Genomic DNA, 72,089 nt, shown 5'->3' with positions numbered 1-72,089 from the left:
GTTATAGTATTTTGAACAGGCACAACCATACATGGCTTATAGATCGCACTTTTTGGAAGATGAAAATTGAAAATTGGGCAATCCCGATAACTTCTCAACACTATTTAGAGAAGAAGTGAAGCAGCCTTTATTTGTCACATATACATTACAGCACAATGAAATTCTTTTTTCGCATATCCCCGCATGTTAAGAAACTAGGGTCAGAGTGCAGGGTCAGCCATGATACGGTCGGTGTCCCTGGAGTAGTGAGGGTTAAGCACCTTGCTCAAGGGCCCAACAGTGGAAGCTTAGCAGTGCTGGGGCTTGAACCTCCAACCTTCTGATCAGTAACCCAAAGCCTTAACCATTAATTCGTGTCTTTTTTTTCTTTTCTTTTCTCTTCTCTTTTTTTTTTTTTTTTTAAATTAACTATTCTCAAAAGTGGAGACCTCCTTATGATTGTTTTCATAAAACAAGATCCTTTGTTTTCTGTATCTCCAAATCAAGAACAAATCTGATGTGACCAGCTATAGGTCTGGTCAGGCTTGCAGAAGGTTTATTAATTATTTAGTCTACAAAATTAATAGCATAGCATTCATATTTTTCCATTAGTGAGTCTGTGCTAAAAATATAGGCTGTAAAAATACGGCAACCATATAGTCATATTTCAGCAACCCATAGCCGATTCCCGGTTGCCACCCTTGGCAACCGCTTTTAAAAGTTCGTATTGAGCTCTGCTTTTTGATTATTTTTGATAACCATGTGCATCCCTTTATGGCTACAATTTACCCATCCTATAATGGCTACTTCCAGCATGAAAGTGTGCTGTCCCTAAGCACAAGCTTAGTCTCAAACTGGTCTGGCACCCCAGTCACCATATCTGAATTCAATAGAGCACCTTTAGAATGTAGTAGATTAGGGGATTGGAAGAATGAATGTGCAGCTGATAAGTGTACAGCAATTATGTGATGCACTCATGTCAACATGGACCAGAATCTCAAAGGAATGTTTCACTTTGTGGATTACACACCATGAAGAACTGAGTCTGGGAGGAACTGCCCAGTATTAGTGTGGTGTTCCTAATAAATTGGTTGGTGATTGTATAGGTAATGGAGGTTTACTGTCAACATAGACATGGATTTTACTCAGCTCAACTGAGTACTGTGCATAGGAGAGGCACCATGTAGCTTTGACCTGGATGCTGATTCTTTGACACAGGCTATTCAAAGAAACTAGGATATTACTATGAGCTTTTTGTGTTTACTGGATAATATCATAGCAACACTAGAACTCAATTGGCTGAATTATTTCATTTGTTTTATTTATCCAGTGCTGTGAAAAAGTTTTTGCCCCATCCTGATTTCTTGTGTTTTTGTGTCTCGTACTAAATAGACATAATCTTCAAATGAAATACAAAATACAACAAAGGCAACCTGATTAAAAACACTATACAGGTTTTTATTTTTTAATTGAAGAAGTTATCAAAGTTATCCAACACACATAACCAATGTGAAAAACTAATTGCTTCATAGATTTGGAGAATCTGTGGGGGCAAATACATTGTCATACAGGCCCAGTTGGTATTGGATAACTTCTTTGCTACAATATATATTATCATTTAAAAACTGTATTTTGTGCTTACTCAGGTTGACTTGGTTTTATCTTAGATTTTGTTTTAATTTCTGAAACAATTTAATGAGATGTGCACAAAAACAGGAGAAATCAGGATGGGGAAAATACTTTTTCACAGCACTGTATGAACTAGGAATTTATGTTTTTGTTTTTTGTTTTTTCAGGATGGAAACTTGGCTAATCTATATTTATAAATGAAGTAGTAAAATGAAAATTACCTAACTATAGATTTCACATCACATAATTATGAGTATGGAAAATAATTTCATCGTTTACTCACTTTTGGCGTTGAATATATCTGAAACAAACAAGCTTACAGTCCCCTGTGAAAGTATTGGAATGGCAAAGCCAATTCATTTTATCTTGTTGTTCACTGAAGAGTTTGTTTCACATCAAACAGTGAATTTCAGCTTTCATTTCTTGACATCTGCAGTCTCCTTTGAAATTATAGGAATGGAAAAGCCAATTCATTTGTTTGATGTACACCGAAGACATTTGGATTTGAGATCAAAAGATGGATGTGAGGCAAGAGAGAGGATTTGGATCTAGATCTGTTAAACAACATAAAACAGTACAGGAACAGAAATCTTGTAGTAGATTAAAGTAAATAACACTTAATATTTGGTTGCATATGCCTGCAATAACTGCATCAAGCCTGCAACTCACCAAATTGTTGGTTTCTGATCAAGTCCTTTGTTAATTTGGCAGTGTAATGTGCAGCAAAACAATAATCCCAAATAAAGTTCCTCCCGATTAATATACATTGCTCTGTAAATTGTCAGACAAAATGTTCCTGTAAACTTCTGAATTCATTCTACTGCTACCATCGTGAGTTAAATCATCAATGAGGATTAGTGAGCCTGTTATAGAAGCAGCCATGCTAGCACAAGCTATGACACTACTTCTCCATGCTTGACCGATGTACAGGTACATCTCAAAAAATTAGAATATCATAGGAAAATAAAGTTTTTTTCCCGTAATTTAATTTAAAAAGTGGAACTTTCATATATTCTAGATTTATTACACAAAGTGAAATATTTCAAGCCTTTTTTTTGTTTTAATGTTGATGATTACGGCTTACAGCTCATGGAAATCAAAAATCCAGTATCTCAAAATATTAGAATAAAGAATATATAATACAAATGTCAACTTTCTGAAAAGTATGTTAATTTATGCACTCAATACTTGGTCGGGCCTCCTTTTGCACAAATTACTGCTGCAATGCGGTGTGGCATGGAGGCAATCAGCCTATGGCACTGCTGAGGTCTTATGGAAGCCCAGGTTGCTTTGATAGCAGCCTTCTGCTTGTCTGTATTGTTGGGTCTGGTGTCTCTCATAGACTACTTTTACATGGTGAGCAGTAATTTAATTATTGACCTTACTCTGAGTAAGATGATAATGTGATTAAGGTGTTTACATGAGTCGCTTTTAGAATACTCTTGTCATGTTCCCGTTTTACATGTTTTAGAACATAATTAGATTAGCAGCCTGCGTCATTACATCACCATGCCACGCCGTCCGACATCCCTCCAGAATTTCACGTATCAACATACAGTTCGTCTTCGTTATGGTACCGTATACAGTTTTGGGTGTTTCTATTTAATTTTTTTTACGAACGCTTTAAGTGCAGTTAATTATTTGTCATCCTATACGTGCTAATAGACAACTGCTTGAAGCCGTGGGCTGTGTCCCAAACCACATACTTACCGTCTATATAGTAGCCGAGATACATGTATTTTTCCCCACTACAGGCCGTAAAAGGTAAAACTGCCATGTCTGATCGTGTCCTGTCGCAAAATACGGTGAAAACTCACATGACGTTCATAATGTGATTAAGGTATTTACATGTCTGTATTACACGTCCATAATGCGACTAAAACAGGAGTACTCCACCTGTCTTAATTTGATTATTGCTTACTTCGAGTATGACCTTAATTAGATTAAGGTAATTAAAAATTGCTGTTTTACATGGTAGTTTCTTAATCAAAGTATGGTCTTAATCAAGTTAAGAGTGAATTATTGTTGTCCATGTAAATGCACTGATTGATTCTTTATGGGGTTTAGGTCAGGCAAGTTGGCTGGCCAATCAGGCACAGTAATACCATAGTCAGCAAACCAGTTGTTAGTAATTTTGGCACTGTGGGCAGGTGTCAAGTCTTGCTGGAAAAGGAAATCAGCATCTACATAAAGCTTGTCAGCAGATGGAAGCATGAAGTGCTCTAAAATCTCCTGGCAGCCAGCGGCATTTACTCTCGACTTGAGAAAACACAGCGGGCCAACACCAGCAGATGACATAGCACCCCAAATCATCACTGACTGTGGAAACTTCACACTGGACTTCAAGCAACTTGGATTCTGTGCCTCTCTACTGTGATGGTGGCAGATTTTTACTGTGTGGGTGAGGAGGGGCGGGGCGTCGAGGCGATGGAGTACTGAAATGTATATTAAATTTATATCACTATATAATAATAATAATAATATTTTATAGGCTTAAATTAAATAAAAATCTAAATATAAAAAAAATAAATGAGGCTTTATTTTTAGCACTTGCCTTGTTGTGTCATTCTCTTGCAATGAGAAACAGCCTGAGGGTGCTGTGGGATACAGTATTGTCCTGGGGAGAAGGAAAAGAAGTGGGAGGAGGAAGTGGAGAAGTCCACTTGGAGGAAGTGGAGAAGTACAGTCACACGTTTCTCTCTCGTTAGGCATGAATCCAAAATGTTCCCAGATCATCGATATAAGCTTTGGTTTCCCAACAAGTTCCATCACAGCGGCAGCACCCGAAGTGAAATCGAAGAATTCGCCTGACTGGATTTTGCCATGCTCAAACAAACCCGTGTCAAACTACATATAAGGTGTTTGATTAAGATTGCATAACCTGTGTATTAATATGAAATCTCCTGCCATATGGTAGGCTATAGATACAAATTAATATAGCAACTGTAATTATTATTATTATTATTATTATTATTATTATTATTATTATGATTATACATGTATACAAAGTGTTGTACTTTGTATTTGTCATAGTGCCCACTCAAGCAGAAACATTAACATGGGCGTGTGATGTGGCATCACTGCAGGTGGCACTGCATCTACCACCGCCGTGGTGCAGTTGTCATACTCTCCATTCTTCCTCCAGACTCTGGGACCTTGATTTCCAAATTAAATGCAAAATTTACTTTCTTCTGAAAAGAGGACTTTGGACCACTGAGCAACGATCCAGTTCTTTTTCTCCTTAGCCCAGGTAAGATGTTCTAACGTCTCTGGTTCAGGAGTGGCTTGACACTAGGAATACTGCAACACTGTGACATTTCTGTATTATAAATTCTTTATTTTAATATTTTGAGATACTGGATTTTTAATTTCCATGAACTGTAAGCCTTAATAATCAAGATCAAAACAAAAAAAGCTTGAAATATTTCACTTTGTGTAATAAATCTAAAATATATGAAAGTTCCACTTTTTGAATTAAATTACAGAAAAATAAATTTTCCATGATATTAAAATGTTTTGAGCTGCACCTGTATGTAACTTGTATGTTTTGGATCATGAGTCGATCGTTTCTTTCTCCACACTTTGGCCTTTCTATCACTTTGGTAGAGGAAAATCTTGGTCTCAGCAGTCCATACAACCCTGTTCCAGAACATTTGTGGCTCATTTTTGTATTTCTTTATGTATTCCAAACTGACTTTCTGATTTCTACTGCTAATGAGTGGTTTGCATCTTGTAATATGGCTTCTGTATTTTTGTTCTCAGTCTTCTTTGAACGGTAGATTGAGGGAGTTTCACCCTGTGGAGGTTGTTTGTCATTCCACTGACTACTGTTTTTGGGTTTTTCTTCACAGCTTTCATAATGTTTCTTTAATGAACTGCTATTGTTTTCCTTGGCCGACCTGTTCAATGTCTGGTTGTTGGTTTCTTTCATTTTCAGGACATTTCAAAATTGTTGTACAGGCCCAATGTATGCTCAATGGCTCTGATCACTTTTTCCCTCTTTTCTCAGCTTCAAAATGGCTTGCTTTTCTCACATAGACAGCTCTATGATTTTCATGTTGGTTTATCCTTTTTTAACAATAAATGCATTCTTCACAAGTGAAACCCAGGGTTCAGACCAAGAGTAGACATTCTGAGCTATTATTTGGTTAAACAGTCAATCTAATAGGGCACACCTGGGCAACAGTAAACACCCTGTCAGTCACATATTCCAATATTTTTGATCACTTGAAACATTGGGTGGTTCAAACAAAGGGTGCCATGTTCTAAATTTTTGAACAAATCTAATTGTAAATATCTGAACTCCTGATCTATCATCATTCATCGTTTGATCTCAAACCTAACTTTCTTCAGTGTATAGCACAAACAAAAGATTTGGCCTTGGCATTTCAATACTTTCAAAGGATACTGTATATGCCTACATGATGCCATTAATTACAAAAGAGAAACCTTTTGAGCCACCCTTTTCTCAGAAGATATTGCATTAATGGATCATGTAATCTTATTCTAGGTTTTCATCTTATGCCACTCGACTATGGAAGTGTCTTTATTTGCAGCAACCTGTAACTGTAACAAGCACAGAGGTAGCTTAGGCAAATTACCATGTCAGTCGGGAACTACTGTGTGGCAACTTGTTTGCATGTGTTGTTTTTGATGAAGTTCAAGGTTTGCCATACATAATTTCTTTTGCTCTGAATATTAATAACAGGAAGAGGAGCAGGAGAAAGTGTCAGAGTTGTGGAGATATCTGAGATTGTCAACAGAATTGCACCAAATGTAAGTAGCAACTCTTTGAAATGAAAATTGCACAGTGCCTACCATATTGATATAAGACCATGTTTGATGTCAAAGGATGAGAAGTCTGTGGATAAAGATTCAGTGCTTCAGTGGATTGGAGATACTGCTGTTCCTTGCACTCCAGAGATTCAGCAACCCAGAGTTCGGAGGTGCTCAGCACGGTCAGTATAAACTAGGGGTGTGAATCTGCCTCTGTTTCAATAAAACTCTGTGTTGTGTAGCTTTCCATAAAGTCTGAATCCAACATTTTCTGTAATTCTATAGGGGTACATGTTTTTGCAAAGAAAATAAGTGAATGCTTTGGTTATAGCCTTCGGCTTGCTAGAATTGTGGTGTAGCAAGCTCTGAAAGAAACTGTTAATAGTAGTAGTACCTGTTGCATCTTTAGCTGCAGCCAGGCTCCTCTCCAGTTAACATTACCTCATGCCACTTTTCTAGGTGTGTAGCAAGGTTTGTGGTGCTTCCATTGCATATAGCAATTATTCTGTTGAGACTTCCTGCTGAGATATTGTGTCAGAAGTATTTCCAAGTATTGATTTAATACTTAACATGCGCTCTCTCGCTCTCTTTCTCTGCCCTGTCTTTCTCACTCATTCACATGTGTGACTTGTGGGGTATCTGTCGATTTTTGATGGCAGTATTGGATTTTAACCATTTTTCTTTTCAAAACAGATCAGGCCAAATCGGAGACTGTTGGTCTGATTTTCTGATTCAATTAGTTTTTTTCATACCCCTAGTATTAATGTAATGTATTTATGGAAATTTGTGTGCTTGTAGTGACTTATTTACCAACTGACATTCTTATTCCTTTGTCAAGTCGGCAAAGTAACAATGTTGAGGACCTGATGAAACTAGCTAAGCAGTTTGACCTTAACATGACCCGCCAACACAAGGAAAGGATTCTTGAGAGTCTGCAGAATAGTGGGGGAACAAATTGTAAGGACTTGCACAAGCTCAACAAACTCACTGCCACCCACCCAGAATCGCACAGTAATGGGGCTTCCGCTGGAGAAGCCAAAGGACTAAGCCATGAGGAGGAGCTGCATGCTCTGTTTGATGGACCAACCCAGTACTTGAGTGGGAGACTAAGCCCTCCATCACCTAACTGTTCACAGGAGAGCAGGACTGAAAAAACAGCTACTCATGGAATGAGACCAACCACTTCAGACAGCAAGAATCTCCTTTATGATGCTCAGGTGTCAAAACCAGCCTTTGATGATGACTGGGAGAACGATGATCTTCTCAGTGACTTGTTTGTGCTAGAGGTGACTCAGAACCCTTGGAATATGAGCTCCTGTACAGCAAAGACCACTAGTCAGATAGGGTCTGCTGCTTCTATAAAATGTGAACCTATAATGGTAGCCAGTTCCTCTGAATCAAGCACCAGAGCTGGTTTACCTCAGTCTCACCAGATTACCAGTTATTACACTAGGTTTTCTTCAAAAATTAGCACCAGTCTTAGTACTTTCAGGTCAGATGGTCCTGTCCAGTCTGTTGCAATTAAGCAACTTCCAAAAACTAGCCCTGATTCAATCAACACAGATAGAAAGCAAAAGATAGTTATGACCAATGTTGACCCCGGAGCCAAAGATTTAGCCAGTTCAGCTGGAGCATCAGGGAAGGACTTGGTCTCTGTGTGGGGTGAAGCTGATGATGATGATGATGATGATGATGATGATGATGATCTGCTTTATCAGGCCTGTGATGACCTGGAGCAAATCTCATCCAGTCAAGAGCAGCAAAAAGACAAGAATACAACCAAGCCCTTATGTTCCTCACCTGAAGTACTTCCAACCATCACTACTAGTTCTTCAAGCATGAGTAGAAACAGCAGAACAGTTCAATCTCAGGATCCCATGAGCTACAAACAGCCTGTGTGTGTTTTTGCATGCTCACATTCAATACCGAGTACTTCAGGTGTTCATGGAAACAAGCAAAACTTGTATGAATCAGCTAGTGCTTCTCAAGTAAACGACGATCCTAAAAACAGCAGGCAGCAGTACCATTTCACTCAGCTGATTCCTCAGCCTGTTACAGGACTGTCTGGAGAAAACTCCCATCATTCCACATTCAAGAGGCATCAGTCTGACCCACGGGCATTGAGAAACAAAGGTAAGCATTCTACCACAAATAACTTTTACTGTGGGTTACTGAAATACTCACCATCCACATTATTAGGAACACCTGCACATTCATGCAGTTACCTAATCATTCAGTCATGACAGCAACACAATGCATAAAAAATGCAGATACTGGTCAAGAGCTTCAGGTAATGTTCAAATCAAACATCAGAATGGGGAAAAGTGTGATCTCTGTTACTTTAACCATGATATGGTTGTTGATAACAAATGGGTTGGTTTGAGTAATTGGAAAAACTGCTGTTATCCTGGGAATTTCACACACAACAGTCTCTACAGTTTATACAGAATGGTGTGAAAAATAAAAAACTTCCATCCTCTGAACGTGGCGTGTTGACAGGCTGAAACACCTTGTTGATGAGAATGAGCATGAGATCAAACCTTGAGGTGGATGGGCTACAGCAATGGAAGACCTCATCAGGTACCACTCTTGTCATCCAAGAACAAGAATCTGAGGCTGTCATGGGCACAAACTGGTGGTAGAGAGCTGAAAACTGGAAAAAGACCAGATTTTTCTTCTTTCTTCAGTTTGGGTGAGCCTGTGCTCATGATAGCCTCAGATTCCTGTTTTTGGCTGACAGAAGTAGATCCCAATGTGCTCTTCTGCTGTTGTAGCCATCTACCTCCAATGTTTTGTGCATGCTGAGATGCTTTTCTGCCATGGTTACGCCATGGTTGTAAAGAGTGACTATTGAGCTACTATAGCCTTCCTGGCAGCTCAAACCAATCTGGCCATTTTCCTCTGAGCTCTCATCAACAAGTTGTTTCCACCCAAAAAACTTGCTGAATGTTTTTTGTATTTTGCCCCATTTTGTGTAAACTCTAGATACTGTTGTGAGTGAAAATCCCAGGGGATCAGCAGTTTCTGAAATACTGAAACCATCCCATTTGTTACCAACATACATGCTACGGTTAAAGTCCCAGAGATCACATTTTTTCTTCATTCTGATGTTTGATGTGAACATTACCTGAGGCTCTTGACCTGTATCTGCATGATTTTTTTGTACTTCATTACACAACTTTATTTATGGACTTTAATGTTGTGAATTCTTTATATTTCCGGATTTCTTGAGTTAATACTGATGTCTGGTGAAAATTTCATGTGAATAGCCTCATCAGAAATATATTTACTGAAAAATAAGTTGACATGTCCAGTATTTATTTCCCCCACTGTATACCTATAGTTAACTGGGAATTTGCTGTTGTTTTTTTTTTTTTTTTGGTCTATTCACAAAAAAAAGAGACAGATTCTAGACTAGCATGCTGAGCAGCAAGGAAAATCTGCATTCTGTTGTTTTGTTCTCTGTTTGCTTCTGTAGTGTTTATTGCAGCACAACCAGCAGTGAAGTGCTCTGCTGCTGAAATTGAGAGGAAGAAGCAGGAGGCTATAGCAAGGAGGAAATTGCGACTGCAAGCCACTCAGAAGTCTGGTGCTCCCACATAACCCTCCACAGAGGAGCCTGACGTCTTAAAATGAATATCTGCCCTCTGACATCTAATGGAATAATTTTAGCTGTCTGATTCTGTTACACACTGTTACACACTTTTGCCATTTGACCTTTTTTCCCCCAATTATTTAAATTGCTCCACATTAAACCACCAGCATATTTCCTCATTATAAGCTGCTAGTTTGTGTGTAAATACTAATCAACCTTTTTTTTTTAAATAGTGTTCTAGAAAATGTTCTCTAATTTCTAGTCCATATAATTTCATCAACATAATGAGACAAAAGAGCAGTTATGAATCATTAAGAAATACAGTTCCGTCTGAAACTATTGGAAATGGCAAGGCCAATTCATTTTTATTTTTTTATTTTATTTGCTGTAGACATTTGGGTTTGATATCAAAATATTAATATGAGAAGAGAGCTTAGAATTTCAGCTTTTATTTCCTGAGATATATATATATATATATATATATATATATATATATATATATATATATATATATATATAAAATATAGGTGTGTTAAACAGCAAAGAATATAGCACATTTTGTATCAGACCACCCAATTTGTAGGCGAGCAAAAATATTGCAACATGTGACTGACAGGTGTTTCTTGTTACCCATGTGTGTCCTGTTAGATTGGTTGTTTAAATAATAATTAGCTCTGAATATCTACTCTTGGTTTTAGCCTTCAGTTTCACCTGTGAAGACTGCATGTGTTGTTAAAAAGGATAAACCAACATGATCAGAGAGCTGTATATGGATGAAAAGAAAGCCATTTTGAAGCTGAGAAAAGAGGGAAATCAATCAGAGGCATTGCACAAACATTGGGTTTGCCAGTACAACAATTTGGAATGTCCTTAAAAATAAAGAAACCACTGTTGTACTGAGCAACATCCATCGAATGGATCAGCCAGTGAAAACAACAGCAGCTGATGACAAACATTGTAAGAGCTGTGAAGAAAAACCCAAAAGCATCATTCAATGACCTCACCAACAACCTCCACAGGGCACTGGTAAAGGTATCACAATCCACCGTTCGAAGAAGGCTTTGAAAGCAGAAATATAGAGGTCATATCACAAGATGCAAACCACTCATCAGCAGTAAGAATCAGAAAGCCAGATTGGAGTATGCAAAGAAATACAGAGATGAGTCACAAAGGTTCTGGAACACAGATTAACCTCTATCAAAGTGATGGAAAGGCCAAAGTGTGGAGAAAGAAAGTATCTGTTCATGATCCAAAACAAACAAGCTTGTCTGTCCATGGTGGAGCTAGTGTCATGGCTTGGGCTTGCATGGCTGCTTCTGGAACAGGCTCACTAATCTTTATTGATGATGTAACTCATGATGGTAGCAGCAAAATTAATTCAGAAGTTTACAGGAAGATTTTGCCAATTTGTAGAGAAATGCGTCCAAATTAATCAGGAGGAACTTTATCATGCAGCAAGACAATGATTCAAAACACACTGCCAACTCAACAAAGGACATTAACAGGGGAAAACAGTGGAACGTTTTATACTGGACAAGTCAATCATCACCCCTTAACCCAATTCGGCATGCATTTTAGCTCCTGAAGAGCAGACTGAAGGGAGAAATCCCGCGAAACAAACAACAAATGAAAGAAGCTACGGTAAAAGCCTGGAAAAACATCACAAAAGAAGAAACCAACAGTTCGGTGAGGTCAGTGAGTAGCAGGCTTGATGCAGTAATAGCAAGCAAGCAATATATGCAACCAAATAGTAAATGTTCTTTACTTTAATATACAAGCCCTATGTGTTCCTATACTTTTGCTTGCTTAAAAATTGGGTGGTCTGATAAACATAGATTTTGTATGTTGTGTAATACATCTAGATATAAATACCAGGAAATAAAAGCTGCAGTCCTAAACTCTCACCTCATATCCATCTTTTGATCTCAAACCCAAATGTCTTTGGTGTATAGCACAAAGAAATGAATTGGTCTTGCCATTCCAATAGTTTCAGAGGGGACTGTAACTTGGAGAGGAATGTGTATAGTTTCTCTCCTGGAATTGTTCATCACTCTGGTTCTATCTTTAGTGGCAGTAGAAATGTCTGTAATTGTGATCTGTGTATTGAACTTTTCTTGACTGGTTTTCTGTTGTCTTGTTTGTTTTCCATCAAGGCTGCTTACTCTACAGTTTTGCACAGGCAACCCACAAATTTGATTTGATTTAGATCATTGCCATGATAAAACTATTTAATTGCATTCTTGAGAAAGGTGTACAGTATTTTGAGCTCAAATAAGATAATATTTACAAGCTAACAGCACCCTGAGTTCAGGCTGTGAGAGTCTATGAAAAAAGTGCCATTCCACTTGTTTCCATAAAGAAAATGTGAAATGAAGCAAATCTGTATGTACAAGTGCTCCTCATAAAATGTATTTAATCCAATTTGTCTTGTTTTTATTTGTCTGTATGTTTCTTTGTCTTTCTGAACTATGGCTTTCAGATGAAACCAAACTTCTTCTCAATGTAAGTTCTTAGAAACATTCTCCACATAATGCAGTGTTTCATACGATGATTCATTACCATTTTGTGTATAATGGTCTTAAAATGTCATTTGTAGAAATTAAGGTTTTCTTTGCACATAAAATGAAAAGTGTCTGTTTTTCTCCAGCACATCTGGTGCAATGTACATGTTACAGTGATATTTATTGTTTGCCCAGGGGAATGCCTGTGTATCGCTCAGATATGTGCCATTGCCTATTTTCAGGTGGGGTGTGTGTGTGTGTGTGTGTGTGTGTGTGTGTGTGTGTGTGTGTGTGTGTGTGTGTGTGTGTGTGTAAGACTTCCATGTACTGTATTCTCTCCCTCCTGCTCAGTGATTGTAAATCAAAAGGCACAGTAATTTGGTATGTGGATGAAGGCTTTTTTTTATTACGTTGTATGGCACAGGACCATTGCAAAGTCAGCTTTGTGTTGCTGGAGTGATGTGGGGAAGAAGCATACTCTAGTATCAAGCTGTAGTAATTATGGCAGATTACTATATATTGCTGCCAGAGCTAATTTATGTTTCAGAAGCAAGAGAACATAATTTGGAATACTATTTTACTTAGAAACCTGGTGATGTTTTTGGTTCATCTGAATGTGTTCTTAACAAAAATAAGTGAACCTTACTTAAAAATAAAGCCAAGCTGATGATCCATCTTTCATTTTACTCAAGAAATGTTCATGCACCTTTCCTATAAGAATAAATCTATAATGATGGGTTAATTGATATAAAAGTGCATCTCCTTAAATATCCCAAAAAGTTAAACATTTAAAAAGAAATGTTGAAGTTAATTTCAAATTTCAACTTCTCAAAATGAGCTCTTCTCCCATATTGGACACGTCTAGTTTAAATAACATCTCACAAATTGAAAGTAGTCCTATGCGTTAAACCACGCTTCCACAGCATTACCTGCTGCAGGTTATTGCCCAAAAGTATGCCTAATATAGAAAACAGTCAGGAGGGGGCTGCAGTTGTCATCAAGTTAAATGAACTGAATATTTTCAGTGCGTCATTAGCAGTGTAGATTTGTTTCAACAAGGCTTACTTGAGAGCTCCATTCATAGGCCCCCAGGGTATGAACAGGCAACTGCACACACCAATCTCAAGCTCAAGGTTTGGGTGCTGAGGAATGTTTGAATGGATAAAACTTGCTCAATTATGTTTCTTAGCACATTAGCTCATGTACACAGGAATAATGTGCAACTGTTATAAAGATTAAAGTGTCTTTCCAGTACCAGTTGGTGGAGGAAAACCCAAGAAAACAAGATGAAGCAGAAATTGATACAAGCAGTGTTGTACTATCTGCTGGATATGCATTTCCAATGCATTTTGGTTTGAATCTCTTCAGTTCTGGTGATATGTTGATAAAAACTCATAGACTCATTTTTATTCCAGAACTCTCAATGCATTGAACTTTTCCCAAATAATTCTCGAGTTACGTTCCTCACGTCTAAACCTGCCAACACCTTGCTACAATGGCTATGATGCCCCCCCCCATCTGTACCAGATAATATGGTGGCAGGGATGGGTCTGTAATGGTGTGTTAATAGATTTAGACTTGAGGTACATTTGTGAGGGCAAGTTTGTGAATCCCTTGGAATTATCTAGTTTTCTGCAAGAACGATGCCACGATCAAATCTTCATGTAAATCATCATAAAAAGACAGCTTTAGAAAAACATGTACATAAAATGTTAAATTGCCATAACTGAATTTAAACAAATGAAAAGAATGTAGGTCATTGCTGGAAAAAGTACACTTGTGAATGTGACACCAGCCAAAATCCAAGAAGTATGTTATGAGGAAGGCCAGCTCATGCTAAGTAGTAGCTCACTTTGTTATGTGATGAAGTCTGTCTCTCTCACTCTTGCGCTTTCTGAAAAGAACTGTAGTTGACTGATGTTTTGACCACCTTAGTGGTGATTGTCTTTAAAGTCAACAGGCTACTGTTCACATAACTCATAGCAACTTAATGTGTGTTAGCCATACTCTTCTCACACCAGATACTAGCTAGCTAGTTAGTGGTGCTTGAAAAGCACTACTATTGTTCTTGTGCATACTTATTATTAGTGGTGCTTGAAAAGCACTACTATATTTATTCGGCATACTTATTATTATTATTATAATTAGTGGTGCTTGAAAAGCACTACTGTTGTTCTTGTGCATACTTAATATTAGTGATGCTTGAAAAGCACTACTATTGTTATTCGGCATACTTATTATTATAATAATTATTATTCTTCTTCCACTTTTTTTTCGGCACGTAACTAGTCCCACACCGTTTGTCAGAGATCGACGGGTGAGGTGTCAAATCGATTGGCTTACCCACAACCAACTCTGTGGGGGGAAAAAAGAGTTAGGGAGGATATATGAATTAGGAAAATGATCAAATATTGTTATATGCTACATACCAGCTGATGCTCCGAGTGACTGGCTTGACCGTTTCCGTTCTAATGTTGGTGGTATGAAATCAAGGTCTCTCACACATCCATCACCCGGAGTGTGCACCTGGGCGATCGTAACCGCTTTACGTTTGAGTCTTTGTAGCTTTGTTGCATGGTTGTTAGTCCTCTCCATGTGAGATTCACTTCCAGATGCGCTGAACTTGTTTACAAGGTTTGAAAAATCTTCTGGGAAAACAAAACAAAAACCAAAAAAACATAAGAAATTTTTAAACAAATCATGTAGGCTAAATAATGCTGCATTACAAACACTTACTGAGCGAGGGGATATTCGTATCTCAAGGAGACGCACAGTCTGATGTCAAACTATGCTCCGTCTTTGGACCTATTGTTAAAAAAATTATGATCATTCTACACATTCACAACACATTATACATAGACATGAAAAAATATAGGCTATAATTAGGTATACAGTGCATCCGGAAAGCATTCACAGCGCTTAACTTTTTCCACATTTTGTTATGTTACAGATTTATTCCAATATGGATTAAATTCATTATTTTCCTCAAAATTCTACAAACAATACCCCATAATGACAACATGAAAGAAGTTTGTTTGCAATCTTTGCAAATTTATTAAAACTAAAAAACAAAAAAAGCACACGTACATAAGTATTCACAGCCTTGGCCATGACACTCAATTTTTTTATTATTTTTTTTTATTTAGGCTTAATTTAATTTCCATTAAAAATTAATTGTACAGATTCCAACAAATAGCTCGGTATTAAGATTGAAGCACACTGAAGCTCAGGATCATTTGATCAACACAAAAAAGGGAGGTCACATTAACTTAACAGGGCCTTCAAACTGATAAGGGCATAAAAGGGTTTTGCATACTGCAAAAACACATAACAACAAACCTCGATTAGGATGAAAAATTTCAGTAAAAACCAAATGCTTCTAAATCAGCTCCCTGCTCTTGTGGTTATAGCAGTTGCAGAGGCAGGTTTTCCTTTAAAGAGAGCTAAAACTGTCCTCATTCAGAGGTCTCAAACTTTCTCTTTATGCACACATTCACACAAATCACCCTTTAAAAAAACCTAAACACATAAAATAAAACCCTTCCCACCCCTTTCCTTCTTGATCAAAATGTCAGCAGCTGAAGATTCAGTTCAAGTTCAGTAAAAAAAAAAGAGAAACAAACATTCTTTAGTAAAATCAGTCTCTCCACATTGTACCTCCTCCACAGTACTTTACCCTCCCTTAGTGGCAACTTTAATCCTTCCCGGATGGCAACATTGCTTTAATAAAAGTATTTATTTTTTTCATTTCATCATGTCACCATCTAAAATAAAACAAGACGACGGGCTGACTTTTATATGACGCTCAAAATTGAGCTCAGGTGCATCATGTTTCCACTGATCATCCTTGAGATGTTTCTAAAACTTGATTGGAGTCCACCTGTGGTAAATTCAGTTGATTGGACATGATTTGGAAAGGCACACACCTGTCTATATAAGGTCCCACAGTTAACAATGCATGTCAGAGCACAAACCAAGCCATGACGTCCAAGGAACTGTCTGTAGACCTCTGAGACAGGATTGTATCGAGGCACAGATCTGGGGAAGGGTACAGAAACATTTCTGCAGCATTGAAGGTCCCAATTACCACAGTGGCCTCCATCATCCGTAAATGGAAGAAGTTTGGAACCAGCAGGACTCTTCCTAGAGCTGGCCGCCCGGCCAAACTGAGCGATCGGGGGAGAAGGGCCTTAGTCAGGGAGGTGACCAAAAACCTGATGGTCACTCTGACAGAGCTCCAGCGTGTCTCTGTGGAGAGAGGAGAACCTTCCAGAAGAACAACCATCCCTGCAGCACTCCGCCAATCAGACCTGTATTGTTGAGTGGCCAGACGGAAGCCACTCCTCAGTAAAAGGCACATGACCGCCTGCCTGGAGTTTGCCAAAAGGCACCTGAAGGACTCTCAGACCATGATGAAACAAAGATTGAACTCTTTGGCCTGAATGGCAACCATCATGTCTGGAGGAAACCAGGCACCTGTCATCACTTGGCAAATACCATCCCTACAGTGAAACATGGTGGTGACAGCATCATGCTGTGGGGATGTTTTTCAGCGGCAGGAACTGGGAGACTAGTCAGGATTGAGGGAAAGATGAATGCAGCAATGTACAGAGACATCCTTGATGAAAACCTGCTCCAGAGTGCTCTGGACCTCAGACTGGGGTGAAGGTCTATCTTCCACAGGGCAACGACCCTAAGCACACAGCCAAGATAACAAAGGAGGGGCTACAGGACAACTCTGTGAATGTCCTTGAGTGGCCCAGCCAGAGCCCAGACTTGAACCCGATTGAGCATCTCTGGAGAGATCTGAAAATGGCTGTGTACCGACACTCCCCATCCAACCTGATGGAGCTTGAGAGGTCCTGCAAAGAAGAATGGGAGAAACTGCCCAAAAATAGGTGTGCCAAGCTTGTAGCATCATTCTCAAAAAGACTTGTGGCTATAATTGGTGCCAAAGGTGCTTCAACAAAGTATTGAGCAAAGGCTTTGAATACTTATGTACATGTACTTTTTTTGTTTTATTTTTAATAAATTTGCAAAGATTTCAAACAAACTTCTTTCATGTTGTCATTATGGGGTATTGTTTGTAGAATTTTGAGGAAAATAATGAATTTAATAAATTTTGGAATAAGGCTGTAACATAACAAAATGTGGAAAAAGTTAAGCGCTGTGAATACTTTCCGGATGCACTGTACGCAACACTCTCATGGGTACAGGAATTGAATTTCCTCAACAATGTCAAAAACGTTTACTTCGTTCACAACACCTGGAGCGTTAGAGACCCTGTTTAAGCATCGCATCAGAGGCGTGACTTGCTTATAAATAAATTTACTTAATAATAATAACAAGAGATAATAAAACATACTGTTAAGAAAGACAGCCATCTTCTCTTGAAGCATGCTTACGTTTCAAAATAACAGAACTTGCCAGAAAAAGTAAAATGAGAACGAAGATTCACTTATACCACAGAGACACTAACACAACTGCATGGGCTGATACTGACCGGTGTGACTGACTCTAATATTGTGTGACTGATATTTTTTAAATATCGTGCATACACATTGGGAAGGTATTAAACAGTGAGAAGCAGGCTCACACTAAACTCATTAACACAAACACATCATAAACATTTGGGGGCATCCTGGCCAATACAGACAGGAAAAAACACCCCCAGACAGACAGGTGACAAGAAGTTCACACATACACATAAAACAGGGTTACTGCAGGTCATAAATTCCATGGCACACAGACCTGTCAGTCAGGATGACATGGGGGTCATAAATCACAGGGGGTCAAAAATCAATTTGACATTTTGACAGAAAGTGTATGTTATAACTACTGGCATGGATCCAATATTGCTTAGCTTCCTCAAAATCCCTTTCAAATTGTGTACCAATCCTCACCAATTTGCTCACCTCTCTCATTACAAGTTCTCATTACAAGTTCTGAGTATAACCTGTACAATCTTCCTCTCTGGAATATCATTCCTCCGTCTCAGGTACAGAGCTCTGTAGTGGGAAGCAAAGTCATGAATCTCTCTGGCGCCTTGTTTTCTCTCCAACAACCTTCTTGCCACTTCCGCTTCATAGTCAGCATACAGAAAAGAGCAAAGGAAGGTCTCCTTAAATTGGCTCCATGTCTGTACTGTTCGTCTTTCTGCTATCCACCAGTTTTTTACAGTGCCTTTCAGCACTGAAGTGAGAGAAGCTAGTATTTCTATGTCACCTAGAGGTCAAATGGCTAAATATTCCTCACAGCATTCGATGAAAGAAACTGTGTTGTTTTCTTCACCACTGCCAAAATGTAGGAACTCAACTTTTACAGGTACTTGATATGGAGTTCTTGGTATATTTTCAGCACTGGATACAGGAAGCTGACTTGACTGAACATTATGGGTTTTACTCAACTCTTCAGTTACAGTTGGGGCAAGGAAAGTTGGGGGGGCGGGGGGGGTTGGGGGGGGGGAGGAATAATTGTGGTTGACATCAAAGGAGCCCAGGATCTTAACTTATTGTCAATCTGGACATCTCTTCATTTTAAGCAATCAACTACCGACTTCCCTAAATTTTGAATAACCAACTCCAGAAGGTTCTGAACTCATTCACATTCTCTCTCAATTTCATAGGTCTAGCAAGTTCTGCATTCTCCTCAGAAGGTGGCGGTGGGGGAAAAGGATTCTGATCCCCTCTCAATTTGATAGGTGTTAGTATTTGTGATCTTTGGGTTCTGAGTCTTAAGAAGAGAGAAAGCGAAAGAACACAAAAAGACAATGCCCTCGCCCTGCCACACACTTCCTGCACCAAGCACTTGGGAGAGTTGCCAAATGGCACAAAAAGTATAGAAAATTCAAATGTCAAGATCTCTCATTTATTCAAAGAAAGGCAGAGAATATGTACCATGCTCCACACACAACAGAGACAATGGGTTAACTATTTATTGGCTAGGCGGAAGGGCATATTTGCATAAGTAATTTGCATATGTAAAATCAGGATTGGGTACATCCTCATCCTCTACCATTACTTATACCATACAAGGAAACAATTAAACAATAACTACAAATGGTCCCTGTTCAGGCACCAATCTATAACCATTTCTGAGTCTCTTTAACGTTAAAGGCAGCTATAAGTAGAAGTGAAGGAGGGCTCACCTGTATTTCTGTACTTTGTGTTTTTAACTTGTACAAAAGATAATAATAATATTAAACAAATAGTATTAATTGAGTATTTTTTTATGTAAAGAAAAAAAAGATGCAAACAGAAAATAAACACAAATTAAATTAATCAAGTGTTTGGTCAACAAACAAGCCTCAAAAGATAGGAGCAATTGCTCTGAGAGTTCAAGCAGTCCTTTGAGTCCATGCCATGACAAAACAACTGCTGCAAGTAAATTCATCTGGAAAAATTGAAGACAAGGTAGTCTTAGCTGATGGAATGTCTTGAAGTCAACTTATGATCCAGATGACTCACACTTTCCCTCTCATAAATTACTCCAAGTAACCCCAGTGGACATCAGTCGCTCAGTAACCACATTTGCAGGTTGGGTAGTCCATGCACCAAGAGCAGATGAGTAAGGTAACAAGGGCTATACACAATCTTGCTACAAAATAAAATATAACAAACTGCAAATAAATAAACATTATAAATAAATACTTCCTGCATAACAAATAAATTCAAACATATCTTTGTTACACAGTACTCATTCATGAAATATGCATTTGCTTTAGCAATGGTGTCAACCACACCCCTTACTCCTACCTTAGATATTCCTCAGTAAAAGTTACTCACAGGGTAAATAAGTTTTAAGAAGAACTCTTTTATTTTAGTGCCACTTTTAGTGGTATGACAAAAGTGAATACGGCCCATTTCCCTTCTTTTTTCCAGTAAGGAAAAAATTCAGTATATAAAAATTTTAAGTCTTTAAACCTTGTTGTGTGGCTTTAAGGCCCAACAGTAAGAATGATAATAAATAAAATAAAGATGATGTGGAAATGTTTGACTTAAGACTGTAATTACAATAGCAATTGAAAACACTCTATGACAAGCAGTATCATGTAAGCATATTATACTTACCACATTTTGATTTATTTACATGTGATTCATATTCATGTGATTCATTTTCATGTGATTCATATTCATGTGATTCATTTACATTTGATTCATTTTCATGTGATTCATTTACTGATTTGCTTCTTTTTAAATCCAGTTTTAGACTGTGATATTACAAAGGTCTTTCCAGATTATTACTTGCCACACTGTATGAGATAACCCCAGTAAAATTGCCTGAATTCTATAATATAATTTGTTCACCATGTTAGGTTTAAATCCTCTAAAAACAGATTGAACGCAAAACGCAAATTGACACTAACATTATTCAGTTCCAGTTCACATCCTTCAAAGCACTGGCATGTTTTGTTTACTCTCACAATCCCCCAAACACACGCACACCCAAAGTCTCCATTAATATATATATATATATATATATATATATATATATATATATATATATATATATATATATATATATATATATATATATATATATTTGAGACAGCAGTGTTTGCCACAATAAAAGTAAGCTGAACTAACCAAAAAAATTACCAAGACAAAAAGTTCCAGTAAGAGAAAAAGCCTGATAAACAGTCTGCGCACGATAAGAAATATGATGTCCTTAACTTTTAAAAACTTGTACCAAATAATATAACAGTGTAGCAAGTAAAGCCAAGGAAAAAACACTAATACAATTAAATAAACAGAAACTCTAAGACAGTCAGAGTCTCAAAACAGAGAACCACATTAATACAGAAGTAGATTTAAGAGGAGTGAGTCCACAAAATCTAGGTGAAGTAATGCAACGACGATATCTTCAATAAAAATCCAAATACTATAGAGTGTGGAAGGCCGAGTGCAAAAAATAAAAATAGAGCGAAAAAGACACCACTGTATAGGTGATACAGTACAACCTGATATCAAGAGTTTAACATAGTCTCCTGCTTCCTCCGCTGAAATAAAGTCCTTCTGGACAGCGTTATATGTAATGCGAAGCCGAGCTGGATGAAGTATTCCATAGCGAGCGCCCTCAATATCACGAAGTTGATGCCGAACCTTGTTATATGCGGCCCGGGCCCGGGCTATCTTGGCTGTGTAGTCAGGGAAAACGGAGATGGTCACATTCCTCACTTTCATCCGCTGGAGCTCTCTCGCATGGCGTAAAATATCAACACAGTCAGTGTGATAGTGGAATCTGCACACAATAGCTCGTGGTTGTTCACCAGGCTTGGGCTTCAACTGAAGGGTCCGGTGGGACCGGTCCAAAACCAGCTCCTTCTCCAGACCAAACGCCTCTTTTAACAAGGCCACTACAGCAGCAGTTGTACATGTGTCAGCGCCCTCTGGAACTCCCACTATCCTAATGTTATTGCGCCATGACCTCGACTCCAAATCCTCACATTTATTCTCTAATTGAGTCACGGTTGCAGTGAGAGACTCGATAGTAGTCTTCATTTGAGATATGTCATCGGTGCAACCGGAGAGAGCTCCACAACAACCATCCTCCATTTCCACAACAGTCCCTTTCAGTGTTGATATGGTAGCCTCGGTAGCAACTTTATCACTAGCCAGCTGTGTTTTCACGGCCTGCAGGTCAAGCTGAACAGCAGACAGTGCAACCCTGAAAGGATCCTGGAGCTCCTTTTCAAAAATATTGGCAATGTCCTTCCTCAATAAAGCCAACAGCTCGAGCCTGAGCGCAGCGAAATCAAAGTCACCGCTCGGCAGCTCGGCAGATTCAGGGGAAGAAGGGGACTCGCTCGCGGCTCGCACACTAGGCCTCAGTCGTATCTGAATGCTACCACAGGTTTTCATGTTCTTTCCAGACATTTTAATATACCACAAAGTTAAAAGTGCAAACAAGGAAACGGTGAAGAATAAGTCAAAATCTATTGTATGACCGAAAAGCGCTAATTAATTACAATTTTAATCGAAATCAGCAGGAGCCTCCAACTTCGCGTCCTACTCCATCGAACTCCGAATTCGAATCCCATACTTATCAATTCATGTTTATCATATTCAGAGTAAATTTTCATTTTCAATAATGTCACAAACTTCGGTCTTAAAAGAGTTGAGTTTTGAATATGAAGACAGACAAAAATATATTCTATCTTCATATTCTATCAATTCAAACTCAAATTATTTAAAGGATTATTGCTTTTGTATAGGCAGTGATCTGATGCTTACACTGCTTCTATCTCATCCTCCCATTTTAAAATCATATGTTTATCAAACTGTATATTAGGTCTAAAATCATAAATATCTGGCGATGCATTACCTCAGTTATTCTCAAAGTGGTATCTGCAAACAATATCCAGGGTGTCCTGTTTAACAGCTCACTTGAATGGGTTTAATCCAAACCCCAACAACTCAAAAACATGTAGCCTTATGAATAACATCAGCTTGCACATAACTTGTGAATGGAAAGTTCAAGAATAAAAGCTCTATGGCTCCAATAAATAGCCAGAGTATTACTGTACACATATGAATAACGACTCTAATATTTGAAATAAATAAATGTGTGCTGGAGGAGTTTATTTTACAGTTAAAAGGCTCCCTTGCTGCAAAACATTTGAAAACTTCTGCTTTAACTATTGGACAACTGGTGTTAATCTATTGGTAATAAATATTTTGCAGGATTTACCGATTGACACAGTACTGTCACTAATATCACCAAGGCAGCAACATTCAGTAAGCGGAATGGACAAGATTTGGAAAGACACACACCTGTCTGTCTAAGGTCTAACAGCTAAAACTACATAGAGCAAAAACCGAGCCATGAGTTTAAAGGAACTGCCTGTAAAGCTCAGAGACTGGGTTGTGTCAAGGCACAGATCTGGGGAAGGGCCTTGGTAAGAGAGGTGACCAAGAACCCAGATGGTCACCCTGGTTAAGCTCCAGAGATCATGTGTGGAGCTGGGAGAAACTTGCAGAACCATCACTGCAACACTCCACTGAACTGGGCTTTATTGCAGAGTCGCCAGACAGAAGCCTGTCCATTTGGAATTTGCAAAAAAAGAAAGAAAAAAAAAGTACCTAAAGGACTCTTTGGCTGTGAGAAACAAGATTCTTTGGTCTGATGAAATGAAGATTGAACCTGAGGATGACTTGAAAATGGCTGTCCACTGACGGTCCCCAACCAACCTGACAGAGCTTGAGAGGATCTGCAGAGAAGAATGGCAGAAAATCCCCAAATCCAGGTGTGCAAAGCTTGTTGCATCATACTCAAATAGATTTGAGGCTGGAATCGTTGCCAAAAGTGCTTCAACTAAGTACTGAGTCAGGGGTCAGAATACTTATGATAAGGCGATTTCAGTTTTTTTTTTTTTTTGGTGATAAATTTGCAAAGTTATCACAAATCTGGAGTATAGACTGATGTGAAAAAAAAAAATTACAGCATTTTAGCATAAGGCTGCAACATAAAATGTGAAAAAAATAAGGGGTCTGAATACTTTCTGAATGCACTGCATGTGCTTGAGTTAAAAAAAAAAAAAAAATTCTAATCAGACTATAGTCCAAGAGTGTACAGAGTCAGAAGAATCCCATGTTCCACTGCACAGCAGGTGTTTTTCTGTATCTCTGTGTTTCCTGTGTACTGAGTTAGAAGAACCATGTATTTTCTCTGTACAACATTTATTAGACATTCACCGAAACTGTGTTTCCAATCAAAATCTTTTGAAGCTGGCAAACTAATGTCAAAGATAAAACTTCTACAAATCATTAAGGTTATACCGGGTGAATAAAGGGTGAATTTAGTCTGACAGTGCATGCGCCACAAATGTAAGATATCATATAGACATGAATAATTAATTAAGGCGAAGGAGATTGGTTTGTTTTTAGAAAGAAGAGCTTAATACAGATAAGTTTACTGCTTCAGAGAAGTATATAAAGGTATGTTTGTGTGTGTATAATTCAGACGTTCTGCAGACTGTCTCACTTTATTGTTTCAATAAAGATTGATTGCTTTTTGGTATCTACAAATCCTTTTATCTCTGAAGTTTTTTTTTTTTTTAACTTTGGCTGGAAAGATTGTTTCCATGACACCATTTAAAAATGGCAGAATGCCAAAATAGTTATATAGTATAACCCCAGCCAAATGAAATGCTAAATCGATAGATTGGGGATAAGAAGATGGGCTTTATGTGAGAGCATATACTTTCTTATGTACTGTGATGCACAGTATTTCTAGGAGTCTGCTGTGTTGTGTGGCTGCTAAGTCCCCTTCTATAAGGCTTGCATCAGAAGAAATGGAAAGCTTTTGCAAGAGTTTTCACTACAGTTAACAGCTTCTTTAATTGATAATGTTTAGGCCTATTATGCATGTGTGGCCATTAATAACTATAAGGAATATTCCATGTTCTACCACAATTAAAAGGATATGCCTGTATACAGGCTGTTTTAATGTTATTAGTTATTCGAGCCATAATTTATGCTTCAAATGTGGTCCCGTGTACAGGTCAGCATCACATATTAAAAGTATATCAGCATCAGCAGGGATGTATATTGGAACTTCTTGCTAACTAATAGTATATTTAGGGGTATCGTCTAAACCAGTGAGGTGAGCATGTGCTGGACATTAACATTTGACTGTTGTTCCCATCCAGCAATAAATGACAGTCCAGTAGGGTAGCAATTCCAGACATGTTTGAATGTTCCTTAAAGAGAATATAAATAAAGTTTCATATGCTACCACGCTGGGACGTTGGTAAATGTCCTCTGAACTTGTTTGGGAATGTTCCTCTAGGACTAAAATAGGACATGTTATGAATGTATATAATGTACTGGGAGTGTCCTATACTGAACCTAATTAAAATGCCCAAATACGGACATCACTGACAAGTGTTACAGAAACCTCTTCAGTATACAGGATACTGCATGATATTTACAGTATACCTCCAAACTTTGTATAACATTCTACAGTCCCAAGTCATATTTGTATATATTTTGGATATGGGTATCATATCATGACACATCCAGTCAATCTCAAACATAATTATTTATAGGCATCTTACACAGAACACTCTTCAACATAATGTGAAAGTGCCAAAATAAAGATTTAAACTACCATACAAAATACGCAATTTGTAAAGCAATGGAAAGTGAAGGACAGCTCAGACACCTGTTCAAAACAAGCTTTATTGGCATCTCTTAATATATTAACATGGAGCAGAGTGAAATGTGTCAACATGTGTTCTGACATGCTAAAAACCCAGGATTCATGGTTGAATTACATCATGCTGCAATCAAGGACTTCTAAAATCAAAGAATTACAGAAGCAAACATTTTCCCATAACATAATAGATAATGTTAAACCAAATGCAACATGCATATTTCAGATATAAGCAAAACAGGCCTTCTATACTGCTCAGTCATCTTCCTCCAACACTGCTGCCCTGTTCGAAAAAACATCAGCAAGCATGTGTTTGGGAATCTCTGAACCCCGCACTCTAAGTGTATAACAGGCATCCTCCACTTTACTGAGGCTCTGTCGGAGAGTATGCAACTTTTTAGAAACCTCATAAGGACCCACATTACCAATATATGAAAAGCCATCGTGGATCTGCCGCAGGAAGTTACTGAGCTCAAAGGGTGTGTCCACATCACCATTTCCAACACTGCTGATGCACATACGCATCAGCTCACCAGTCAGATCAGCCACACCCAGAAGGTAGTCAGTTGGTGTAACTTGGAAAGTCAACACGCAGGCTCCTGGCCACATACCCCTGCTACAAACCTGAACAAAAGAGTAGGTCACATAATGAGCATCTGCACAATGAACAGTACCTAAAGACACCAACATCTCACAGTGATCTGCAGGTGATTAAGAGAGGAAAATTATGGAGTGAAATCAGAGCAGAACATTTGAAATAAAATGCGTGATTTGACATTATTGAACATTTTGTATTTCAATTTATAGGTTCTGGTGTTTTAAATTTAGGTCTAAAAAATTCAAGTATTAAAAATTTACACTGTACCAAATTGAAATCATAGAAAAAATTCAGGTCTTAGAATTTAGGAAAAATATCCAGAACACTCAGAAAGAGCAAACAAGCCAGGATCTAATCGAACTCAGTCCTGACCTGTCACAACACACCTCTAAGATCAAAAAGAGGGCGATAATGAAGATTATGATATGTTTATGCTTGCTGCTAGAAACAGCTTAGCTGTTTTCAATATTTACTTGTGAGTTTGCCAACAGTATTTCAGTGTGAATATTTAATTACCAATTACTTGTTAAACATTTGGGGAAAAAGATAAGCCCATAAAGGAAATGTGGTGAAAAATACCTTAATTTAAATGTAGAGTAAAATGAATGAAGGGTATTACAAAACAGCTGTAAGGGAGATACAGAGAAAATTATTTAAAAAGTTACTGCGGTTGCTATAACCTGGTGGTTCCTTTAAGATTTTTGTGTTTATGATGACGTAGGAGGTCACATGACAATGCCAACATGGCGGATGTAGTATGTCCGGGAATGTAGTCATACTACACACACATACTGATTAATACAAACTGTTTCAATGGCTGTACAGTAGGTACTGTCACAGTACACGATTTCAGACTCACCCAAAGTTTCAGTCAATGATTTTAGTGATGGAGGTGAAAAGCAGTTTTCGGGCACATAAAAACCAGGCATGTGCATGCGATATGAGCGCACAGAACAGTATCCACGACTAGAAAACCATCCTCGCAAGGGAGCATTTCTGTTCCATGTGGACAAATGCGGTACTGCAAGCATGGGACTGGGATGAGCAGAGGTTTTGAAATAATTCAAATCAAGGGTATTTAAAATAAAATTGCACTCAATACAACAAGGAATCACAAGTTTCACAAACAAACAAACATGCAATACAGTTAAAGTGGAAAATAACACAGTTATTACTTCTGGAGCAGCAAAACAAGTGGGTATAGGCTAATATTTATCTTTATAAAGGTACATTCACACATACAGTGATTTTTTTCGCTGCAAGTCACCAGTTGTTGTACTATGAAGTCGCCAGTGGCCGTTCCTACTACTGGTTGCCATAGTAACATGAGTGACGCAACTAGCATTCCACTTTTGACAACGAACGTTTTCTTGCCGCTAAAATTAAATATCCTGGAGGGAGAGTGATCTTATATAAAACTCAGTGTATATATGCATATCCTACGAGATGAAGGAGAAGCAGTGTGTGCTCTTTGCCACTGCAGCCATCTATCGGCGGCAAAAGTGCAAGTGCCAATTAGCTTAGCTTGCCTTATGGCCTTAGCGCATTGAAAGCAAAATAATAATAATGAAACACTCAGTTTTTGTTTCAATCGAGCAAAATGCCGGTGTAGCTCCTATATCAGTAAGTGAGCGTCACCATCGAGGCGTCATTCCCTATATGTTCGATGGTGACCGGGAGCTGGACCGCAGCTCTTCGGCCATGGCCTCTGTGTTTCCTGGATAATGTGTCACCTAAACTTCACCCACGATAGGCGCTACACTCGGATTTTGCTCGATTGCAACAAAAAGTGTGTTTCATTATTATTTATTTTATCTATTTTTTTTGCTTTAAACCCACTAAGATCCTAAGCTAAGCTAATTGGCTACTGCCGCTGCTTCTACTAGTGAGCAAGGGTGGCTACGGATCATGTGCACTCTACTGTCTTCACTCCCATTGGTAGTCACTGAACCAAAGTCACTCCAAATTTGCATAAACATTTCTCAACTTTCAAAGTCACTGGACATGCCTACATGTCGCCAGAAGCTCGCATTGAAAATGAATGGTCTCCGGTCACTTTGTTGCTACGAGTCACTGAACGTCTGAATGCACCTTAAGTCGTTATACGCAAACAGCCCTGTGGGAAAAGTAAGCATAAACTGTGTATGGCCCCGAATCCACCACTGGTCGAAAGCAGTTAGTTCACATGTAGCTGTAATAAAAATGCAATTAGTTTTAAAAGGCCAATTAGTTTTTCACATTGGTGATAAGTTTTGGATAACTTTTATTTGCTTCAATAAAAAATCAAATAAATAAAACACATATTGTGTGTTTACTCAGGTTGACTTTGTTTTATGTTGCATTTTGTTTGAAGCGTTAAAACTATTTAGTATGAGATATACACAAAAACAGAAGAAATCAGGATGGGGCAAATACTTTTTCACAGCACTGTAGCAGTCCCAGGTGCCAGTGTCGAGTTACACAGAACAACAGACACAGCATAGATTAGCATACTTATAAAGTTTTATGATAATAGCTCAATGCTGGTTGTTTGAAACGCCTGCTGAAAATTTATTGGGTGAAGGTGGTTGTGTTTTTGAAGTAATTTAGTGATGATTAAAAGTCCAGTTACAGATTAGAAGAAAGTCTTTCAAATTTGGTTCAAATCCTAATCATGTACCAATCATGTAAATATTTTATGGAATTCACTGTTGATTCAAAATCCAGTTACATATTTGTAGATTGATGTAGCATAAAAAATTTCAGCTCAATTGAACTTTTGGTTCATGAGAATTTAACTCCAACCCCTATGGATATGAAAAGCACCAAATTAAGTGAGACTGCATCAGCTGCTAATACTGTAGGTCCATCCCTGAAACTACCATTCAAGTTTCATGACAATAACTTAAAAGGTACACTATGTAACTTTTGGCCCTCCAGCTGTTAAAAAAAACTGCATGCATTTTGCGTAAGAACAATGTGCTTGGTTGTGCTTCGGCTCTACGTGTCTGTTCGGATGAATATGGTTCGCGGCACCGGTGAACACATGGAACTCCAAAAAGATATCATCTGAGCATCTAAGTGAGTGCCATATTTATGCTTTTGTTTTGACTAGGGGCGTAACCTGGCCTGGGCATTATACCCCCAAATAATTATCCACTTGGAGCGGTTTGTCACTACGTAACTGAACATCAGTAAAAGAAGATGGCGGTGTTGTAATCTAATATCTTCAGTGAACAGAGGTGAGGCCAATCAGAAAGCGTTTTACAGGAAAATACGTGGAAATACTCGTGTCTTATTGGCTGACAGCACTCAATTCTGCCAAACGCTAGCTCACATGGTCAGTGTGAGGGAAAATGGATATAAGCTTCTTCTTTTTTTTTTTAACCAGTAAAGGGGTTGAAACTGAAATACTAACATCCTGTTAGTTGTGCTGAGCAATGCTGAGCAAGAAAACAAGGTGTGTAAATGTCTAAATGAGTTCCAGAGTTCCAGTTTATGTGAACATGATACGAGCAGAGCATTTGGAAAGATAATGTACTTTGCATGGCACTGTAGCAGCTAAACCCATAGCTTAGTTAGCCTACCGCTGGCTAGCGACACCAAACAAGTCTAGTTAGAAAAGTTTTATATTTTATCGGCTGGTAGTCCTATAAACAGTGATAATACCCAAGGCAAGTTTTATGATAAATAAATTGACAGCTACGTTACCTCAGCTTCCACAAAACAAAACTTAGGCCACTGGCTGAGCTGGAAAAAAATGCATGGATAAGAATCTGGGCTCAGCCCCGGATGATTAACAGTCCAGCTAATGCCCCTGGTTTTGACTAATTGGAAACACTGATGTTTTTAAATTAATTACTTTAGAAAAGTTGTTAACATAAGGACTGCTAGTTTGATAAGGTCAAATGTGGTACAGGTGGTGGCAAATATGTTTTACTTGGTGTAGAAGTGAATTGTTCTCACTCATAACTAAAAATGCCAGATTATCCTACTGTTCATAAAATAGTCACTACTAGGCTCAAGAGAACCAGTTTAAATGGAAAGGTTGTCAAGATGGCAAACTGAATAATTAGACAGCTGAAAAAGTTAATTTAGCTACCCATTAGGTTTATAATTTGCATGGTCCTTCTTTGAAAATAAAATCCAGCACTGCACAATAACAGCCCATACAGAAATCACCCTTTACAATAAAAAATGCTTCACATTTAGGATTTCAACTTTTTTTTCCTTGTATTTACATGTAGATGTGTTAAACAACATAAAACATAGAACCTTTTGTATCAGGCCACCCAATTTTTAAGTGAGCAAAAGTATAGGAACAGATAAGTTTTGAAGTAAATTAAAGTAAAAAAAAACAAAAAAACAAAACACTTAATACTGGGTTGCTTATCACTTGCTTGCAATAACTGTTTGTTTGGGGGCTTCTCCTGTTAGTGTCCTCTTCAGGAGGTGAAATACATGCTCAGTTGGGTTAAGGACTGGTGATTGACTTGGTTAGTCCAAAACCTTCCACTTTTTCCCCTGATAAAGTCCTTTGTTGATTTGGCAGTGTTTTTTGGATCATTGTGTTGATGCATGATAAAGTTCCTTCAGATTAATTTGGATGTCTCTCTGTAAATTGGCAGACAAAATGTTCCTGTAAACGTCTGAAATCATTCTGCTGCTACCATCATGAGATACATCAATAAAGATTGATGAGCCTGTTCCAGAAGCAACTATGCAAGCCCAAGCCATGACACTACCATCATCATGTTTTTCAGATGAGCTTGTATGTTTTGGATCGTGATCAAATCCTTTCTTTCTCCACACTTTGGTCTTTCCATCACTTCGGTAGAGTTTAGTCTTGGTTCCAGAACTTTTGTCGCACATCTCTGTATTTCTATGCGAATTCCAATCTGGTTTTCCGATTCTTACTGCTGATTAGTGGATTGCATCTTGTGGTATGGCTTATTTCTGTTCTCAAAGTCTTCTTCGAGCAGTGGATTTTGATAAATACCAACAACTACATATAAATACCAGGAAATAAAAGCTGAAATTCAAAACTCTCTTCTCATATTCATTATTTGATCTCAAACTCAAATGTCTTCAGTCTACAGTAGAAACTAATTAATTGGCCTTGCCATTACAATAGTTTCGGAGAGGTCTGTATTTGCCTCTCTGCCATCTGGCAGAAGGCTCTGCAGCATCCTGTCAAGGAGTGCCAGGCGGGGTACTAGCTTTTACCACAAGGGTATCAGACGCAAACACTGAACTACCCTTTCCAACACACATCACCCTGGGATCCAAATAACTCCCTCAGCCTACTGCACAGACACGTTTACTCAATAATGAAGCACAGGCCATGTTGTTCCTTACTACACTGGAGCACATTGTACAGTACACCGACATTTTGATTGAACTTTGATTTGTTACAGCTCTGCACTGTCACTTTAGATGTCATTCATCTCATTTTTTTTTTTTTTTTAACAAGCATTATTACACTGACACTTGTACTTATGCTGGCCGTCTTTGTATACACCCTGACTGTTTCCAATACCACCTCCCTGCATGTTTCCTATTCCCATTGCACTTTATTTATGTCGTGTCAGCATTGTGTACATCGTACATGTATCTTGCACCTTGGGTCTAGGAGAAATCATAAAAATTCCAAGTACAGTGCATTAAAGCTGCAAGCAGCGATAAACAGGCCCTTGCAGCCGGGTGCATGTTGGGGCTGCTCTGCCAGGGTAAAGCCATTAAATTTTTTACAATTTATATAGTTGTTTTTGACATATTTTCATTTGCCATTAAGTGCCGCTGTGACTACAACTGAACATTGGCATGTAGATGTACTGAGGCCAGCATTCGTATCAAGTAGGTGAAGTTTGGTGCAGATTGAACATTGTAAGTTATAACAATTTTCTGTTTCATGGCATTTATAGCATACTTCAGCAGTTAACTAATTGTTGCCAACATGGTGTAACATGTTTTTAGCATGTTGCTTGCATATTTCCTACTTACTTGCTTATTTTAATATGGTGATAAGAGTGCATCACAGTGTAAAACATGTCTTTATGACATTATGACTATAACTGAATATTGGCAGGAGGTTGACTTCAGGCCGGGACTTTTATCAAACACGTGTAGTTTGGAGCAGATTGGACAGTGCTTGTATGAATTATTACAACTTCCTGCTTCTTGGTGAAAACATAGAAATTTGTGAGACCGCCAAGCCCACACCGTGCAGCCAAAACTCAAAAGCTTCACAATTTAGCATTAGCAAGGTCTTTAGGTTAGACTGACCGATGTCGATCTGATGAAATCTCTAGGAGGAAATCGTTAAAGAATGAGGCCTGGAAATGGCAAAATCTGAGCAACAATTTTAGAGAGTAGTCAAAATGGCTGACTTCCTGATGACTTTAGGGCATGAGTTCAAGAGACTGTTTTGTACGTATTGGCAGATTACATAGGTTTCCCGAATTTCGTACACGTACATGAAACGTAGCGCGAGGCACATATCATTGAAATTTTGTAGGTGGTGCTATCGAGCCATTTTGCCACACCTAAGTTAAATGACCAAATAAATGTTCAATTTTGCCATACTTCAATAAGTGTGCCAAATATCCTGAGTTTTCGAGCATTCCAAAGGTGTCAAATGTGCATTTAAAACTTAGGGGGCGCTATGGAGCCGATGAGGCACACCTATGATAAAATGAAACATCCCATCAATTAATGTCGTAATACAAATGCATATGTCAAGTTTCATGGATTTTCAACCATCTTAAGTCTCTCAAAACACCGCGGGAAACTTTGAAAATCCAATATTTCATCCAACATGGCCAACTTCCTGTTGGGCGGAGTCAGATAAAACCATGTGAACTTTGTCGACTTGATGAGAGCAATGACTATGGTAAATCTCGTGCACATCGGCGCAACTTCATCCCGACCATCCCGAGCTCCTCGACCACGCCCATGCCCAAGTCCTACATAACTATTACATTTTCACCGGTTCTGACGCGCCTGCCAAGTTTCGTGATTTTTCGGGTATGTTTAGGCCCTTAAAATCACACAAATGCATGGAAAAAAAAAAAAAAAATTCATTAAAGCTGCAAGCAGCGATAAAAGGGCCCTCGCACCCGGATGCAGGTTGGTTCTGCTCTGCCAGGGGCACTCCGTTCCATTTTTTTAAGCACTTTATCGCATTTATATTTTGTTAGGAGTGCATCATGATGTAAAACGTAATTTCCTGTTGCCAGCAGGTGGCGCTATGACTATAACTGAATATTGGCATGTAGATGTCTTCAGGCCACCCTGTCCAGGGTGTACCCCGCCTTGTGCCCGATGCTCCCTGGGATAGGCTCCAGTTTCCCCGTGACCCTGAAAAGGATAAGCGGTATAGAAGATGGATGGATGGATGGATGTCTTCAGGCCAGAATTAGTATAAAACATATGAAGTTTGGTGCAGATTGAACACTGTGGGGTCCAAGCAGAGTTATAAAAACACTGTGTTTATTAACAGTAATAGCACGCTTTAGCACTTAGCTAAGTGTTGTTAACATGTTCTAACATGTTTCTAGCATGTTGCTAACATGTTTAGAATTTGCTGGCATATTTTTATATGTTGCTAGGAATACATTAGTGTTTAACATGTCACTTCCTGTTGCCAGCAGGTGGCGGTATAACGATGACTGAATATTGGTATGTAGATTTCTTCAGGGCAGGATTTGTATCAAATATGTGAAGTTTGGTGCAGATTGAACATTGAGTGTCTGAGTTAGTGTAAATCATGTCATGTTCTATTGGCAGTAGGTGGCGCTATGACTGTAACTGAATATTGGCATGTATATAGCCTCAGGCCAGGTTTTGTACAAAACATTTGAAGTTTGGTGCAGATTGAACATTGTATGTCTTAGTCATTGTAAAACCTGACAGTTCATGTTGCCAGCAGGTGGCACTATGACTATAATTGAATATTGGCATGTAGATGTTTTCAGGCCAGAATTAGTATAAAACTTACATGTTGTTAGGAGTGTGTCACGATGTAAAATGTATCATTTCCTGCTGCCAGAAGGTGGCACTATGACTATAACTGAATCTTGGCATGTAGATGTCTTCAGGCCGGGACCATTATCAAACACTTGAATTTTGGAGCAGATTTGACATTTTGTGTTTGAGTTATAACAACTTCCTTTTTTGTGGCGAAACATCGAAATCTGTGAGAGTGTCACGCCCACGCCATGCAGTGAAACCTCAAAAGCTTTGCAATTTAGCATCGTCAATGCCTTTAGATGAGACTGACTAAATATGATGCCGATCTGATGAAAGCTCTAGGAGGAGTACGTTAAAGTACAAGGCCTGGAAATGGCAAAAAATGGAGCAAAAATTTAAGAGAAAAATCTAAATAATAATAATAAACACCGAAAAACAATAGGGCCCTGCACCTCCAGTGCATGCGCCCTCCGGTGGACACCGGAGGCGCGGCACCTTCGGTGCTCGGGCCCTAATAATAATAATAATAATAGCCACAAGCTATTATTATAATTATTATTATAATCTGTGGGGTCCAAGCAGTGATCTGTGGGGTCCAAGCAGTCTTAGCAAACATTACCCCCAGTGCACAGTCCTTGGCAATGTATGCAAAACAATAAAGTGCCATACATGAACATACTTGTGAAGTTTTGTGATGATAGCTTAATGGTAGTTGTCTGAAATGCCTGTTGAAAGCTGATTGGCTGAAGACAGCTGTGTTTTTTTTAAGTAATTCCCTCATGATTAAAAATTCAGTTACAGATGACCACATTGATGCAGCACACAAAATTTCTCAGAAATAGCATTAAACATATCTCCACCCGTTTTCAATGGTTATGCTCCAAACTACGCATATGATTTAGTAATCCTTAGTTAGGTCAACATCATAACTCCAATTACAGATTAGCATAGTTATGCACCATACAAATTCCAGCTCCATCAGTCTTGCGGTTCTTGAGAAAGTTATCTGACCTTAGCCCCAGCCTCAAAGCATGACCAGACCCCAAACTTCACATTGGGGGCACTACAGTTCTGCAGTCTGCTAACTGTTTACAATCTGCTGCTGGGAATAAAAAAAAAAAATGGTAAGGATGCGTATAAAATATTGTACTTTATTATTTCTAAAAAAGTCTGCTGTAGAAATTTCCAAGCCATTAACCTACTTTTACTGAAACACACTTTAAATATATACTATAATTAATAAAATAAGTAAATGCAGCAATAAATATATGAATGTGAATACACTGTGAAATAATTAAATATATACATAAAATTGAACATTATAATATATTTTTAATACAATACCTTTTTCACAATAACTGACTTTTAAGTTCCTTTTTATTTTAAAATATCTTTGGAGATTTAAGAGTTCAATGGGGGATAAATTCCTTTTTATATACTAGCTCTGCAGCATAGAACGATTTACCATCTTTTATAAAGCAGATACAAGTTGAAGGTGTCTTTAGAAAGGCAGTAAAAAGATGGCTTTTATATAATTGACCTACATAGTGTTAAAATAGTGACCTATTTTTCCATTTTTTAAATTTTTGGGTTTATTATCCTTGGCAGTTTTAAAATGTATGGATGGTTTATATGGTGGCTTTCTTGTACAATTTAAAACTGCGTCAAATAAAGCAACAAGAATAACAAAAAATAAGTTTACTTTCAGAATAGATTTTTTCAAACATAATTTTTAATGCCTGAATATTTTTAACCTACATTTCAAAGAATTTAATTCAGAACCAATGTATTCAAATATATTAAGTGTCTCATTGAAAATTTTAAATAACATCACATATATATTTTTCTTTGAGGCATTAACAAATTCAGGTTCGAATGACTGATTTCACTCCATAGAAAACAAGACAAAAATTACAAGTTTTAAGTGCAGTAAACTCTATTAATGAAGTCTATAGTGTTGACCAAACAGATATTTAAACTGATAAAATATGTACAGTGTGTAAACATACAAGTGGCAGTGAAAGAGCACTGATCAGAGGCCAGTTGAACAAGCTCAAAGTTTTGAGTTGACAAAACCAAACTTATCCAACCTGGGTTAATAGGTTTCAAGAGCTTGGTCTCAGAACTGTCTCCGTCAACCCAGGTTTTAACCCTGAACCAATGTTTACTCATCGTGTGTGTGCACTAAAAAGCCAGATGTTTGCCACAAACAGACAATAACCTTCAACATGGAAAAAAGCAAGTGCGCATACTTGGTTGAAGAGCAAGAAATTATTTTGTGGAAATATGAGGAATTTGAATCTACACTAACCACAAAAAGCAACACAGTTGCGGCTGCCAAAGCTCGGGAAAATTTCTGGCGGAACATTACAGATTGTGTAAATGCATAAGTTTACTTTTATAGGCTCACAATGAGAACAAATGGATTGAAAACTTATAACCCCAACATATTTCATGTAATTTCATTTAATATGAATGTAAATTTTTAAATAAAATAATAAGAAAATAAATATACACTTGTGAAAATACATTAGGACAGGAATAATGCTACCACATGAAGATATGTACCACTCGCAAAGAATCACAAAGCAATACATACAGTTTGTGGTACAGTAAGAGCGCAGCTTTGGCACGTCAGATTTTTAATGTGCGGCTATAGATAAACTATACCATCTGCTGAAAATCGATATCTTTCTTACAGATGGTGTTTTTAGGTTGTTGTTAGGACAGTCATTTATTAAAAGAAATAAACACACACACACACACACACACACACACACACACACACATACATACACACATTTTATATATATATATATATATATATATATATATATATATATATATATATATATATATATAAAAAATAAAAGAGATGCACCGATGAATACCAATTATCGGCCGATAAAGGCTATTTTTCTCGCTATCGGCCATCGGCCGATGGTTTAAAAACATCCGATGATCTAAAAGCATCCGATGATCAGGGCCAATTATATCCTGTCAATCAAAAGAGGGCAGGAAAACGCATCAATTTCGTGTTGTGTGTAAGGAAGCTGTCTCTTGTGAGGAATGACGACAAAACTGCAGTTTGTAACCTCTGCACCGCTAAAATTTTTCACCAGAAGTGAGCAGCAGTGAAACGGCTGTTTCTGTGTCGAGTCTAATTTTTTTCCCCCGCGCTGCTCCCGCTGAATTAAAGCACCACTACACGGTTGAAAGATTTAAATGAAGATGGGTTGACAAAAAAGTATATATATATATATAGCACAGAAAAATATATTTGTAGAGTAGTATATTTCATATCATTATTGTTAATGAGTTAATATATATATAAAAAAAGCTTATAATAGGCCTATATATTACCAGTTTGATTTTCAATGAAGTAGAAATGCTTGTATTAGTGGTGAATGAATGTGAGCCTAACAGGAGGTTTTTTAGAATTCAGTCAATGTTAATATGAATGAATAAGAAAATAAGAAATTCAATAAGAAATTCATGAATTCAATAAGAAAATAAGAAATCTTACTTTAATCTTCAGAATTTAGTTAATGTTAATTTGAGTAATGTGTTTTCTGTTTATGAGACCAGTTACTGTGAAACTTGTTGAAATAGAGAGAATAAAGTTTTTATTTGCATTTTTTATTTGCATCCAGAATTGTGGAATTCATTATTATGAATTTAAAAGAAGGCATAAAAGGTAGAACTATCGGTATCGGCCAATATCACACTGAAGAGAAATTTAGTATCGGTGCATCTCTTATATATATATATATATATATATATATATAGACACACACATAGTTGTAATCTAAATCATTCAACCCCCAATGTAAATCAGGTTTATTGTCAAAATTTACAGACTTTCAGCTGTTTGCAATGAACAAATCAAACAACAGCAATTGAAATCGCTCGGCACAATGAACGCTTCAAGTGCTTTCCCCAAATTCAACTGAAAGTGCATCTTATAATGACTTCTCCAGCCTCAAAATTATTTTTTCATAGCAAACAGCTGAAAGTCTGTAAATTTTGACAATAAATCTGATTTGCAATGGTGTTTGAATGTGTGTGTGTAATATATATATATATATATATATATATATATATATATATATATATATGTGTGTGTGTGTGTGTGTGTGTGTGTATTACATGCATACATACACACACACTGGCGGAAATAAGTATTGAATGCGTCAACATTTTTTTTTCAGTAAATATATTTCCAATGAGGCTATTCACATGAAATTTTCACCAGACATCGGTATTAACTCAAGAAATCCACACATATAAAGAATTCACAATATTAAAGTCCATAAATAAATTAGTGTGTAATAAAGTGGAATGACACAGGAAAAAAGTATTGAACATGCTATAAAAAGCAGTTCTCCAAGGCAAGGAAAGGCAAGGATCCAGCTGAAATCCATAAGTAATTATACCTCCTATCTGTGCAAATTAATATCAGCTGAGTTAGTAAATTGATGGTCTATACAGTAAAAAGGCTTTTCATTACCTCGGTGTCACACAAGAAACATCTCATGATGGGTAAAAGCAAAGAACTCTACCAAGACCATCACACCCTAAATACAGACTGAAATACAGACTAAATACAACTGAAATACAGACGTATTTCAAAACTTCTGAATCCTCCAGTAAGCACCATCGGGGCCATTATCCGCAAGTGGAAGCAACATCACAGTCATCAACCAGACAAGCACAGAAGCTCCTCGCAAGACTTCTGACCAGCGAGTCAGAAGAATAGGCAGAAGAGTAGCTCAAGAGCCAAAGACAAGAGCTCCAGAAACACTTGGAAGCAGCAGGTGCCATAGTCACAGAGAAAACAATAAGAAATGCACTCCACTGCTCACGCTCACCCCGCAAGACTCCATTACTTAAGAAAAGGCATATCGAAGTTCGTTTAAAATTTGCTACAACTCATTTGGACAAGCCTATGAAATACTGGGAGAGTCTAGTCAGGTGAGAGCAAAATTTAACTTTTTGGCTGTCATACTCCACACCATGTTTGGAGAAGAAATGGCACTGCACTTCACCCAAAACACAATATACAAACAGGGAAGTTTGGAGGTGGAAGCATCATGGTGTTGGACTGTTTTTCATCGCATGATACTGGCAGACTTCATATAATTGAAGGAACAATGAATGGAGCCCTTCACCAGGAGATTCTTGAGAAGAATCTGCTGCCATCCACTAGGATGATGACGATGAGACGTAGGTGGACCTTCCAGCAGGACAACGATCCAAAGCATACAGCAAAGAAAACTCTCAATTGGATCCACAGAAAAAAAATGAAGGCGTTAGGATGGCCCAGTCAATCACCTGACTTGAATCCAATTGAACAAGATTTAAAGACAATATGTTTAGAAGAATGGGCCAAAATCACACCTGAATACTGCGGCCAATTAATTTCTTCATACAGGAAGCGTCTTGAAGCTGTCATTACAAACAAAGTCTTCTCCACTAAGCATTAAATAAATTTCAGTTAGCGTGTTCAATACTTTTTTCCTTTGTCATTCCTCTTTATTACACACAATATATGGACTTATGTTTGGATTTCTTTACAGTATCTCACAAAAGTGAGTACACCCCTCACATTTTTATAAATATTTGATTATATCTTTTCATGTGACAACACTGAAGAAATGACACTTTGCTACAATGTAAAGTAGTGAGTGTACAGCTTGTGTAAGTGTAAACTTCTTGTCCCCTCAAAATAACTCAACATACAGCCATTAATGTCTAAACCGCTGGCAACAAAAGTGAGTACACCCCTAAGTGAAAATGTCCAAATTGGGCCCAAAGTGTCAATATTTTGTGTGGCCACCATTATTTTCCAGCACTGCCTTAACCCTCTTGGGCATGGAGTTCACCAGAGCTTCACAGGTTGTCACTGGAGTCCTCTTCCACTCCTCCATGATGACATCACAGAGCTGGTGGATGTTAGAGACCTTGTGCTCCTCTACCTTCCGTTTGTGGATGCCCCACAGATGCTCAATAGGGTTTAGTCCATCAACTTCACCCTCAGCTACTTTAGCAAGGCAGTGGTCGTCTTGGAGGAGTGTTTGGGGTTGTTATCATGCTGGAATACTGCCCTGTGGCCCAGTCTCCGAAGGGAGGGGATCATGCTCTGCTTCAGTACATGATAGTACATGTTGGCATTCATGGTTCCCTCAATGAACTGTAGTTCCCCAGTGCCGGCAGCACTCATAGAGCCCCAGAACATGACACTCCCACCACCATGCTTGACTTTAGGCAAGACACACTTGTCTTTGTACTCCTCACCTGGTTGCCACCAAACACGCTTGACACCATCTGAACCAAATAAGTTTATCTTGGGCTCATCAGACCACAGGACATGGTTCCAGTAATCCATGCCCTTAGTCTGCTTGTCTTCAGCAAACTGTTTGCGGGCTTTCTTGTGCATCATCTTTAGAAGAGGCTTCCTTCTGGGAGGATAGTCATACAGACCAATTTGATGCAGTGTGCAGCGTATGGTCTGAGCACTGACAAGCTGACCCCCCACCCCTTCAACCTCTGCAGCAATGCTAGCAGCACTCATACGTCTATTTCCCAAAGACAACTTCTGGATAGGATGCTGAGCACGTGCACTCAACTTCTTTGGTCGACCATGGCGAGGCCTGTTCTGAGTGGAACCTGTCCTGTTAAACCGCTGTATGGTCTTGGCACCGAGCTGCAGCTCAGTGTCAGGGTCTTGGCAATCTTCTTATAGCCTAGGCCAGGGGTTCCCAAACTTTTCCAGGGCAAGGCCCCCCAAATGGCATTAACATTTGACCAAGGCCCCCCTTTTGCAAGATGTCTTTAAAATTAAATTAAAATACAGACTTCTGAATATAATCCCCCACCTTTTTTTATTAATAATTACATCTTATATCTTTAAATTACATTAGGAATTGATTGTGTGCGTGTGTGTGGTTGTCAGAGTGAGAAAGAAAAAATCATGTATTGATTTATTTCTCACACCAAATTGTTGAGGCCCCCTGGCAGCCCCCGAGGCTCCCACTTTGAAAACCACTGGCCTGGGCCATCTTTATGTAGAGCAACAATTCTTTTTTGCAGATCCTCAGAGAGTTCTTTGCCATGAGGTGCCATGTTGAACTTCCACTGACCAGTATGAGGGAGTGTGAGAGCGATGTTTAACATATTGTTTAACAATTTAAAATACCTGCTCCCCATTCACACCAGAGACCTTGTAACACAGTCACATGACACCGGGGAGGGAAAATGGCTAATTGGGCCCAATTTGGACATTTTCACTTAGGGTTGTACTCACTTACTTTTGTTGCCAGCGGTTTAGACAGTAATGACTGTGTGTTGAGTTATTTTGAGGGGACAGCAAATTTACACTGTTATACAAGCTGTACACTCACTACTTTACATTGTAGCAAAGTGTCATTTCTTCAGTGTTGTCACATGAAAAGATATAATCAAATATTTACAAAAATGTGAGCGGTGTACTCACTTTTGTGAGATACTGTATAGGTGTGGATTGACACGTCCAATACTTATTTCCCCCACTGTGTGTGTATATATATATATATATATATATATATATATATATATATATATATATATATATATATATTATAGCTAGCATGTATACACATCAAAAGTACATTGGTACATAAGCATTTTTTTTGTACTATTCCTTTCCAATCCACTTCCATTTAGAGTAATCAAATACCTTTGTTTCCATCTTCTCATCTCTCATGAATACAAGACAGGCATTTATCTCCTCCAGACTGATCAGGGTACGGTGCCTGATGAAATGATGGAAGGACACTGCCTCTACATACTCCTGAATACCTTACAGAGAAAAACAGATGATATTTTACTTACAGTTGCATGATTGTTCCATGAACATATGTCCTGATATTTCACCACAAACTAAGGCAGGGGTGTGAAACATATGGCCCGTGATCCAAGACCAAGGTGGTAAAACATGAGTACAGTCATTTATTAAAAGAAATAAACACACATGAGACATGTTCACAAGTCCCTGAGGCCCAAGTCCAAGTCTTTGAGGTGGAATCCAAGTCAAGTTTCAAGTATTTGTTCTACTTTTAGTAATAGTTATTTCAGCTAGTTATTGTAATTAACAGTGTATGAGGCTAAATCAATTTTGAAATATTACAAACTGATTAATTCTACAGAATGTCTTGTCCGTTTATTCAAAACTGTTTAATAAAGCACACGAGGTGTCACTTAAATCAATAATTTAATTTTTACACACAATCAAAAAATAATTACTTTCAAACTATAATAATGGTGACTCAGAACTCAATTTTTAAGTCATTGTTATTGGAAATTCAGTTTGAAACAATCTTACAGCATGACCAGCTTAAATGTGCCCTTCGGAAGGTGATTTATACCATTTGGAATGCAGAGACTGTCATATATGCACACACACACACACACACATATATGTATATATATATATATATATATATATATATATATATATATATATATATATATATACATACATATATATATATATACATACATATATATATATATATATATATATATATATATATATATATATATATATATATATATATATATTAGGGATGTCACGAGAACCGATACAAGTCGGTACCAACGTTCTTAAAACGTGACGGTACTTGTTTTTCTGCAGTAGCATAAGTATCGATATGTAATGAAGGTACCGAGGTTGCAATTCTTCCACAACTGAAGGGGGCAGCAAATACGCGCAAGTGTTTTAGTCTGTCCACAAGTGGTGAAGAAGAAGAAGAACACCTACAAGCACAAGGGAAAAACTACAGAAGATTAGCTTATAGGGATGCACCGGAATGAAAATTCTCAGCCGAAGCCGAATATAATGAAAAACTTGGCCGAAGACCGAATGTGTTTTTTTGTGTTTTTCAATTAATTGCATTAATTAAATAGTAAAAATGTGCTTTTTACTATTTTGTCTTGTTTTTCAAAGAAAAAAATCAATTACAAAAACTACAATTTCAAAATATTTATTTAACACTGAACATTTTTTTTTCATTCCAGCAGGCATAGGCTACCAACAAGGCACAATATAACTTTAAATAAATAAATTAGTAAAATAAAAATATTATGTGGTCATCTTTGAGCCCCCCCTTGAATAGCCTTTGTTAGGCCTATAACTGACTGCTGAAAGAATGTAACACTCTGTAGCCTACAAGAAAAAAGTGCATTAAAAAGTGCATTGACAAGAGTGCAAAAAATGGTTATATTCGGTTATATACGGCTGATTATATTCGGGATATATACCGCTCGTGTCCCTGTACACCTCGCGGAGTATTACAGTAGATATAGTATAGTTAGATACGTCGTTAATGTTATGTTCCTTGATAGATTTAGTTAGTTTAAACTATAGATTAGTTAATTTAGTCCCCGCTGGTTTTTCCGCTCCCAGTCCCAGTTCATGTTTCTCGTTTTGTGTTTTGACCCTGTTTTCTGTGACCGCGACTTTGATTCCTGCTTTGCCCGGTTTATGCCCGTTTGCCAATCGCCCGACCCTTTGCCTGTCTTGACTACGTTTTTTGGATTACGATTTGGATTTGTCTGCCTGCCCTTAAATAAATACGTCTTTACCTGCTTCCGTACTCTACTCCCTTATGTCTCACAACGTGACTGAATACTCCGGAACAGAAACAAAACAAATGCACGTATCCACAGTAAACAATGTCACGTTTGTCAACATCCGAAGAGCACGTAGCTCGTGCACGTAGCTCGTGCATGCACGCGCCCCCTCATCTCTCCGAGCGCGCTGCCGGAAGTGGAGGTCTTGACATTTGCGTGTCTCACCCTGGTTGATAGGCTATTTGGTCGCGTCATCAAACACGTCATTGTTCGGTCAAATTTATTCGGCCTTTTCACTTATTCGGCCGAACACCGAAAGTGCTTTTTTTGCTATTTTCGGCCAAATAATTTCGGTTGCCGAACATTCGGTGCATCCCTATTAGCTTAGCTTAACAAGTTTAGCTCTGCCCTGACTTGTTGAGAGTAAAAGAGAGGAAAGCTTTGTTTGAAATGAACAATAGCATCGGTTGCACACCGGCAACCGATGCTATTGTTCATTTCAAACAAAGCGAGGAAACGCCTCGAATTTGGCGAAGCACCTGAAATACGGGCCCTACATTATGTTTGTTTGAGGCAGCTGGCATTGTGGCAGTGAAACCAGCTAACGTTATGCTACATGTAATGTTTGCGATAGCCAGTTATTTGTTAACGACGCCAACACATTGCAATGTTATAAACTACCTCCTAATGGGCCACCATGCGTCGCCATTCAGCCTGGGTCCTGTCAGCAAAATGTAGCCTAATGTCACTAATAATTATCGAACTGTTAATGGTTTTAATAAAAATTTTTTGGCTTGCCACCATATCAGTGAATTTAAACTAATGCTTGCATTCAGAGTATAAGGGGTGTGTGTGTGTGTGTGTGTGTATATATATTATATATTATATATATATATATATATATATATATATATATATATATACACATATATATATATATATATATATATATACACACACACACACAAATATATGTACGTTTAGGAGTGTACCTTAGCACTTGTTATTAGTCATTGTCAGACAGTGTTTGATAACTAAAATATCCCTTTCTCTTTCTCTCTCTTATTGCCAGTATCAGCCAGAGGAGGATGTCCTCCAAGAGTTTTTAATTTTATTTTTTTAAAAAAATGATCACACACATACACACACAGATGCATCTCAACAAATTGTAATATCGTAGAAAAGTTTTTTCTGTAATTTAATTTTAAAAGTGGCAATTTCATATATTCTAGATTCATTACACATAAAGTGAAATATTCCAAGCCTTTTTTTGTTGATTTTTACTGACTGCCTCCATGCTATGCTGCATTGATGCAGTAACTCATGCAAAAGGAGCCCCGATCATGTATCGACTGTATAAATTAATATACTTTTGAGAAGTCAACATTTCTGTATTATAAATTCTTTATTCGAATATTTTGAGATACTGGATTTTTAATTTCCATGAGCATCAAGATTAAAACCAAAAAAGGCATACATACATACATACATTATATATTTTTTATATATATATATATATATATATATATATATATATATATATATATATATATATATATAAATATATTATTATTATTATTATTATCATTATTTATTTATTGTCGCGACGGACCGGTAGCCGGCGCACAAGAAACTACAATCACTCCTTCCGCGACTGCCGCGCTGGCGCTGAAGAGACGGCCCAGCTGCAATGTTGTGGACAAGCAGGAAGCACGTGGCGGTGGGGCGGGGCCACCAACACACCCCCGGCCGATGACTGGTGCGCCGCGCAGGAGAATTCCACCATCCAGCGGACGAGGGGAGAGTATAAAGGGCCGCTCTTCCGCTCGACGCGAGAGATTCCGCTCACATGACAAGTGCGCATGGCTTCCTGCGAGCTCTTAGCATTGGTGTCACTACGCGTGTTGACTAATCGGCATTGTGTGTGTGTTTGTTTCTCCCTTGCAGAGGACTCGGACCCGAACGAATCCTCCGCTCCCTAGCTGCACGCGCTGCCTGACCGCCGAGAAGAGCTTCGATTCCTCCGGAAAGCATCGGTGCGACGCCGGAAGCCCTGCAGCCCACTGATCCCGCACCACACGCTGCCACACCCACACGCAAGCACATGAGCGCACACGAGAGCACGCACGTACACCCCCAGAACCTCATAAATAAAGAAAACTTTCGTTTCGCAGTTACAACGGCTTCCTGTGTGTCTGTGCTCCACCCACCACGGGCTAATATCCTTACTATATTTTATATATATATATATATATATATATATATATATATATATATATATATATATATATAGCTACAGTTCATTGAGGGAACCATGAATGCCAACATGTACTGTGACATACTGAAGCAGAGCATGATCCCCTCCCTTATTCCAGCATGATAACGACCCCAAACACACCTTCAAGACAACCACTGCCTTGCTAAAGAAGCTGAGGGTGAAGGTGATGGACTGGCCAAGCATGTCTCTAGACCTAAACCCTATTGAGCATCTGTGGGGCATCCTCAAACAGAAGGTGGAGGAGCACAAGGTCTCTAACATCCACCAGCTCCGTGATGTTGTCATGGAGGAGTGGAAGAGGACTCCAGTGACAACCTGTGAAGATCTGGTGAACTCTATACCCAAGAGGGTTAACGCAGTGCTGGAAAATAATGGTGGCCACACAAAATATTGACACTTTGGGCCCAATTAGGACATTTTCACTTAGGGGTGTACTCACTTTTGTTGCCAGCGGTTTAGACATTAATGGCTGTGTGTTGAGTTATTTTGAGGGGACAGCAAATTTACACTGTTATACAAGCTGTACACTCACTACTTTACATTGTAGCAAAGTGTCATTTCTTCAGTGTTGTCACATGAAAAGATATAATCAAATATTTACAAAAATGTGAAGGGTGTACTCACTTTTGTGAGATACCGTGTGTAATATATATATATAGAGAGAGAGAGAGAGAGAGAGAGAGAGAGAGAGAGATAGATAGATAGATGCACACTCAGCAAAAAAGTAAACTTCCTCTCACATTCAACTGCTTTTATTTCAAGCAAATTTCTTAACGTTTAAATTAGTATAGTATACATTTGACAAACAGAAATGGAGTCCCTGAACAAGTGGGGGTCATCAATATCAAAAGTAACAGTCATTATCTGGTGTGGCCACCAGCTCCTTCAAGTACTATAGTGCATCTCATCCTCATTGACTTCACCAGACTTGTCAGTTTTTGCTGTTAGATGTTACCCCACTTTTCCACCAAGGCATTTGCAAGTTCTCGACTACGTCTGGGGGGGGACACATGGTTACATGTAATCTTCCACTGCAAGGACGATCAGCTGTCCTTCCTGTCTCCCTGTAGCACTGTCTTAGGCATCTTACATTACAGACATCGCAATTTATTGCTCTGGCCACATCTGCAGTATTCATGCCTCCCAGCAACAGGCCTATGGCATGTTCACACAGGTGAGCAGGCATCCTAGTCAGTAGAAAGGTCTCTTTAGTGTCGTAAGTTTTTGTATCTGTGACCTTAATTGCCTACCGCCTGTAAACTGTTAGTTACTTATGGACCGTTCCACAGGTACATGTGCAATAATGGTTTATGTTTCATTGACCAAGCATGAAAAACATTGTTTAAACCTTTTCCAATAAAGATCTGTAAAGCTTATTTGGATTTTACAAAATTATCTGTACAATACGGGCACACACACAGAGATAGATAAATAACCTTGGGGTTTCACAGCACCAGAGGTAAATACTTATGCAGTCAGAACTCATGCTATATATGTATTTTGTTGGTGATATATGTTCAGATATATGACAGAGTATGATCTTGATATGCATTGATTTAATGAATAATTCATACAGGGCTACATTCAACAGTCTTTTCGATTTATACATTTGTGCTGGGTTGAAAGCATTTCACAAGATAACCACGCTGTGTATTTCAATTCTTCGGTTCAGTAATGTTCCTGCCTAGAAGACACTACTCTTCCTAAGGGGTGGGGTGGGGATATCCTTTAGTGCAAGGAGATATAAAGTTTGAACATAGATGATCTCAAATAATAAATCTCAATTAACATTAGAAGAAACAGTAGAACAAACTGATGAAGCAGAAACTGTAATTCAAGTAGCATGACCTATATACCACTGATAGGCAAGGATGCTAATCTATCTGGAGCTACCAGGAAGGCCATTTTGGCAGTTACTTGAAACTGCACGCCTTATATGATGATGCCATTTACCAAAGTGCAGTGGAGACAGCAAGACTGTTCCAGAGTGGAGTAGAGACAATGAAGAAAACGGCTTCCTGTGGTTTTTGGGTTACAGTTGTGAAACCAACTGATCCAGAACAGTTCCAACTCCTGACAGAATGCCTAATGACAATCAGAGGTTGTGACTCTGAATAATTTCTAGAACTTTAAGGTAGGGCTGCACAATTAATTAATATTGATCTCGATTACAATTTTGAGTGCCCACGATCACATGAATATGATCAACTGTGACACTGACATTTAAAGTTCGTCTTCTGCTCGTAGAAAACTCCACTGCTTATCAAATCAAGCACTTCCTAAACTTACAGCCAGTCACCATAGAGTGGTGCAGGGATGACATCATTGTGTATGCCAAAATCCAAAAACGAGTTAGCATTTTAGCCCTTACAGTTCCATCTTCCCGAAGTCAATACAATTCAAAATATTTTCATGCTTAATTCTACGACAAAGTACACAAGTAATACCCGAATCGTGAGGTTTTTAAAGCTTTTATGTATATTGAAAAAGGCGATTGCTAACATGTTGCTAAATGGGACTACAGACGTTGTCGCAGACATTAAACGTCATCATGCCAAACAGGAAAAATCTTTGCAGATAAACTGGTTCAGGAATGCTGTGCAAAATTCGCAAAAAAAAAAAGTTAATTTGTAGCATACGGTTAGTTTTTTTTTATTTCTGACTTTAAACTTCATAAAAATTGTGTTCATTTGTGAAAATCATCTTTATGGACAAAATATGTAAGTATTGTAAACTTTTGTTGATCACTGAGCTTATTTTTTGCAATTAACAAAAAGCCTATGGGAAAATCCTATTGGGAACCAGTGTGATGCTAACTTCTGGGTTCTGGTACACTTGATTACAGAATGAAAAAATATAAAATGGCCAGCTCTTGTTTTAAGTGCATAAAAGATATATTGGCTGAACATGAGACTTCCATAAATGGGTAATACCATTTAACCACAGGCTACATAAAACATTTACCAATAACCTGGTTTTAAATGTAGGCTACCTGTGCAAAGGTGCTGCCTTGCCTGACTTCCAACAACCCTACTGCTTGACCTTATCTAAATTAAACAAAAAGACATGAATGGCAAGACAAAAATACATAACAAATACATACAGTGACTTGGAAAAGTATTCAACCCCCTACAGATTCATCTGGATTACAAATGACACACAGATATACACAGACTGGGCTAAGTTCCCACCAGCTTTTTACTGGTTGGGACTGATTTTTGCCCATTCTTCCTGGCAGACTTGCTACAGTTTATTCAGGTTGGTTGGATGATGCCTGTGGACTAAAATTTCCAAACAATGGTACAGAATCATGATTAGAATGAGATCTGGACTTTAAATTGGCCATTGTAGACCATTCAACTTCTTGTTGTTCAATCACTCCTGTGTTGTGTTGGCCTTGTGCTTGTCCTGCTGTAAGGAAAAGTTTCTTTCAAGCTTTAGTTGGTTTTATTTTGTCGTTGTTGTTTTTAGCAAATTGAAGCAGGTTGTCTTGCAATATCTCCCTGTATTTTGTTTCATCCATCTATTCTTCAATTTTAACAAGATGCCCAGTTCCCACTGAGGATAATCATTCACACAACATGATGCTGCTACCTCCATACTTCACTGTTGGGATGGTGTTTGCTGAGGAATGGGCAGTACCATCTGCAGCACAGATAGTATTTAAAAATGTGCCTAAGAAGCTTCATTTTGCCTCTTCTTATTGATATATCATAATATATGCACCTTGCCACGTTACCACGTCAAACGTACATTAACGTCAGCTACCGCATAGAGTTTTATCAATAACCTCCCAGAGGTATGATTAGATCACCGTCTGATCCCAAAGAACTTGATCAGGCGACTGAATGCTTAGAGTCAATGTTGCGCTAACACGTTAGATAAGGTAGCTTCACTTAAAAGAAAAATAATTAGAGAGAAAAAGCTAGTACCCTGATATAACAATCACACACGCACCTTAAAACAGACCACTCGAAAATTAGAAGGTAAATGGCATCAAACCAAAATGGTAGTATTTCAAACAGCATGGAAGGAGAGAATCCTGAACTATAGAAAATCTCTTAGTGCTGCTAGATCAGTCTATCTCACCACCCTAATTGAAGATAACAAAAATAATCCTAGATTCTTATACAATACTGTAGCAAAATTAATTAGGAATATAACCACCACAGAAACTTGCACACAATCATTATATAGCAGTGAGGATTTCATGACTTTTTTCATTGGCAAAATTGAAAGTATTAGACAAAAAATTCAGACTATTAATTTACAACTAGACAGTCTTATAACTAACCCTGCAGATAATAATATAGCAATATCAGATCAACAATTAGAATGTTTACTCCCCTTAGAGAGACTGAACTAACTTAATTAATTTCTCCATTAAAACGTCAACCTGTATTCTAGACCTATCGACCTGTATACTAGACCCTTACCTACATGTTTCTTTAAACATATTATTCCAGAAATAATCAAACAGCTTCTACAAATCATCAATTTTTTCCTTAGCACTGGCTATGTACCTAAATCATTTAAACTAGCAGTTATTAAACCTCTGATTAAAAAAAAACCTGACCTCGACCTGTCAACTGTCCAGCCAATGTCAAATCTCCCCTTTATCTCCAAGATCTTAGAAAAGGTTGTAGCACAGCAGCTATGCTCGTACCTACATTGAAATAACATTCATGAAATGTATCAGTCAAAATTTAGTCCTCATCATAGCACAGAGACAGCGCTGGTTAAAGTGGCCTCTGATTAGGGTTGTGTCTCCTTGCTTATGTTGCCCAACCTTAGCGCAGCTTTTGATACAATTGATCATACTATTCTCCTAGACTAGAAAATGTTGCTAGCATTAAGGGAACAGCCCTCTCCTGGCTCAGGTCTTATTTGACTGATACTATCAGTTCGTAGATGTAAATGGTGACTTCTCTATACTGAGGTAAAGTTTGCTGTTCTGCAAGGTTCTGTTTTAGGCCCACTGCTTTTTTCTTTATATATGCTACCTCTGGGTCAAATTATTCGTAAACATGGAATTAGCTTCCACTGTTATGCTGATGACACACAGTTGTATATTTCAGCAAAGCCAGATGACAGACACCAGCTTAATAAAGTTCAGGAATGTGTAAAGGACATTAGGCACTGGATGCTTATTAACTTCAGTTTACTTAATAGTGACAAGACAGAAGTACTTATACTAGGACCAGATGCAGCTAGAAATAAGTTTTCTGATTACATAGTAATGCTGGATGGCCTTTCTGTTTCATCATGTGCAACCGTAAAAAAGACCTTGGTGTGATTATTGACTCCGGTCTTCATTTGACACTCATGTAGATAATATTACTAGGATAGCCTTCTTTCATCTCAGAAATATTGCTAAGATAAGAAATAAAATGTCACTACATGATGCAGAAATATTAGTTCATGCTTTCGTCACCTCTAGGCTAGATTATTGTAATGCCTTACTGTCTGGATGTTCCAGTAGGTGCATAAACAAGCTCCAGTTAGTCCAGAATGCAGCTGCAAGAGTCCTTACTAGAACCAGAAGATATGACCACATCACCCCTATCTTATCCATACTGCATTGGCTCACAGTAAAATTTAACTTTGATTATAAAATACTACTACTAACCTATAAAACACTAAATGGTCTCATGCCACAGTGCCTGAGCGAACTTTTGGTCTTTTATGATCTGCCACGCCTACTTCGATCAAAAGGTGCAGACTGTTTTGGTACCTCAAATAGTGAAGTCTACAGCAAGGGGAAGAGCTTTCTCTTACAAAGCCCCACAGTTCTGGAACAGCCATCCAATTAGTGTTCGGGACTCACACACAGTCTCAGTGTCTGCCTGAAAACATTTGTTTAGTCAAGCTTTTTGTGAATATTTTTTTTCTTAGGTAAAGGAGCAGATATAGTGGGCTCATAGGCATAGAATGTTGTGGTGAACTGGGATGTTTGGATACTGCCGCCGCCCCCCCCCCCCCCGCCCCCTTTAACCTGTTATCCCAGGTTTGTTGATGGCGGAGTGGCTGGCTGCCTTATGTCCCAGGGCACCCTCATGTCCGTTTTACCTTCTGGCTCTTCCCTTTAGTTATGCTGTCATTGCTAGTCCCTGATTGCACTCATGCAGAGTATATTGTCCTTAACCATTATGGGACAATAAGAATACCTAATAATCTCTCCCTCTCTTTCCCTCTCTCGTTCTCTTTCTGTCGAGCTACACATGATATTCCTGAGATACCAGTGATCCTAACCCCATCTGCTCTCCGTACTTGCCTGATCTATCCTGATGCACTACTTTTACACAACTTCTGGTAGGAGTTCTCATCAATTGGAAGTCACATGCTGCTGCTGAGGATGGTCCCACATGGTGCAGCCTAAAGATCATTGAGATTACTGAGAATCGTACCACTTAAAAAACAAAGATGATTCACATGAACAGTTATGCTATGATGGCTAGGACTACAATTGCTATGATAGCTTTAAGATTGTAATTGCTACAAACAGTTTTGAACTCAAGTCTCCATCAGTGAACAGTGGATAAGTTCAACAAAACTGACTTTATGTAAAATCCATAAGGCATTTTCCTGGTTACACAACTGCACTATTTGACCATGTAGTATTAGCACATTTATAGAAGGGATTTATTTATAAGCTTACTATCCAGTGTCACCCAGATGAGGATGGGTTCTCTTTTGAGTCTGGTTCCTCTGAAGGTTTCTTCCTATCATCTCAGGGAGTTTTTCGTTGCCTCTGGCTTGCTCATTTGGGATGAATTCATACATTTAAAACCTATATCCTAAATTTATATATTTTTGTAAAGCTGCTTTGGGACAATGTCCATTGTTAAAAGTGTTGTACAAATAAAACTGAATTGGGTTATCTTTATTTACTTTGAGAACTTGTATGAACATCTGATGATGTTTTAGGTCATATTTATTCAGATATAGAGAAAATCCTAAAGGGTTTACAAACTTAAGCACCACTGTAAATGACCCAAAAACATGTTATAGATTGAGTAGGCTTTCACACATTTAGCTAGACAGAAAGGGAGGCAAGTTGACTAACAAGACCCAAACAGAACTCCAACTACACTCCGACTACAGTATTTCTCAATATGAAGAAGTTTCTGCAAATAAAATTCATCTACTATAAAGATCATGTCTCCAGATTTATCATTCCACCCTTTGCATCTGACTGAAGTGTTATTCTGACATATAAGACAAATGCTGATTCAGCTTTCTGAAACAATTAGCGCACACACACACACACACAGACACAAGGAGGTGGAGGCTTTTATGCAGATGCTGACATAGCCATAGGGACAGGGGGAAGAATAATTGAGGGGGTCCCAAATGCTTACATACACCGACACAGAAATATGCTGATACATACTTTGCTCTATTTTTTAATTAATGATATGTCAATCAGGCAATTGTTGAAAACAGATGTATGGAAAGTTCTGTATTAAGGAAATAATTAACTAATTAATTAACTAATTATGTCTAACTTGTGGTCCTCTATAATTATAGCTGAATTATCCTAAATAGTATGTCTATAGTTAATGACAAATGCAGACTCCACATTCTGAACGATTCTTTTGTTTTTGCTATACACTATAAACATTTGGGTTTGAGATCAAAAGATGAATATGAAACAACAGATCAGAATTTCAGCTTTCACTTATTGACATTTACATCTGGATGTGTTTGCTTGTATTTTCTCATTTGTAAGTCGCTTTGGATAAAAGCGTCTGCTAGGTTTCTGTTTTTTTCTTGCTCCCCGCCTCCTTTAATAATGTTTATATCTGACAGTGTTATTTGTTGGGTACACGTTTGTGTATTCTGTCTCATTACTCACCATGCAAAATGTCATAAATAAATATTTTTAAAAAAGAACTTAGAAGGAGAAGCATTGAGGAGCTTGGCCTATTTGGGAACTTTAAGAAAAACCTCTAGAGTGAAGGTCCTTAATGAAACTTGTTAAAATGATACCTAGAGTGTGCAAAATTTCATTAGATATACTGAAGAATATATAAAAATATAAGATAGTCTATATGTGTTATTTCATAATGCCAATCCCTTCATTATTATACTAAAATATTCTAAAATAATAAAAATAAATAAAAGCCACAAAGCAATGCCCATGAATTGCATGTTGTCTTTTCTGGCAACAAACCTGCCCCTAACAGGATTTTAGGTTGATGCCATTTTTAGAAACTGATCTATTAAACTAGCATACAAAGCAGTACTTTAAGTTGCTCAGGATAACGGCTAATGCAGTAAATGTAACTGACAGGCAGAATTTAAAACCTTCGTCCCTCATACTAAATCTAAATCTGCAGTGAGAGGGTCACTCTGCTGGAGTTTGAGTGGTGCTATTTTTTTTTTTTTTTACTTTTCCATACTCTTCCAAGCTATTCATATTTTTTTTTTTTTTTTTGCAGCCCTCCATGATGTGGGGTCATCATGAAAACTCACATAATGATAACAATAACAGAGAACCAGTTTTGTGGTAGGAATCATAAATACTCAAGGACAGAAATGTAATGATAAATTATGAAATGGTGTATATTTTATAAAACCTGTATTGTTTAAATCAAATCATCTTTGAATTTATCAAACCAAATGACTATGTTTTAATCCATATTTTGATCAACATTATTTTTAGTCACATGCATTTTTATTAAATCTATTTTTATCAATGATCAAAAACCTGTTATATAATTGTCTGCAATTTATAACATTATACTTTTAAAAAGACTTCCAAATGGTCTGGTGCTTAACTAAAATTAATTCTTCTTTCTACTACCTATAAGTGTTGGATGCTTGTAGATTGTTCTATGATGGGAAAACTAACCTGACATGAAGGCTTTGTGGAACTGATAGAGATCTTCTTCTCCAAGCTCCTCAGATATGTGACCAATTTTCTGCCTCACAGCATCCAGTCTGGCATCTGCCTCATTCAAAACCTCTTCAACATTGGGTACACTGTAGTTCAGTCCCATACAAAAAAAATCATATTGTTATTCATTCAACAAGCATTTTATTTAGTTTTATTACACTATGTTCACATTAGAGATGAACCAAACTATCAGCCACCAAAAAGGTTACGGTTCCATATTCTAAAAAGAATAATATATAAGAAATCTGACACAAAGCATTTCAGTCTTAACAGGATAGTGGATTCTTAAAGGTCACATCAACATTGTTTTGTGGAGTAATGTACTGGGTTTTTTTTTTTTTAAATAATAAACTGTGTTTGTTACCTTGAAACGTTTCAATTAAATATTAATTAAACCTCCCATTTAAAAAAATAACATTATACAATAAAACACATTATTACGATTTATGCAACATCATCCTGGTTTTAAATCCAGTTTGTTCACTGCACTACAGAATGATTAGAACTCTAAGTTGACAGACAGACAAACTGTTTGTAAACAATTTAAAATGAACAATAAATGTTCTGGGTTTATTCTTTTCTTGAAATACATCATAATTCTTCTTAACCTTTCAAGATACATAATTAGTTGTATTTCCAGATATCTGACCTAGCCAGCTTTTACCTTGTCACTCTGTGTAGCAGAAATATTGTCCTCTTGCTCTCAATTGTGATGTCTCGACTCAGTTTGACCAGACGCTCATATTTGTCATGCTTGGTGTCAAGTTCTTGTTGAAACACTGAGGTTAAAAAAGCACCAAAGAACACAATCTTATCAAATCATTTACAAATGATCATAGAGAGGGAAGTGCAGCTTTACTTATTTTCCAAACACTTATCAAACACTGTATCAACCAATGAACTGAATTTGTCATGCATTTCAGAACCCAGCGGCTTAAAAATTAGTTTATTATTTTATTTAGCCAGATTACCTTTCACTCCCCATGCAATAGAGCTTGTTCATGTCTTGAAACTACGGCATATTGACACAGAACCACTTAGGACTCAAATCCAGTAACTGATAGTAGATCACAGTTAGACTTATTCTTATTGAAGTATTAATAATTAAAGTTGGGTCATGCTAATAGCTTTACTTTTAAATGCCTCAATCACAGGAGATGATCTATTCACACATTCCTCTGTTTTCTGCGCTGATTCTGTCTTCCTTTTTCGGGCGCATCCGTTGCCTGACAGAAATCAAAATCACAGTTTATTATAACACACACTTTAAGGTAAACACGGATCTACTAAACAAGTTAGCTAACAAGTGAAAATGAAAAACCTACCTTCTCTTTTACTCATTTCTCTTGAGAGGAAATATGTTGTAGATCAAATAAACGTGCCCTATATATTATACACCTAAAATATTGAAAATATTGGAAATTTTTATTCCAATTTTCAGTATAAAATGCACCTTATAGTGTTATATAAACGAATGTACCGGTTATTTGAGTTATTCTTACTGCGTGCATATATCCAAAAATGGATCGCTGCGTGTATATATCCATGGAATGTTTATCGTTTTTAAAGGACTTTGATATTTACTGCACACGTAAAGAATATCATGTACAAGACGTTGAGATCAATAACGCGTGATAAAGTAAGCAACATATAAAGAGGAAAAGCATGTACGAGCGTAGTGAATGAAATGGCCTACCGGCCAAACGAAAACAAAACTTGCAAAATAAAAGTCACAAAATCTGATGCACACTAGAAAAAAACGGAGTCATTATAATTATCATTAAAGATAAATAAATTAATATAATTAAAGGTGCTCCTGAAAGTATGCAAAGCTTTTCTTCTGACACAGAGGTACTTTTAAAACAAATGTTTAACGTTCTCCTAACTTTTTTGTTGCTAAATAACACCTTTAAAAATCCATTCATTGTGGACTTGAAACGTGTCTCTGCCACACAAGTCCCCTTGGGTGAGCTGTTATTATAGAAACGATAATGTATTAGAACGAGCCCTTATTATAAACAGAGTTGTGTATAACGCGTTACAAAGTATTCTAATAACTTTTTTGATAACAAGGTAATGTAACGCATTACATTTTAAATGTATATAATTTGATTACAGTTACTGATATCAATAGAATTACATTACTTGCATAAAAAATGTATTGTTAAGAAAACAATTTTAAGTAATATGCATTTTTAAAATAAATCATATTTTGCGCAGGTGCCTGCTGCATAAACTGGCCTGGGCAATCGGGGCCATAACACCAAAGATTTTTTCTTTAGCCCCGAATAATTATCCACTTGGCGCGGTTTGTCACTACGTAACTGAACATCAGTAAAAGACGACGGTGTTAATGTTATATCTTCAGTGAACGAAGGCGAGACCAATCAGACCGGGTTTACAGGAAACTACGTAGAAATGTTCATGTCTTATTGGCTGACAGTTCTATATTCTGCCACACACTAGCTCAGGCAGTCAATGTGAGAAAAAATCTGTTGGTTTTTTTTTTTTTTTTTTTTTTTTAAACTAATAAAGGGGTTGAAACTCAAACAGTAACATCCTCTGATGCTCAGCAAGAAAACAAGGTGTGTAAATGTCTATATGAGTTCCAGCTTTCATGCACATGATATGAGCAGAGCATAAGGAAAGATTATGTACTTTGTATGGCACTGTAGCAGCTAAACCCATAGCTTAATTGTGCCTCCCCTTTAGTGATACCAAACTAGCCTAGTTAGAAATGTTTTATATTTTATTGGGCTGGTAGTCCTATAAACAGTGACAAGGAAGGCAGAGCACTCTCCTTCATTGTAGGTGATTTTCATCTGAATGACAGACGGACTCTCTAAGCTCAGTCAGAATAAGCAAGAATACATATAGCACCACCCAACTGGCTTAGTACTGTATGTGTTTTGAAATGAAAAGGGCTGCGTCATGATGAAAAGTGGACAAATAACAATATACTTAATATGCCATTTCCCTTTCCTGAATAGTGTTTAATGTAGTCAGATGCATCAAACACTACTTTCATTTTATCAACTAGAAAACAAAATTTATTTAAAATAAATACAGATTCATCTTATATTTTGCTCCAGTTCAAGGAGTAAATCTTGTAGATTGTTCGACAAGTTCACCTCAATGTGTTTCCTGTGAATGGAATGGATCAAGCATGCAATTTTTTTCCCAGTGAGTGTAATAGGAGTAAAGGTTTGATATAGATTAGATATAGATTTTCCAGGACGTATCCTCTTTTTCGGACCTTAAAAAAATATCTGGCCAATTTGTAAATTTGAGAAAATGTCCGGGATTTGGCTTTAGTTTCATTATGATGTGCTTATGGTCTAATACTGCATTCATTTCTCATTTGTAAGTCGCTTTGGGTAAAAGCGGTTGATTATAAAAGGCTTACAGCAACTATTGGCCAAATTCCTGCCTCTCAACCATCAGCCTACTCTCAATGAACGTGCGAAGTCAAAGCGATGTTGTGTACGACATCAGATAGTTGCTTGACAATAGCAGCAAATGACAGTTGTCCTGAGTCGATGACCATATAATGTCATTTTAATTTCATGTTATCATATTGCTTTGTATTACATGGACATTCAAATGTGTAAATGATGGCAGAATGTACACTTGCAGCATCTAATATTTTATTTTATTCCATTGACATTCAAAAGAATGTAAGAAAAAATGTAAAACGTGGACAGATCAAAACCAATTTTATTAACCAGCAACTCCATTTCCCAGAATGCACCATGAAATACAAACATGGCTGACAACAACTCCCAGTGGAACACACAGACACGTCATCTTCTCCTGAGGACTCCTAATCACACACACCTGTTCGCAATCACACCAGGCTATTTAAGAGACTCTCATACACACAAGCACGCCATTATAAACTGAGCTAGAGATGCAGATTGGAAGACACGACACGACACTAGAGAACTATCCGGGGGAAAAGCACTGCCCCCTAATTAACTATTTAAAAAGAATTGGTATAAGTGAGAGAATTTAGTAATCTATAGTACGAATAAATAGTATATAACTATTTATCTCTTTACTTTCTTTTGTGTATGCAGTATTGTTTTGGTATTATTATTACTAGGGCTTTTTTTTCTTTTTTTTCTATTTAATTTTGGTATTATCACTATTAGTATTTATTTATTATTTTTCTGTACTATTAATTTTTCTATTTTATTTATTTTTTTGTTTTTTTCCTGCCAATCTACTGCCCACACTCCAGTCCAGTAGGTGGTGGTAATGCACCTTTAGTGGTTTGCTAACCACCATTAAAAACAAGAAGAAGAACATGCCATTATGTAGTATTATGCCCAGTTGACTTGTTTCTGGCACTCGCCAAACCTTTACCGTGTGTCGTTGCATCCAAGTTCTTTTGGAGCCAGTTGGTGTCCCAATACTTTTGGAGTCATAATAGAGTCACCATAGAGTGGCGCAGGGATGACGTCATTTTGTGATTCCAAAACCCGGAAACGAGTTAGCATTTTAGCCCTTCTGGTTCCATCGTCCCAAAGTCAATGGGTTTTTGGTTAAAAGCCTGAAAAAAGGTCTGTGGTGAACACAAGCTCAAAATATTTTCATATTTTATTCTACAACATAAAGTACACCAGTAGTACCCCACTCATGATTTTTTAAAAAGCTTTTACGTGTATTGAAAAAGGTGGTTGCTAAGAAGTTGCTAAATGGGATTACAGACATTGTCGGGGACGTTAAACATCATGCCGTACAGGAAAAAACTTTGCAGATAAACTGGTTCAGGTATGCTGTGCACAATGAAGATTCATCCACAGGGTAAATCTGTATTATGGAAAATGTTTTTAAATCAAGTTTGGAAAAGTTGTCGGAAGCTTGGTGATGTTGAAGTCGAGCGACCATGGTTTGTTTGTTTGTTTATAGCATACGGTTAGCTTTTTATTTCTGGCAATTGTATTTAGACTTCAAACTTCATAGAAGTTGTGTTCATTAGTGAAAATTATCTTGATGGACAGAACATGTTAGTATTGTAAACTTTTGTTGATCACAGAGCTTATTTCTGCAATAATCCAAAAGCCTATGGGAAAATCCTATTGGGTTTTTGTTGTGGGAGCCAGTGTGATGCTAACTTCCAGGTTCCAGTACAAAATGACGTCATCCCTACACAACTCTATTGGGTGATTTGGCTGCGTCTCTCCTCCTGTAAACACTGTTATTGCCTTTTCTGCATAGGCCTGACTTGTTTTCATTTTGTTGCATATTTTCCTTTGGTTGACGGCATATTAATTTTTACTTATCCTATATTTTGTGTACAATTTTATTTATATTCTGCTTCTACGAGATGATGCACTTTAAGGACCAGTCTAATTTGATGCAAAGATTTGTACATTAGCAGGAATGTAGCACAACATGGAGGTGAAAGCAGTGGTCTGTTTATTTAAATGTAAAAGTGCAATAAAAATATGTTGTCCCTAAAATCAGTGAATAATTGTGATAAATAATCGTGATATCAATATTTATCAAAAAATTTTGTGATTATCATTTTGACCATAATCCTGTAGCCCTACCTCTCACAAGTAACTGGTGACAAACGGCCACTTTCACAAAACCAGTTATTAATTCCAAATGAATATACATCTTGTGTAATGGAACTTTAAAAATACCCATCTCAATTTCCTGCACAAGTACGTCCGAGCCACAACAAGTCTCACTCAAGAATGGTAACACACGATCTAAAACAAAAGATAGCATTGCACCCATGTCTCGCAAAATAATGACAGGAACCTGATCTTTCTCTGGGCTATTAAGAGAGACCATGCTCTGACAAATGAACAGCTCATAAACTGCATCAATTTCTAGCTTAGGCTCACTACCCAACATACATACAAAACCAACACTTTGTGGGGGTTTTGACTGACCCTTCATATTCAAAATTGCTAAAATCAAATAACCAAAATCAAATCACCAGTCTCATGACAATAGAAACATTCATGGTTGTCAGCAGATGGTTTTGAGTTTTTAAACTTTTTAGAATATTTCTCAAAACTCATTAACTGAGGCGGTTCACAATGAGCGGGTACTATGAACACATTTTTTCAGCAAGAAGCTGTTCATTTAAATATTTTTTTGTTCGTTTAAATACACCACAATTTTATCTGGAAACAAATTTTTTAAATCCTCAATGAATACAAGTTCGTGGAGTTGACCAAAACTAATGACTTTGCTGGATTGACAACACATATCAAAGAGTGTCCATTTTTCACAGGCATACTCAACTATGATTGATAGTTTTTATATGGGAACAAAATTGTTGTCTGTAAGCTTCTGGGTCCAGCTCATAAGCCCTCAAAACAGTAGGTTTAACAGTTTCATAATTTAGATCATCAGTAGCCAAAGCCAAACAAACCTGCTGAGCCTTACCCATCTACAAACATTGTAGCAAAAGAGGCCACACTTCTCTTGGCTAACGCAAAGCTGTGGCAACCCGTTCAAAAGCACAGAAATATGAATCAACCTCGGCCTCCCTGCATGGGGCATGAGGGCGATTTGTCTATTAATATTGAAATCAACAGGGTTAACAGAAGGTGTAGGCAACAACGAATCAGAATAATGAGAATCTACCAAATTAGGAGATGCTGAACCTTGTGTTCGAATAGGTCCTACTGATGTTCTACCCTCAGTCTGCGTTTCCAACTCACACTGCTTAAATCACAAGCCTTTTTTTTGTTTTATTCTTGATGATTACAGCTTACAGTTCATGGAAATAAAAATGTCAAAAATACAGATATGTCACAGCGTCGCATTCCTTGTGTCAAACCACTCCTGAACCAGAGACAACGTCAGAAGCGTCTTACCTGGGCTAAGGAGAAAAAGAACTGGACCGTTGCTCAGTGGTCCAAAGTCCTCTTTTCAGATGAAAGTAAATTTTGCATTTTCATTTGGAAATCAAGGTCCCAGAGTCTGGAGGAAGAGTGGTGAGGGACAGAATACAAGTTGCTTGAAGTCCAGTGTGACGTTTCCACAGTCAGTGATGATTTGGGGTGCCATGTCATTTGCTGGTATTGATCCACTGTGTTTTCTCAAGTTGAGAGTCGATGCAGCGTCTACCAGGAGATTTTAGAGCAGTTCATGCTTCCACCTTATGACAAGATTTATGGAGATGCTGATTTCCATTTCCAGCAGGACTTGGCACCTGTTCACAGTGCCAGAAGTATTAGTTACTAGTAACTGGTTTGCTGACCATGGTATTACTGTGCTTGATTGGCCAGCCAACTCACCTGACCTTATAGAAAATATTTATGAAGTGTAATCAATATGTGTAACTAACATCTGGATATGTTAATGAAGTGTATTCAATATGTATAACCAATATTTAGAATTATTACTTAAGCATAATCGAATAATCAATATTAGTTAACAAGCATAATCTATATGTATAATCAATATTTAGAAGCATAATCTAAATCCACAGAACAATGTTTGATCAAGTTATATTCTAAGTGTGTATTGAGTTAGATGAATTCTGTGTCTTACTGTACAATAATTTTTTTTTTCTGTACCAGCCTGTATCTTCCTCCACAGAAGCAAATAACTTTGAGGCCAGATACCAGTTAACGAGTTGGGATAAGGCCTTAGGAGGGGAGGTAGTTTTCAGCTAGTACAGCAGGTAGAAGCAGACAGAAACTCATTGAGGCCTAAAAAGGGAGTGTTGGTCAAGGTCAGGGAGAAACAAAAAAACAAAGACTGAGTGAAACATTTTTTTTTAAAACGAAACCTTGTCTTCATAAAACTGTTCCAAGAAAAACAACTAACTGCTCATGCTCCACAAATTTAAGATAACATATAGACATGAATAATTAATTGTGGTGAAGAACATTTGTCTGTTTTTAATGAGGAAAGGCAAAACACCGCCTACGATGAGTATGCTGTGGAGAAAGGTATAAAAAAAAAAGGGCTGTGTGTTTTTGCATAATTTAGACTTTCTGCAGACTGTCTCACTTTATTGTTTCAATAAAGTTTATTTACTTGTTGATATCTACTAACCCTCTGTCTCTGAAGTTTTTTGACTTAGGCTGGAAAGATTGTTTGCCACGACATAATTGGTGATCTCCGACGTGATTGATTAAGGAGCAAAGAGGGAGACTGAAGCTGTGAAGACTGGCCCAGGGGAAAACTGCACAAGCGTGGCCACTCATTTTAAGGTAACCAGTTTTCTGATTTTTTTAGCTAAATACTTGCGTGGTTTTCCTACGGGTCGGCCTGAGAGTTTTTTCGATAGTTTTTTCCCCTCACAAAAGCTCCTTCAAATTATGAACTAAATTAAGAAAAGAGGGTTTTTGGATCTCAAAAAAAAAAAAAAATTAAAACTGCATGCAGAATATGTGTATATTGTAGTGTTTTGTCTTGAGCAGTGTGTCTGCAAGCCTGCAGTGTCTAGGTGTAAAAAGGAGTCAGATTGGATACTGAGGAATGTGGATTGACACTTAAGACCCAACAGTTTTATTTTACAGGGAATTTGCTGAACTGCTGAAATAAGTGTTTAAGTGACGTTCTAGGCAGAACTAAGTTCCCGTTTGTCTAAATCACTTAAAACTTCTAGACCTGTAATATATAAAAATATTCCCAGAAATTGGATGTGTGGGCTTTTCGGTCACCTACCCACATGTAGATTGTGTGATCCAGAAGAGGAGACTGGGTACGTTACACAACGATTTACTGAAGCCGGAAAAGTTTCTCCAGTTACTTAGAATCTCGATAGTTGGACTTGGAAAATGATTCATTGTCATAAGGAATTGTGAAAACTCATGTTTGTCAAGCATAGATTTGGCTTATTTTTATTTTTAATTGTGGAGATGGATTTTTCTGTTTTCAATCCCATATTTAGCCTTTCATGTGCTGCAGGTCAAAAAACTGTTAACAAAGCTCGTTCATTTAAAATATTTTTAAAAAATTAATAGAAATTTGCACTTTGAAACCTGTTTTTAAAAGTTTGTGTTTTCAGGCCCCAAAATGACTGGGTTACGCATGTAACCCTGTTCCCTTTCAAAGGGAAATTTCCTCTACTACTGGAGTGCCTCTCGCGGGAGACCGGCATCTGAAGCTTGTGCAAAATCATGCCTATTTATAGGCCTGCCATGATGTGATATAAATATGGCACCTGTAAACCACGCCATCAGCCTCTAATATCTGAAGCGAAGACGCAATTCACAGGCCTGCTCTGTTATGACAAAGCTACGCAACGTCTCGTTCCCTTCTCAGGGAACAGGGTTACATGCGTAACCCAGACGTTCCCTTTCAAAGGGAACTTCGACGTTGCGTTTAGCATAACACTATGGGAACGAGAATACCCACTCTGTCATACTGAGGGTACGGCCTGTTCAAGAAGACCCAAGCCCGAGGGTTACTGCAAGACACTCGAGCCAGAGGTGGAATGAATATCCAGGCTGTAATAATGAATGAATGTGTGTGGCGTAGACCACCCTGCAGCAGCACACACATCCTGTAAGGATACCACTTTGGACAAAGCCTTTGCGGAGGCGACTGCCCTAGTGGAATGAGCCCTTATGCCCAGAGGAGTAGCGTGACCGCGCGCCTCCTAAGCAATAGAGATTGCTTCCACTATCCAATTAGAGATGCGCTGCTTTGACACAGCATCACCTCTACTGTCACCACCAAAGCAGACCAGCAGCTGCTCCAACTTACGCCACTGGCCAGATAGGTGGACGTAAGTACAGAGAGCCCTTACTGGACACAGCAGGTGCATTCTCTCTTGTTCCGGTGTGGGGAATGGAGGAGGGCAGAAAGCCTGCAACACCACAGAGTGGGCAGCCGATGTAGGCAATTTAGGAATATAATCTGGCATAGGATACAGGAAGGCCTTGGCCAATCCAGGGGCAAAGTCAAGGCAGGAAGGGGCAACAGAGAAAGCTTGTAGATCTCCTACTCGTTTGAGAGATGTCAGGGCCAGCAGAAGAGCTACCTTCAGAGTCAGAAGCTTCTCAGAGGCTGACCCTAAGGGCTCAAATGGAGCCCCTGGCAGACCTTCCAGGACCACAGAAAGGTCTCAGGAAGTTATGTGCGGCCTGAATATTGGCCTCAGCCACCTGACACCACGCATGAACCTCGAAGTTAGAGGATGTTTCCCCACAGAGGCTCCATCAACAGGGGCATGGCTGAGTGAAACGGCGGCCATGTAAACCCTGATTGAAGAAGGAGCCCACCCCGCTGAGAAACGTTCTTGTAAGAACTCCAGGACTATAGCTATTGCGCAGTTCACTGGGTCTACAGTGGATCCCTGCAGATGGGAATCTCCCAAGGAGTGCCATTTAGCAGGGATAGAACTTGTGGGAGCAGAGTGATTGGGGGGAAAGTGTACAGGTGTGACCTCGGCCACATGTGCACCATGGCGTCCAGCCCTAATTTTGCGGGAGGAGTGAGGGTGAACCAAAGCGGGCCATGTGTTGTCTCCTCGGAGGCGAACACATGCAGTCCCGCTTGGCTAAACCTCGCCTTATGGACTCCACCACTTGTGGATGGAGCCACCAATTCCCCTGCCTCAACAGGATGTCTGCCCCCATATTTCCAGAATGTACATTGCACTCACTGACAAACTTTCCTTCTGCACAGAGAAGAATTAGTTGTGCCTGCTTGAACAGGGGACATGGACATAATCCTCCCTGGTGGTCAATATATGAGACCACCGGTGTGTTGTCTGTAAACACATGGTGACCTCTCAATTGAGGAAGAAGGAATTTCAATGCTAGAAATATGGCCCACATTTCTAGGCAATTTATATGCCCCTCCAGATGAGGGCCGCACCAGAGACCGTGAGCTGGACAGCTGTCTAAGCCAGAATGACATCCATGCACTTTGTGAAGGTGCGACGGGATAAAGCTAGCTATATTTCTATGTGGAAATATGCACCTTTTAGATCTATCGTCACAAACTAGTCCTCAAACTGAGTCTGTGGAACGATAAGTTTGGGCGTCAGAATCTTGAATCTCTATGTCCGAAGAGTACAGTTCAGATGACGCAGATCTAAAATTGGCTGCATACTCCTATTTTTTGCGGACCAGGAAATAACGGCTGTAAAAACCTCCCTCCCTCAGGGAACGGGGTACATGTTCTATGGCCCCTTTGTCCAAGAGGGATCTTACTTCCTGCGCTAACATCGGGCTCTGGTCTGTGCTGCCTACTGTGGTGAGCACACCTCTGAACCGGGGGGGTCGAGCTATAAACTGGACCCGGTAACCCTTTTCTATGGTAGACAGAACCGAAGGAGACACATTTGGCAGTAGTTTCCACGCTGCCAGATGGTCTTTAGTGATGTTAACTATTCCACATTCTATTGGAGGGAAATCATCAGATTTTCGTTGCCCTGTGACAGCTAACTGACTAGAGAACACTGAAAACTTGGGACCGCCTTGGCTAGGGGAGGCCCTACAGTAGCACTGTAGCCCCTCAGGACCGCTCGTCTTTGTCTGCTTGGCCTTTATGGCCATTCTCAGATCAGGCCTAGTAGCAGGCCGCGACTGTCACCACCAGGTTCCCCTGGCTGTCTGCGGGGGTTGGCGGGCTGCCATACTCGCCTTCTGGGTCTCCCTCGCACTAGTGCTTGTGAACTCGAGACAACAGGGAAGAAACTGGCTGAATGCCGCCATATGTCGAGCTCACTCAGCAGGTCTGCTTGGTAGGCCTGCAACACTGTCATTGTCTGCAGTGACCCACAAGCAAGACTACTACCGCATAGGTCTTGCCCACCAATGCCATGGTTGCCTTACATGGTGGCTTGGATGGCAAAGCCGGCCCCAATAATTACCTGCCGTCGATGGAGATAGGTAGCTCGCAAGCGCCTTCTCCACCTTCAGCATAGCTAAATAGCCCGTTCACCAGGAGGATATCAAGAAGGAATTCAGGAAGGGAGAATAACTAATCTTTGCCGCTTGGGGTTGTATTTTTGCAGACAACAGACTAGAAATATTTGACAGATTAACTAAACTTGAGAGTAGAAGACACCTTTATTAGAGGTGTTATTCCTTTGATTAGAGAAGTACATTACACTAAGATTAAAAAAGTGAATGGATGAGAGATTAAATCAAGTATTACAAGAAACACATGGAATTAGTGATCACCTGTGGAAAGAACAATTTTATATTTTACTTATTTAACCTCTACTTAAACAGAATAGCGTCTCTGAGATTGCTTAAATACTTTTTAAATGATTTGATAAACCAACACTCGTTAATCTATGCAGCAATATTTCATGATCCACTGTGTCAAGCCTTTGTGTCACGTATCGTGACGGAGTGGAGATAAGGTAGGATGCTCATTTCCAAATTTCTGGTATAACACCAGTGTCTAATGAAACATTAAAAAGAGTTAAAGGAGATTAAATAATATCAGCTGCTAATTTCAAAAACACAGATTCCACACAATCAGGGCCTGGTGATTTGTTTATATCGAGCAATGTGAGTGCACTGTAAACATCAGAACTCTTATATGTTAAAAACAGAACTCCTCATTTTTAAATGGCTTTCTGCATTATTAAAATCAGCGTACAGTAAATCACCTGATAATTATTCACCTTTTTTTTTATCATAGAATTTTTATTGGAAATTTTCTTTTTTACACATTATAACACCACACCCAACAACCCCAACAAAACAACCACAGCCAAAACCAAAAGAAAGGGGGAAACAAAAGACAATAACAAACAAACATTCAAAGAAAAACACAAAAAAACAAAAACAACGACAAAAAAAAAAGGTAAGATGATTAGTGTTTACCGTCTACCTCTCCTCAATCCACCTCCAGGGTGTGTACATCATTGAAGTAGGTAATAAATTGTTGCCATTTTCCCAAAAATGAGTCACCCCTGCCTCTGATGTTGTACTTGATTTTTTTCAAGTCTTTAAGCCAGACTGATATAGAGGGGGGTTGTGGAGAGGTCCAAGACAACAATATTCTGCGCCGAGCAAGTAACGATGCAAAGGCCACAACACTAGCTTGTTTATGGTTCATAGGCTGACGCTGAGATGAAACACCAAAGATGGCAATTAAAGGACAGACATCCAATTTGATTTTAAGAACAATTATTCACCTTTTAATTTACTAGGGCCTGATCTGATGCAAAATTGAACATGTCACTCACATTTAATGATGAGTTTTGCAGTTGTGTGTTCCAAGTTGTCTGTCTCCAGTTTCCAAATCTGACACCGATGGTGGCATCCCTCATCCTGAACTCGCTAACATACCTGGCACATTATGGACTACATAAGGTCAAAGCAGGACAGGTAACATGTACACTGTATCAAGCTAAAGTGAAGTATAGTCATCCTGTATTCTGTAAACAATATCCTCCATCCACAGAAAAGGAGGAAGGGATACACCCAATTATTCTAGCAAGGTGTGATTGCGCCAACAGTTGTGCTATACAACACACCCAGTAACCAATGTTTTAGACTCAAGGAACAGGATGGCATTTTACACAAAATTTGCAAAACCAATGAACTAGTCATCCCAGTACCTCCATTTGTGCCTGATGTCCTTACTGTAACCTCTTCCATTCCACATGATAATTATTATTTTTCTGTTGTTGACCTGTGTTCAACTCTTTTTCCAGTGTGCCTGCATATGAGCACAAGGCCATTACTTGCGTTAACATTCCAAAATCAGTAATACAGCTGGGTGGGTCTCCCTCGGGGCATTGGATTCCCCTGCGGTCTACTCCTCTGTGGTCAGAGACTCCCTCAAATTTGTCACGCTCCCAAGGCCAACAGTACATGATTGGGGTCATCCACCGCCCCATACCACACAACAAATGTTAAGCTTTCTGCATGTAATCAACTATTGCCGCCATTGGATCACTGATTGTTCTTTTCATGACAAAATCCTGGGAGCTGGGTGTTCTAAGGAAAAACCTGAGACTGAATGGACTTATGCTCTGCACCTGTACTATGGCTGGCAAACTACAAAAAAGACTTTCACTTATATGTGACTGAGGGAGGGGGAGCCACTGCGGGGGGTTCTGGCTCAGGAGTATGGGTGCACTTGCAGGTTTTTAGCTTATTTATTGAAAACATTGGATTTGGTGGCAAAAGGATTGCCAGCACATTTGCGTGTCAAGGCTGAAGCTGAACTCTTAGTGCAGACTACTGGGAAAATGGCTCTCTCACACATTGATCTTAGACTCCTCACACCAGGTCACTTCCATTTTAAATTATATCCACGTGCAACACATGACAGCTCAAAAAAGAACAGGATATGAGGTTATTCTTTGTGCCACCCAAAATTTAACTATTAAACTTACTAGTCTGCCTAACACACCAACTGTAGTGTTGTATTGCCTAATTAATTCTGTTGTGCCCGTCACTGAGAACACTCACAATTGCCTAGCCAAATTTCATATTTCCTCAAGCCTAAGTTTGAACTTTTTAAACATTCCATCTGAAAGATTCTGTGTCTGAAATTTCATGAGCACCCCTGCTCTGCCCAATTGGCTGAATTAAAAGCTATCACTACAGAGTGCTAACTGGATAAGGGTAGAAATGCAAATATATATATATATATATAATCTGGCAACCTTCCGTCTTCGGGAGACAATGGTGTAGCATCCGTTTCGGGTGAATTTATTTGCACCTTCTCGATTGGCTGTACAAGCCAACCCGTGAGTAGCAGTCCCAGTTGCCACAGACAAATTGAGTCGCATGCTGTGGCTGAAACTGCGTTGCCTTCCTCCTGTCTCTCTTGTCAGCAAGGTGCTTAAACCTGTCCTTCACCGCTTTCTGAGTGCCCCGTCTAACGGCAAAACGCCAGACTGTACGGTCTTCAGCACTGGATTCCCACGAACTAGGGTTGATGCTGCATAATCTCGTGTCCTTCTTGCAGACATCTTTGAATCACAGTCGGGGGCATCCAGTTAGCCGTGAACCCTCAGCTAGCTCACCATACAGAAGATCTTTGGGAATGTGACCTGGATCCATTCTTCTAATGTGGCCAAGCCAACGGAGACGCTTCTCACAGAGGATGGCAAACATGCTGCTTGTGTTAGCGCATTCCAGAACTTCTGTATCGGGTACCCTGTCCTGCCACTGTACATGGAGGATGCGTCGCAGGCACCTCAGGTGAAAGCTGTTGAGCTTCCTCTCATGCCTAGTGTAGGTTGTCCAAGTCTCACTACCGTAGAGGAGTGTGCTTAAAATGCAGGCCTGATAGACACGCAGCTTGGTTTTCACAGCAAGGTTGGAGTTTTGCCACACCCTGTGATTTAGTCTGGCCATGACTCCTGCAGCCTTGGCAATCCTACGATTTACCTCTGCATCGGTGGAGAGTGAACAGGATATAGTCGACCCGAGGTGGGTGAAGCTCTCCACAACCTCCAGGTTGCATCCATCTATGGCAATGCTGGGAGGATGGTCTTTGCCCTGAGCCATGACGTTGGTCTTCTTGAGGCTAATGGTCAGCCCAAACTCCTTGCAGGCATGGGAGAGGCGACTGACAAGCTGCTGCAAACCTTAATCCGTATGTGAGATCAGGGCTGTGTCGTCGGCAAAAAGCATCTCACGTAGGAGTAATTCAACGACTTTGGTCTTGGCACGAAGGCGGGAGATGTTGCAGAGCATGCCGTCAGACATGGTGTGTATGTAGACTCCCTCACTGCAGTCTCTGAAGGCATATTGGAGGAGCATGGAGAAGAAGATACCAAAAAGTGTGGGCGCAAGGACACAACCTTGTTTCACTCTGCTGCTAACTGGAAAAGCGTCAGACTTGCACCGTTGAAGCAGACTGTGCTGTGCATGTCCTCATGGAATGTGGTGATGACTGCCAGAAGTTGTGGTGGACATCCGATCTTCTTCAGTAGCTTGAAAAGTCTGCTCCGGCTAACCAGGTCAAACGCCTTGGTCAAATCAATGAAGGCGATAAAGAGGGGCATCTGCTGCTCATGACATTTCTCCTGAAGCTGACGTAGCTAGAATATCATGTCTACGGTTGACCGGCCAGCTTGGAAGTCACACTGAGACTCTGGGTAGACCCGAGAGGCTAGGATCTGCAGACTTGTCAGGACAACCCAGGCAAACACCTTTCCAATATAATATTGTTTCATATATATATATATATATATATATATATATATATATATATATATATATATATATATATATATATATATAAAATATACTGACTCTGCTTATGCCCATGGGTTATGTCATCTGTTTGGAACTGTTCGAAAACAAAGAGGTTTTAGAAAAAGTGTTGGAATGCCACTTTAACATACTGATAGTTTCATATATTTCTGATTGTACCTACTACACTTCTCATTGTATGGATTTCAGATGTGCATGGTTTTAATCAGTGCGCGAGGGGGAAATTATGGGAAAGATAAAACAGCAAGAGTACTTGTCTCTGTACTTACAGGCAATGGTGGATAATTTATTTTATCTGAGTGTGAAATTGGTGCTCAAAACAATGGCAGAAAGGGAACATCAGCACCAATAGGGTACATCTCAATACCAGAAGGGCCATTTAAGCACTTGGTAATAGACAGGTTTAGCAGTTGGAGGGAGGCAACACCATCAGCAGACCAAACTGCAGGAACAGTGATTATATTTTTGACCAGAGAGATAATTCCTCCATTTGGCATACCATCTCAGATTAGCTCTGACAATGGATCAGCGTTTTTTTAAAAAAAACAGTACAAACAATGTTACAGTAACTGTGAATAAAGTAGAGATTTTGATGTGTTTATCCCTCAGTCACAGGGAACGGTGGAAAAGATAAGTGGTACCTTTAAGGCTAAGCTTAACAAAATTTGTGCTGACACTAAACTCATTTGGGTAGATGCTCTACCCCTTGCACTAATGAATTATCGCATGCAGACTAACTGAAATATGCATCTAACACTGAATGAAATGCGTACGGGTCGACCCATATCTGAGAGCTCCTTTTGAAGGATTGCCGCTGGAGTAATTGCAGATGGAACTAAGAGCATATATGTGATAACTAACTACTATGTTTGAAGCTGTCTATTCACAGGAACAGAGCTGGGGACTGAGAGAGGAGACACAAGTTCCTTGTCCAGTGACTCCTGGAGAACAGGTGTACCTAGGGGTGTTCAACCCCAGAAG

At 38.5% G+C, this 72,089-nt stretch overlaps 2 protein-coding genes and 1 long non-coding RNA gene across 6 annotated transcripts in view; 1 reads left to right on the top strand and 2 right to left on the bottom strand.

Moving 5' to 3' along the window:
* etaa1b (ETAA1 activator of ATR kinase b) overlaps positions 1 to 10,426 on the top strand; it is a 16,438-nt gene extending 6,012 nt beyond the window's left edge. For 2 of the 3 annotated variants that reach the window (XM_053620721.1, XM_053620719.1), the window contains exons 3-6: positions 6,317 to 6,384; positions 6,460 to 6,566; positions 7,223 to 8,517; positions 9,863 to 10,426. In XM_053620721.1, the coding sequence (XP_053476696.1) occupies positions 6,317 to 6,384; positions 6,460 to 6,566; positions 7,223 to 8,517; positions 9,863 to 9,987 (1,595 nt within the window). In that variant the 3' untranslated portion in view covers positions 9,988 to 10,426. The remainder of the gene's footprint in view (positions 1 to 6,316; positions 6,385 to 6,459; positions 6,567 to 7,222; positions 8,518 to 9,862) is intronic. The other variant, XM_053620720.1, reaches the window with a different exon arrangement.
* A 15,221-nt stretch (positions 10,427 to 25,647) lies between these two features.
* Positions 25,648 to 56,707, bottom strand: tsnax (translin-associated factor X). Of its 2 annotated transcripts, XM_053620725.1 has the most exons (7): positions 56,456 to 56,473; positions 56,301 to 56,373; positions 56,109 to 56,201; positions 55,640 to 55,754; positions 54,931 to 55,061; positions 41,901 to 42,022; positions 25,648 to 26,259 (listed from the first exon to the last, which is right to left on the bottom strand). In XM_053620725.1, exons 2-7 carry the CDS (start codon positions 56,314 to 56,316, stop codon positions 25,891 to 25,893), a joined length of 846 nt encoding a protein of 281 aa, XP_053476700.1. In that variant the 5' UTR covers positions 56,317 to 56,373; positions 56,456 to 56,473; the 3' UTR covers positions 25,648 to 25,890. The 2 variants fall into 2 exon arrangements, with proteins under 2 accessions (XP_053476700.1, XP_053476699.1); XM_053620724.1 differs by having other exon boundaries at positions 56,301 to 56,707.
* LOC128605362 (uncharacterized) lies at positions 26,812 to 28,290 on the bottom strand. The gene is made up of 3 exons (XR_008385536.1): positions 27,476 to 28,290; positions 27,093 to 27,268; positions 26,812 to 26,859 (listed from the first exon to the last, which is right to left on the bottom strand). It is a non-coding gene; the product is annotated as an uncharacterized LOC128605362 (long non-coding RNA).
* Positions 56,708 to 72,089: the final 15,382 nt, after the last annotated feature.

The sequence above is a fragment of the Ictalurus furcatus genome, chromosome 3 (genome assembly GCF_023375685.1).
Source record: "Ictalurus furcatus strain D&B chromosome 3, Billie_1.0, whole genome shotgun sequence".
NCBI classification, from domain to species: Eukaryota; Metazoa; Chordata; class Actinopteri; order Siluriformes; family Ictaluridae; genus Ictalurus; species Ictalurus furcatus.
This window is presented reverse-complemented; position numbering and strand designations above follow the sequence as displayed.

Bases quoted from the DNA above. Each gene is read 5' to 3' on its own strand.
- tsnax (XM_053620724.1), bottom strand. The intron at 42,023-54,930 runs GTTAGTTTTCCC...TTTCTCTGTAAG, and splicing joins CCACAAAGCCTTCATGTCAG to GTATTCAGGAGTATGTAGAG. The intron at 26,260-41,900 runs GTATTTGATTAC...TCTTTTGTTCAG, and splicing joins ATGAGAAGATGGAAACAAAG to GTTTGTAGCAGGGGTATGTG.